Here is a 72,089-nt window from a genome sequence, read left to right as displayed (position 1 = left end):
ATTTGTTATATATTATAGCACAATGTATTACAATTCATATTGCACATATAGAGCATAATTTTTCATATCTCTCATTGTACCCAATATCCCAATAAATCTTAAATTTCGTCTTTTCATGTTATCACATAATTCTTGGCAGTTCTATTCATGGTCTTTTACCATCTTTTCTCCACAGTCAACTTTGTTTTCAAGACTATGTATTTTGTTTTTATTGCCCAAAACTCTGTCTTTCAAGTGATCTAGTCTGTTGATGATGGTTTTAATTGAATTTTCAATTTGGCTTAATAATTCCTTCATTTTGAAGATTTCTAATTGATTTTTTTTCAGAATCTCCACATCTTCATTGATGTGCTCTTTCACGTCCTGTATTTTCTCTCTGATTTCACTTCTTTTTTTAAAAAATTTTTTATTGTTGGTTGTTCAAAACATTACAAATTTCTTGACATATCATATTCCACACTTTGATTCAAGTGGGTTATGAACTCCCACCTTCACCCCATACACAGATTGCAGAATCACATCAGTTACACATCCATTGATTTACATATTGCCATACTAGTGTGTGTTGTGCTCCGCTGCCTTTCCCATCCTCCACCATCCCCCCTCCCCACCTCTCCCCTCCCCTCCCCTCCTCTCTCTCTACCCCCTCCACTGTATAACCCTGAGGGTCTCCTTCCATTTCCAAGTAATTTCCCTTCTCTCTCCCTTTCCCTCCCACCTCTCATCCCTGTTAAATGTAAATCTTCTTCTCATGCTCTTCGTCCCTACTCTGTTCTTAGTTACTCTCCTTATATCAAAGAAGACATTTGGCATTTGTTTTTTAGGGATTGGCTAGCTTCACTTAGCATAATCTGCTCTAATGCCATCCATTTCCCTGCAAATTCTATGATTTTGTCATTTTTTAATGCAGAGTAATACTCCATTGTGTATAAATTCCACATTTTTTTTTATCCATTCGTCTATTGAAGGGCATCTAGGTTGGTTCCACAGTTTTGCTATTGTGAATTGTGCTGCTATGAACATCGATGTAGCAGTGTCCCTGTAACATGCTCTTTTTAGGTCTTTAGGGAATAGACCAAGAAGGGGAATAGCTGGGTCAAATGGTGGCTCCATTCCCAGCTTTCCAAGAAATCTCCATACTGCTTTCCAAATTGGCTTCACCAATTTGCAGTCCCACCAGCAATGTACAAGTGTACCCTTTTCCCCACATCCTCACCAGCACTTGTTGTTGTTTGACTTCCTAATGGCTGCCAATCTTACTGGAGTGAGATGGTATCTTAGGGTGGTTTTGATTTGCATTTCTCTGACTGCTAGAGATGTTGAGCATTTTTTCATGTACTTGTTGATTGACTGTATGTCCTCCTCTGAGAAGTGTCTGTTCAGGTCCTTGGCCCATTTGTTGATTGGGTTGTTTGTTCTCTTATTGTCTAATTGTTTGAGTTCTTTGTATACTCTGGATATTAGGGCTCTATCTGAAGTGTGAGGAGTAAAGATTTGTTCCCAGGGTGTAGGCTCCCTATTTACCTCTCTTATTGTTTCTTTTGCTGAGAAAAAACTTTTTAGTTTGAGTAAGTCCCATTTGTTGATTCTAGTTATTAACTTTTGTGCTATGGGTGTCCTATTGAGGAATTTGGAGCCCGACCCCACCGACTGTAGATCGTAGCCAACTTTTTCTTCTATCAGACCGTGTGTCTCTGATTTGATATCAAGCTCCTTGATCCATTTTGAATTCACTTTTGTGCATGGCGAGAGAAAGGGATTCAGTTTCATTTTGTTGCATATGGATTTCCAGTTTTCCCAGCACCATTTGTTGAAGATGCTATCCTTCCTCCATTGCATGCTTTTAGCCCCTTTATCAAATATAAGATAGTTGTAGTTTTGTGGATTGGTTTCTGTGTCCTCTATTCTGTACCATTGGTCCACCCGCCTGTTTTGGTACCAGTACCATGCTGTTTTTGTTACTATTGCTCTGTAGTATAGTTTGAAGTCTGGTATCGCTATACCGCCTGATTCACACTTCCTGCTTAGCATTGTTTTTGCTATTCTGGGTCTTTTATTTTTCCATATGAATTTCATGATTGCTTTCTCTATTTCTACAAGAAATGCCGTTGGGATTTTGATTGGCATTGCATTAAACCTATAGAGAACTTTTGGTAATATCGCCATTTTGATGATGTTAGTTCTGCCTATCCATGAACAGGGTATATTTTTCCATCTTCTAAGATCTTCTATTTCTCTCTTTAGGCTTCTGTAGTTTTCACTGTATAAGTCTTTCACCTCTTTTGTTAGGTTGATTCCCAAGTATTTTATTTTTTTTGAAGATATTGTGAATGGAGTGGTTGTCCTCATTTCCATTTCACAGGATTTGCCGCTGATATACAGGAATGCCTTTGATTTATGCGTGTTGATTTTATATCCTGCCACTTTGCTGAATTCATTTATTAGCTCTAATAGTTTCTTTGTAGAGTATTTTGGGTCTGCTAGGTATAGAATCATATCATCTGCAAATAGTGATAATTTAAGTTCTTCTTTTCCTATTTTTATGCCTTTAATTTCTTTCGTCTGTCTAATTGCTCTGGCCAGTGTTTCGAGAACTATGTTGAACAGAAGTGGTGAGAGAGGGCATCCCTGTCTTGTTCCAGATTTTAGAGGGAATGCCTTCAGTTTTTCTCCATTCAGAATGATGCTAGCCTGAGGCTTAGCATGGATTGCTTTTACAATATTGAGGTATGTTCCTGTTATCCCTAGGTTTTCTAGAGTTTTGAACATAAAGGGATGCTGTACTTTGTCAAATGCTTTTTCCGCATCTATCGAGATGATCATATGGTTCTTATTTTTAAGTCTATTGATGTGGTGAATAACATTTATTGATTTCCGTATATTGAACCAGCCTTGCATCCCAGGGATGAATCCTACTTGATCATGGTGCACAATTTTTTTGATATGTTTTTGTATCCGATTCGCCATAATTTTATTGAGGATTTTTGCATCTAGGTTAATTAGAGATATTGGTCTGTAGTTTTCTTTCTTTGAAGTGTCTTTGTCTGGTTTAGGTATCAGGGTGATGTTGGCCTCATAGAATGAATTTGGAAGTTCTCCCTCTTTTTCTATTTCCTGAAGTAGCTTGAAAAGTATTGGTATTAGTTCTTCTTTAAAGGTTTTATAAAACTCTGCTGTATACCCATCCGGTCCTGGCCTTTTCTTAGTTGGTAGTCTTTTTATGGTTTCTTCTATTTCCTCAATAGATACTGGTCTGTTTAGGTTGTCTATATCCTCCTGACTCAATCTGGGCAGATCATATGACTTAAGAAATTTATCTATGCCTTCACTATCTTCTAATTTATTGGAGTATAAGGATTCAAAATAGTTTTTGATTATCTTCTGTATTTCTGAAGTGTCTGTTTTGATATTGCCTTTTTCATCCCGTATGCTAGTAATTTGAGTTCTCTCTCTTCTTCTCTTCGCTAGCATGTCTAAGGGTCTGTCGATTTTGTTTATTTTTTCAAAGAACCAACTTTTAGTTTTGTCAATTTTTTCAATTGTTTCTTTTGTTTCGATTTCATTAATTTCAGCTCTGATTTTAATTATTTCTTGCCTTCTACTTCTTTTGTTGTTGTTTTGCTCTTCTTTTTCAAGGATTTTGAGATGAAGTATGAGATCATTTATTTGTTGGTTTTTTCTTTTTTTAAGGAATGAACTCCAAGCAATGAATTTTCCTCTTAGAACTGCTTTCAATGTGTCCCATAGATTCCGATATGTTGTGTCTGTGTTTTCATTTATCTCTAAGAATTTTTTAATTTCCTCCTTGATGTCTTCTATAACCCATTGATCATTCAGTAACCTATTGTTCATTCTCCAAGTGATGTATGCTTTTTCCTTCCTTCTTTTATCGTTGATTTTCAGTTTCATTCCATTATGATCAGATAAGATGCATGGTATTATCTCTACTCCTTTATATTGTCTAAGAGTTGCCCTGTGACATAATATATGATCTATTTTTGAGAAGGATCCATGTGCTGCTGAGAAAAAAGTGTAACTGCTTGATGTTGGGTGGTATACTCTGTATATGTCAATTAGGTCTAGGTTATTAATTGTGTTATTGAGTTCTATAGTTTCCTTATTCAACTTTTGTTTGGAAGATCTGTCCAGTGGCGAGAGAGGTGTGTTGAAGTCTCCCATGATTATGGTATGGTGGTCTATTAGACTCTTGAACTTGAGAAGAGTTTGTTTGACGAACATAGCTGCACCATTGTTTGGGGCATAAATATTTATGATTGTTATGTCTTGTTGGTGTATGGTTCCCTTAAGCAGTATGTAGTGTCCCTCTTTATCCCTTTTGATTAACTTTGGCTTGAAATCTATTTTATTTGATATGAGTATGGACACTCCTGCTTGTTTCCAAAGTCCATATGAGTGATATGATTTTTCCCAACCTTTCACCTTCAGCCTATGTATGTCTTTTCCTATCAAATGCATCTCCTGTAGGCAGCATATTGTTGGGTCTTATTTTGTGATCCATTCTACTAGCCTGTGTCTCTTAATTGGTGAGTTTAAGTCATTAACATTTAGGGTTATTATTGAGATATGGGTTGTTCTTCCAGGCATTTTTGTTTATTTATGTTACTTAACATGGTTTGTTTTCCTCTTTGATTATTTTCCCCCCCTTTACTGTCCTACCTCCCACTGTTGGTTTTCATTGTTATTTTCCATTTCCTCTTCCTGTAATGTTTTGGCGAGGATGTTTTGAAGAGATGGTTTTCTAGCTGCGAATTCTTTAAACTTTTGTTTATCGTGGAAGGTTTTAATTTCATCTTTCATCCTGAAGCTTAATTTCGCTGGATACACAATTCTTGGTTGGAACCCATTTTCTCTCAGTGTTTGAAATATGTTATTCCAGGATCTTCTAGCTTTCAGAGTCTGTGTTGAAAGATCAGCTGTTATCCTGATTGGCTTACCCCTAAATGTAATCTGCTTCCTTTCTCTTGAGGCTTTTAAAATTCTCTCCTTATTCTGTATGTTGGGCATCTTCATTATAATGTGTCTAGGTGTGGATCTCTTATGGTTTTGCACATTCGGCGTCCTGTAGGCTTCTAGGATTTGGGATTCTGTCTCATTCTTCAAGTCTGGGAAGTTTTCTCGTATTATTTCATTGAATAGCCTGCTCATTCCTTTGGTTTGGAGCTCTGTACCTTCCTGTATCCCAATGACTCTTAAGTTTGGTCTCTTAATGTTATCCCAGATTTCTTGGATGTTCTTCTCATGGTTTCTTAACAGTCTTGCTGAGCTGTCTATGTTCTTTTCAAGTTGAAATACTTTGTCTTCATTGTCTGATGTTCTATCTTCTAAGTGTTCTACTCTGCTGGTAATATTCTCCATTGAGTTTTTAAGTTGGTTTATTGCTTCCTGCATTTCTAGGATTTCTGTTTGTTTGTTTTTTATAACCTCTTTCTCCCTGTAAAGTTGATCCTTTGCTTCCTGGATTTGTTTGCGTAATTCATTGTTGAAGTGATCTTTCATTGTCTGATTTTGCTGTCTAATGTATTCCTTGATACTCCAGATCATCTGAAGCATGTATATCCTGAATTCTTTTTCTGACATTCCGTCTGCTGCAGCTGTTACCTCTTCTAAAATTGCGTTGACCTGCATTGCTTGTGGTCCTTTCTTTCCTTGTCTTTTCATACTGTTTGCGTATCTTTCCTGCAGGTGCAGGCGGCAGCTCTGCTCTCTCCCTATTCCAATTGGGGTGTTGTGACTACCACGCCGGCAGGTCACTGGGCCTGTTCTGGGCGCTGGCGGCGGCTGTGTTCTGCCCCTACTCCAATTGGGGTGACGAGTGTACCACGTCGGCAGGCCACCTGGCCTGATCCGCCGGTTGGTTGCAGGTTTGCCTACCCTGCAGGCACGGGCGGCGGCTCTACTCTGCCCCTACTCCAAATGGGGTGACGTGTCTGTCGCACCGGCAGGCCACTGGGCCTGTCCCGCTGGTCGGTCGCAGATCTGCCCACCTTTCGGGCACGGGTGGTGGCTCTGCTCTGCCCCTACTCCAATTGGGGTGTCGTGACTACCCCGCCGGCAGGTCACTGGGCCTGTTCCTGGCACGGGCAGTGACTCTGCTACCACGCCGGCACGCTCCTGGGCCTGATCCGCCGGTCTGTCGCAGGTCTGCCTACCTTGGAGGCGCGGGCGGCGGCTCTGCCCTGCCCCTCCTACCATGCCTGCCGACCACTGTGCCTGATCTGCAGGTTGGTCACAGGTCTGCTCACCCTGCGGGCACGGGTGGCGGTTTCGGTCCGCCCCCACTCCAATTGGGGTCACGTGACCACCACACCGGCAGGGCCTGATCCGGGCGTGGGCGAAGGATCTGCTCTGCCCCTACTCCAGTTGGGGTGACCTGTGTACCACGCTGGCAGGCCGCTGGGCCTGACCCACCAGTCTGTCACAGGTCTGCTTACCTTGCAAGTGCGGGCGGCGGCTCTTCCCTGCCCTCCCTACCACGCCCGTGTACCCCTGGGTCGAGGGTCTGTCCACCTTGCGGGCGTGGGTGGCGGCTCTGCTCCACCCCCTCTCCAATTGGGGTCACGCGGTCACCACGCCGGCGAGCCGCTGGGCCTGCTCAGGGCGCTGGCAGCGGCCCGGCTCCTCCCCTCTGGCTCGACGACAAATCGAGAGAGACTCGGGTGTCTGTGCCTCACCCCCCCTACCAGGAGACCAACTGTTTCTGTTGCCGCTAGTATCGATGAAGTTCTCTCCTCCGCCGCTTTCTGATGACATCAGATCTCTGCCATGTTGGTATCCTATGCGAATGGCAGCATTTTGTTCCCCTTGCCGGGCAACCAAAGCAACGGGTGAGTCCTGACCGGCCCTTAGCAGGACCCGGGCCGAGAAGCAGTTTCCGCGGGCTCCTAGCCCTGGGCCAGGGCAGTTCCGGGAGCCGGAACTCGGCCGCTCCGTGCTCGGTGTATGCTCTGATAAGAGCAGACTCCAAGAAGCAGCCTCCGCAGGCTCCCCAGTCCTGGGCCAGGGCGGTTCCGGGAGCCGGAACTCGGCCGCCCCACGCTCGGTGCTCGCTCCGATAAGAGCAGGCACTAAGAAGCACCCAGGCACTGAGCCCGAGCAATCTGTCTGCAAGCCACAGGCGACTGGCAGCCTGAAATTACCTGTTCTATGGCTGAATGAGCTGCGGTCAGTCGAAAACAGGGATAGTGACGTCAGCTTTCCAAAATGGTGGCCGCTGGCCTCCTCTGTGGTCTGACCGGTGTGGAGAACCGAGATGGACTGCCTCCTTCCCCCGTCTCGAACCCAGAATTCAGCCCTGAGTACGGTGCTTGCACAGCTGGCAGAAACTGCAGCGCTGTATCCCTGCGTCACTATCTCCTCGTTTCCCAGCGCGCGCTGCAGACTCTAGCCGTGGGGCGATTTGCTGAATAAGCAGTGTTACCCTCCGTGCGACAAACCTCTCGCATTTGAGTCCCCGTAGCCGATCCTCGTGCAATGGAAATCCTTCCTCCAGGTTCCGGAGCACCCCACTATTGCTGGAAATTCCTAACAAGATAGCCTTTAGCCGTCCTGACTTGTCATACTCCCACACAGTGAAGCAGCATACGGGGGCAATGCACTCCCCTCGCCGCCATCTTCCCCGCTCCTCTCTGATTTCACTTCTTGTATCATCCTTTGCCTTGAAGATCAATTTAACTATGTATATTTTAAACTTCTTCTCAGACATTTTTTCTACTTGTGGTGTTGGTGGATTCTGTTATTGAAGTATCTTTGTTCATTTGGGGTGATATGTTCCCTTGCTTTCTCATGCTGTTTTTGTGTCTACCCATCTAACAATATGGATCTAAGGCAGTAGAATTTCTACCCTGTGGATTTATAGTGTCTCTGAAAATTCCAGTACCTCACCATTTAGGGGAAGGCAAACAATAGCAACAACTAATGCAAACAATATACAGCATTAAACCACATGGTTCCTGCTATGATGTCTACAATCTTAATTGTCACAATAAATAGAAATGATATGATCAGTTATTGCCTACAATAAAAACAGTACATGTTTTAAAGGGTTTATAATTTCAAATGGTGAACAGGGAGAGAAAAGAGATGATATAGAATGTAATGATTATGAGGGAGGAGAAGATAGAAGTAAAAAAAGGAAGAGTGAAAGAGAAAACAGTAGAGATTAGCCATTAGCAGAAGAAAAGAGAGAAAGCAAATCAAGGAAATTGGGTGAGAGAAAAAATATATCTGAAGTAAAATTTTAAAAAACTTAAAAATAAAAATTAAAGACTAAAAATCAAAACTGAAATATACTAATCAAATATCCTTGTCCTCAAAAACTGATTCATAAAAAATAATTGGCTTCAAAAAATGTTAGAAATGAGAAAAAAGTATGAGTTTGTGTAAATGTCCATGAGCCATTAAGGTTACAGAGAAAAGAAAAAAAGAAAGAAGAATATATATATATATATATATATATATATATATATATATATATATAGAGAGAGAGAGAGAGAGAGAGAGAGAGAGAGAGAGAGAGATCAATCTCCCTGAAAAGTTAAAGAATTGTTTCCACTGGAGTTCAAAAGATTCTCAGCTTCTCTTCTCAGCAATGTTAGGTGGGGTCATCTGGAATGTGATGCCCCAACCTCCGGGTGCATTACTGGAGTGAGGTAATCCCATTGGTGGAAATTCTTGGGGAGGGAGTTAGGCTTATGTGGACTCCAGGTTTTTTGCTGAATGCCAATTGGTCTGGAGATTTTAAATCAGTACACCCCCAGGGCCCAGCAATTGCTAGTCCTGGCTGGAGGACTGCTCCCTTGGAATCTCCCCTGGGTTCCACTCATGTGGTGAAGGAACAAATTCTTAGTCCCCTAGGCCACCTGTGGACCCCACATTTACTGGTCTTCAGATCAGTCTCCATCTTAATCTCTCCTGTCCTTTCCCTTTCAAATTCTTGTCCTGAAAGCAGCCAAACTGGAGGGGTTGGGTGAGAGCGGGGTGGGTTTCTGCAACCAGTTGTCCCCTGTGTAAACCTCTCTTCACTTTTGATTTTATCCTGGTCACTTAGGTACACTCTATGTCTTGCAGTGTGGGTTTTCCAGGCCTATATTGTGGGCCAAACTTGGGGTTGCCAGGAATCAGCTTCCTCAGCTGCTGGCCCCCACACCATGGCTGCAAAATGGTTCCTCTGTCTGCAGGCTGCTGGGAGAGATAGTGGCTTCTTTCCTGCCCAAGGATATTGTGCAGTTCGCCTTTCAGTTTAGTTGGGCAGTATCTTCAATCTCTAAACTCTCCTTACCAGACACACATCAGACCTTCTAAAAATGTGGGTTACTTTAATTCCTTTTTCCCTCTGCTTTGCTTGTGGAGGTACCACTCTGGTGCCTCTGACTGCAGTAGAGGCTGTTGTTTTAGGAATTCTTCCTTATTATACCCAACCATATGAGTCCCCAATCTGCTTTGAATGTCAAGTTTTAAATTCCAGTAAGGTCCCCCCACATTTTTTTCCCCGCCTTGTTGAGAAGCTGCCTGTCTACTTTCTTGGTTTCATGCCACAGAGCAGCCAAGGAAGCAACCCTTTCTATTCAGCCATTTTGAAAGTCCCCCAAACTTGTGGTAATTTTAAGGCTCTTTAAATCCTAGATTATCTATGGGGACCCCAGGTAATGACAAGGGTTCGTGGAAGTGAAAGAGGAAGACAGGAGGCAGAAACGTTTGAATATACAATGTCACTGGCTTTGGAGGTGGAGAAGGAACCAGGAGCCAGCTATTGTGTTTAGGCATTCTAGATGGTCCTACTTAGTCAACTACACCAGGGTTGACTTTTACCCTTTGGTCCAATTCATGTCAAGAAGTCTTAGACCCTGTGTGATACTCAAGCAGCTCATTCTAGCAGTGGTCTAAGGAGATGGATAGTGGGAGCAAGTTGGTATCCTGGGCCAGATACAGGAGGTCTGACAGGGTTTCAGAGATTAAGGGTTGCTTTATACTTTGTACTTTTTTACACCTCTATTCAGACCAGATAAGTTAGTAGATGTTTCTTTTATGAAGGTAGCTTATGCTATCCTAAGGAAAAAACTTTATTGTAAGATTTATAAAAATTATAACCATTCTGGAAATCCCAAGAGCAGGTTCTGTAGCACTGCTAAGTAACATGGAGTATCTGCCTTATAAGACACCTGGGTGGGCCTCTGGCCATCAGCATCCATGATATGTCTCTTATAGTATGCTACACCAAGAAAAACAGGTGGCTTCCAGAACCTGGCAATGCTGAGGAACTGGATTCTTCCCTGGATCCTCCAGAAGGAAGGCAGCACTGAGGATACTTTGCTTTTTGCCTAGCAAAACCAATTCCAGACATCTTTATTCCCATAACTGCAAGATATAAAGTTTGTGTTATTTCAAGCTACTAAATCTGTGATTTTTTTTAGTCATTAGTAACTAGATATTAATATGTCACTCATTTGCTTCTCTCCATATTTTAGAGTATTTCTGAGAAGTTTCAGGATTTTGTAAATTCTTCACTAAAGCTTTTGGGATAAAAAGGTCTGGGATAAGAGTTGATCTCTTCTGCACTTTTCCATCTGGCAGCATGCTCTTGACTCCTGGTTTTTAAAGGTTTCATTCTGTTTTCTTTAGCTAAGTAGTATTATGGCCATGGTTAATGGTGCTGAACTTCAGGAGTTTAATTTCTCTCTTATTTTTATTCAAACAGAGATACCTTCAGCCTAATAATTTGAACAAGGCCTATAAATGAGAACCACCTGGATATTCTGAGATGGGGAAATAGTTGCTAGATAGAAATGATTTGAATTCAGTAGCTCCCTCTAGCAGATAACTACCACTTCCCACCTCTGTTTGGTTCCCCAAACAGCAGCAGAAGTCCTGGGTATTCTGCCACACTTTACCCAAGTAATCATAAAATTGGTTCTCCTAGTGACCAGGAAGCAAACTTCACTCCTTTACCTCATTCGATTTAGGATGAGAAACTCAAAAGCAACGGATTGTACCTACTCTGGGAGCTATAGAGGCAGTAGGGAAAAAAAGAGTGGAGACTTGAAGATAATGGTTATCTGGAAGTGTGAATATTAAAATCCCATGAAGTGAACAAAACATCCAAGAGTTTCTATGTTGACAACTTGCCAATGAATCCTAGAACCTTAGAGACCTAATCCACATTAATGCAGATTAGAAAATCAGAGGTCTAGAATGGCAAATTCTAACCCATGATGTCGGTAACTGCTAGTTGAATGTGAGGATTATAACCAAGTTTTCCCACTTTAGGAGCAGTTTTTCAGCCACCAGAGTTTCAGAGCAGAGTAAGGAAAGCAGAAGAAATAAGAACAGCGGTATTTGTGGTGTGTTTTGCAGGAAGGGAGAAGATATATGCTTTTAAACTTAAAGTTGCAAGAATAGTTTATACATTCTTCATCCATATTCACCAATATTTGATCTGTTTGCTTTGTCATTCTCCAAAATGATTTATGTGTATGCACTGATTATGTTTATGCATGTATTTCAGAATTAGTTGTAGAGATTGCCCCTTTATCTCTAAATATTTCTAGGTGTCTTTCCTTAAATCAAGGACATTATTTCACATAATAATAGTACATTTCTCAAAATCAGGAGATTTAACATGAATATGATATTACTTTGTAATCTACAGTCCATATTCCAATTGTCTCAATGTCCTTTAAATCTTTTTTTTTTCTAGTTCAGGATCACATATTACAGTTAGTTGTTATGTTCTGTCTTATGTCATTTATGCTACTTTAATAAAATACCAGACTAGCTAGTTCATAAAAGACAGAAATATAGTACTGGGGGCCAGGATCCAGTCCAGGATTGAGGTACTAGCAGAATTGGTGTCAATGGAGAATCCTCATCTTGATTTCATTGTGTCCTTTCAAGGTAGAAGGAGTGAAGAGATATCCCCTGGGTTTCTTTTACAGGGGCAATAATTCTATTCATGAGGACTCTACTCTCATGACCTAATTACTTTCCAAAGATGCTACCACTTAACACCATCATCTTGGGGTAAGAATTTCAACATATAAATTTTGGGGGAACATTGAACATTCAGATCAGAGCACACTGTTAGTTTCCATTAATCCAGGAGAGTTGTTAAGCATTTCTTTGCCATTCTTGACCTTGGTATTTTTGAAGATCACAGACCAGTTGTTCTAGAATGTCCCTCAACTTGAGTTTGCCCAATAAAATTCAGAGTTTGCATTTTGGACTGGAATAGCACATAAGGGCTTCTGTTTCCTCAGTGTCTCAGGAGGCACTAGCTTTCAATCTGGTTCTATTATTGGTAATGCTAACTTTGACCATTTGGTGAAGGAGGGCCTGCCTCCTTAACTTTAAAGCTACTTCCTTTTCTTTCTTTTTAAGTTAGTAACTCATTTAGAGAACATACTGTGAGATTATATAATATTATGTTTATCATAAAACTGTTGCCCCTAGTTTTAGCAATGATTGATGACTTTCTACCACCACGATTAGGAAGAGATGATGCTTACATATAGCAAGATAATATTTGAAATATTCCATGATGCATTTTTCCTTTTCAATTACTACTTTTATCTTATGTATTTATCTTTATGTGGTGCTGAGGACCAAACCTGGTGCCTCACACATGCGAGGCAAGTGCTCTACCACTGAGCCACAACCCCAACCCATAATAACTGTTTTTAGTTTTTCATTCTTTCCGCTGCTGGGACTAAGGCCAAGTCTCACTGCCCTGGGGAAGTGCAGATACTGGGTTCTTTTAAGAATGAATTAAAATTCTTGGCCTGGAGTTCCAAAATCAGATCTTGAAAGGCATAGATATCATATTAAAAGACTGACACTTTTATAGGAAGAGGAGCGTTTTTCTTCTTATTCTTTCTTTTCATTTTCCTTTTAATTTCAAAGCTTGGTTTTGATGATTAGTAGCAAAGCTCACTTCCCTGTAACAATTAAGTCAGGGAAAGACTATCAATGGATGCTAAAGTCTTTTTGGGAATAGGCTATTTGTTTGATGTCAAAAGGATCATACCTCAGATTTCTTGCAATTTAAAAGCATGCTATAACTTTATAAGAGAGATCTTGGTGTCAGTAATTCCTAGTCGAATGTGAGGATTATAACTAAGTTTTCCCACTTTAGGAGCAGTTTCCTAGCCACTAGAGTTTCAGAGCAGAGTAAGAAAGCAGAATAAATAATAAGAACAGCTGGGGCTGGAATTGTGGCTCAGCAGCAGAGCGCTCGCCTAGGACAGGCGGGACCCGCGTTTGATTCTCAGGACCACATAAAAATAAAGGCATTGTGTTGTGTCTATCTACAAAAAAAAAAAAAAAAAGATTCATATTCTCTCTCTCTCTCTCTAAAAAAAAAAAAAATAAGAACAGCTGTATCTGTGGTGGGTTTTGCAGGAAAGGATAGGATATATGCTTTTAAACTTAAAGTTGCAAGAATAGTTTATGCATCCTTCACCCATATTCACCAATATTTGCTCTGTTTGCTTTGCCATTCTCCAAACTGATTTATGTGTATGCACTGATTATGTTTATGCATGTATTTCAGGATTAGTTGTAGAGATAGGAAGAGGAGACTTTTTCTTTTTTCTTGGCCTCTTTAACCAAGTAATCAAACTTAGTATCATTAGTAGCAAGGCAACCTGCCATTGAATATCTCCTGTTATGATACTCTTACACTTAACATGCACATCACCTATAAATTATTTTATTTAAACTGAATCCGAACTAGTATCTATATTCAATTTCCAATTTATCAGAAACACATGTGAGAGAGGAGTAGGTTAAATGATATCATAAGAAAGCTATCAGACAAATTCAGAATGTAGGGCTTTTTTTTTTCTTTTTAATTTAAAGGATCTGGTTGGGACAAATAGAAACTGAAGCAGAGCATAGATTTGCAAGGATGAAAGGCATCCTTCCCCTGTCAATGAGGCAGAGTATGGGTTCACCACTGGGACAGCTTAAAATGTTCATTGGCCTCCACATCTTATGAATGTAATATGGGGAAACTGCAAATGCAAATGACAGTGAGATATCACCAGACACCTTCTGGAGTTGCTATAATCAAAAACTCCAAGAACACCAAATGTTGGCAAGGATGGGAAGCAATAGGAACTTATTCATCACTGTTGGGCATGAAAAGTGTACAGTTGCTTTGGAAGACAGTGTGGCACTTTCTTAAAAAGCTAAGGACAGTCTTAACATTACCATCCAGCCATCATATAAGTATTTACTTAACCTAGTTCAAGATTTTGTTCACACAAAAATCTACACTCAAAAACTTACAGCAGTTTATTCCTAATTGTCCAAACTGGAAGCAACCAAGGTGTCCTTCAATACATGAATGAATATGGTACATCCATACAATAGAATATTTTTCATTCATAAAAACTAATATTCTAGCAAGCCATAGAAAGATTTGGAGGAAATTTAAATGCATATTGCTTAGTCAGTGAAACCATTCTGAAAGGCTACATATTATGTTTTCCCAATGATATAACATTCTGGGGAAAAAATTAAACTATAGAGATGAAAAATATCTGTGCTTGCTAGATGGGGAGAGTAGGGAAATGATTAAATGAAGCACAGAGATTTTGGAAGGCAATGATTCTATTCAGTACGGTACTCTAATGGTGGATGCATGGCATTATATATTTGTCAAAACACATAAAATTATATAAAACAAAGAGTAATGAACCCCAGTAAGCTATGGATTTCAGTTAATAAGGTATCAATATTGGCTTATCAATTGCAACAAATGTACAACGCCAAATGTAAATGTTAGTGATAGGAAAAAATTGTGGACTGAGTGGGGTGAAGGGATATATAGGAACTTTGTAGGTTCTGCTAAATTTTTATGTGAATCTAAGACTTTACATTTTTAAAAAAAGAAAGAAAAAAGTAATGTGCCCACACATGAGAAAAAAGAGTGTGAGAGTGCCCTAAAGACAAAGGTAGCAAAATGTTGACAGGTGTTGAATGGAAGTGGAGGACGTGCAGACTTCCATTTTACTGTTCTTTCTACTCTTCTCTTTGCTTTTCCTTATTAAATAAGAGGAGTTGAGGCCAGGTCCCCAGAACTCAGAAAACAGCTGGTGCCCATGAGGAAATACGTGATGATTTAAAATTAGATTTTCTGCAAAACAGAGGATTAGAATGTGGGAAGCAAAATAGCTCTCCCCAAAATATGAAGGATTACTCAGCTGAAGACAAGAAGCAGATGCAGGAGATCCCTTTTCCCTCCCCCTCTGTTTCCTAAAAGAAGGACATAGATTTACAAGTAGAAAAGGTAATCAGACCATCACTTTACCAGGGAGAACAAGGTTAACAAAGACAGCTTAAGATCCTCATTGACCTTGGAAATGGTACCAGAGGAATCCACATCAATAGCTATCATTAGCTTTTTTTTTTTTTAAATTTTTTATTGTTGGCTGTTCAAAACATTACATAGTTCTTGATATATCATATTTCACACTTTGATTCAAGTGGGTTATGAGCTCCCATTTTTACCCCATATACAGATTGCAGAATCACATCAGTTACACATCCATTGATTTACATATTGCCATACTAGTGTCTGTTGTGTTCTGCTGCCTTTCCTATCCTCTATCCTATAATTATTTGCCTTTTCTCCAAGTTGCCGCTCGTAGAGACTCAAAGTCTTTTTCCTTTGTTAATCGAATGCAGTGAGTTCACTCTTGTTGAGGGTAAACACAAACAATAAACACAACCAGGCTGGGGATGTGGCTCAAGCGGTAGCGCGCTCGCCTGGCATGCCTGCGGCCCGGGTTCGATCCTCAGCACCACGTACAAACAAAGATGTTGTGTCTGCCGAAAAACTAAAAATAAATAAATAAATAAATTCTCTCTTTTAAAAAAAAAAAAAAAAGAAGAAGTAAAGCAAGGTTTACTACTTGCAGCAAGTTAAGGATAGAGATGGAGATGATTCCCAAAGCAGTGTCTGCTCAGACAAAGAAAGCAAGGGGCTTTTATTAAGAAACCTTATACATGTTCATATAAGAAAGCAGGTCATTGCATATAGAGGTGATCATACTCCTGAGCATTAAGCATGCTACACTTTACATGTTCAAAAATAGTGCAGAGGATCACCTCCTAGGCAGAGGATTAGTGTGATAAATGACCAAAATTTGCTCTGGGTCACCTAAAAAGAGTGAGTCAGAACAACTAGGTGATTTGGTTGGTCCCCTACAAGTTTCTATGAAGGACCTTTTCTGAAACAACAAAAACCAACTTTGAAGGAGTGTTAATACTCATTTGAAGGGGCATCAGCTATTCCCCGGCCCCTGCTAGCATGTGTGATTGTTTTTAGGGGCTTGTTAGTGGCTAACATATTGTTTTGTCACTTCCTAAAAATTTACTATTCTTTGTGAATGATGTTACATCTACTCAAATTCACAGCCACCTCATGGAGAATTACCCATTCTCTGGGTGTCTCCCATGTATATATGAGAAATACCTGGTAATACTTTTCTATAGTTTTTCTCTTGTTAATCCATCTTTTTGACAGGGCTGCATTCCAACCAAGACCTATGAAAGTCATTATTTTTACCTTTCAGTAGATACTCTTTCTCATCTAGGGTCAGGTAGGATGATTCAACAGGTTTTCATGAGGGAGGTCAGGGTTAGCAACTGCTGCAGGTTCTTGAAGAGGAAATCAACATTCTCTCTACTAGGCTGGGTGGAAGCTTCCTAACAAGTAGGTTGAAGGGGGGAAAAATAAACTCAGAAAACTGATGATCTCTGAGGACAGGAAACATCTCAATTTCTGTTGTATATTTGAAGAAGGCTGCAAATGTATCAGGTGTGAGGGCATTGGTCAAAGCAGAATGGAGATAGTGACATATTTAGACAAAAGGAGCCTAATTCTGTACCCTTGATCCAATCTCCCATAATGCTATGAGGGTGTGAGACAGCAGCCAAAATGAGTATGAACTGCCCAAAAGGCCCTGTGGTGGGCATGAAGAAGCACAGAGCAGCCCATGTTAACCAGACTGGAGCTCTGAGGACAAGGGCACCTGAGCAGTGAATCCCTTCAGACAGGAGATGAGGAGCAAAGAACAGATGGGATGAGTCACTTTGCAGAGGATGTTATTGGAGAAACAACCACAGGGCTGGATGCCCACCCGATCCCTCCCCGCTGCTGAAGGGGAGGAACATATTGTTTCCCTCTATCCTATAAATTCTCAGCTTGAGCCTCTGTTACAAAAGTTAGATTAACAAGAGAGAAAAACAAAAGATTATTAACATGTATATTTCATACACACCTAGGAAAAATACAGAAAGTAAATAGCCCCAAGAAATAGCTTAGAATTCAGGCCTAAATATCATCTTCAGCTAAATAAAAGGAAAAAAAGATGGAGGGAGGCAAGATCATGTGGAAGTTACTAGAAAAAGCACGTAAGCAAGAATAAGGTCAGTTATGGGGATTTAAGTTGTTGTCTTTTCCATTAATAAGATGATATTGTGATTAGAATCATCTTCTCTTTCTGGTTCAGAAATGGAGATCTTCTTACAAATGGAGTTTTTCTTTATAGGTGTCAATTTTCCTTATAAAAAGAAAACTTATGATGTTTTCAGAGCTTCTCCTATGTCTGCTATTTCTTAAAATAATCAATTCCAAATAATCCTTATGCCAAAGAAGCACGTTTGAGCTCGTATATTCTGGTCTCTTACAATGTCATGATGTGATACAAACCTCTCCTGAGCTTAGATATCGCTTTTAGGATAAAAGAGATAAGGGAGATGAACAAAATTAACTAGTATTTTTCTATATAAGACTATTGCATCAAATTAAGTTGCTAATGTGGTGATTAAAGGATACATATTAGTTAGCTTGACTCTGTGCTGAAAAGATATTAAATTTGTTATAGAAAAAATGCCAAATTCATATTGGGTCCACCTCTCTAGACCACAAAGTTCTTTCAAGAACAAAAACTCCTAAAACATTACACATTAAGTGAATAAAATAAAATTTTATGACTGTTTCTGTTTGTTCGAATAGCTGTTATAGACTGAATGTTTGTGTCCTCAAAAATTCCAGAGTTGAAACTCTAATTCCCATTGTGGCTATTCATTGTGAAATATGCAATATATTTTCTTACAGACTTTTCCCTCATTAATTATTTTGGTTGTTAAACTAGTTATAAAGAGACACCAAATAGTTCACTGTCTACACACACAAAGTAAAGCCATATGAGGACATAGTGAGAAAGACTGCAAATCAGGGAGAGAGCCCTTACCAGAAACCAACCCTACTAACACTTTGATCCTGAACTTTGAGCCTTCAGAATTATGAGAAAATAAATTTGTCTAGTTTAAGCTGACTAGTCTGTAGTGTCTGTTATAGATGCCTGAATTAAAAGCAACCACTCATCTGATAGCCTTGGAAGACATATACATTTCCTATATATTTTCCTGGGGGAACAGCAAAGGGAGGATAGAACACAGCAAAACTTTACAAATTTCTCCTATACTTGTTCCATCCTCCCAAATCCAGGCACCTCTTGGCAGCTCCCCAAATCTCTCTTCTCCCCTTTCTAATCTGTACTATTTAATACAATGGCAACTAGCCATACATGGATAGTGAGCACTTGGAATGTAGTCACTTTTATTTAGCCTTGATTAAAATAAAATTTAAATTTAATAAAATTTTGAAATTATATTTAGTTTTAATTAATTTAAATTTATGAACAGAAGCAGTGTTAATTTCCCTATTAAGCACAAATGCATTGTTTTAGTAGGGTTTAATTGTAACATTGCTTAATATATGGTTGTTGGATTGTAGTGTGTGGGCTAGGCCCTATTGTTTTCTGGCATAGCCCTTCAAACCATCCCTGAACCAGTCAGTATCAGTAGCTTGCTTCAGTTCAGTTTTTTTCTATGTATTGAGTATAGCAATGCAGGTTATTTGCATATTTTATGTAATCAGCAAGAAATGGAATGATACTTATGTGAATTATGATTGGGAATTTTTATGGTTTGGATCTGGAATGTCCCAAAAGGCTTGGTCTAGAAGGCTTGTCTCAAAGGCTTAGTCCCCACTCTAGCAATGTTTAGAGGTAGTGCTTTCAGGAAGTGATTGGATTTTGAGGGCTCTGACCTTATCAATTGATTAATTGATTGATAGATTTTTTTTCAGTATTAGTGATTGAACCAAGGGGTGCTTTAGCACTAAGCTACATCCCCAGTCCTTTTTTATTTTTACATTTTGAGACATGGTCTTGCTAAGTTTCTGTGGGTCTCCCTAAGTTGCTGAGGCTAGCTTTAGATTTGCAATACTCCTGCCTCAGACTCCCAAGTCATTGGGATTACAGATGTTGCCACAGCAACCAACTTGATAGATTAATAATTTGATGGCACCATGGGAAGTGGTGTAAGCTGCAGGAAGTGAGGCCTAGTTGGAGGAAGTCACTGGGGGAATGCCTTGGAAGGGTATGGCATGTCTCCAGCCTCTTCCTCCCAACTTTCTCTCTGCTTCCGGGCTACCATAGGTGAGCAGCTCCACTTCACCTTGCCCTCTCTGCCACGGTGGTGCTCTGCCTCACCTCAGGCCCTTAGCAATGGAACCAGTCAACCATGGACTGAAAGCAAAATAAATCTTTCCTCCTTTAAGTTACTGTTTTCAGGTATTTTGGTCATGTCAACAAAAAGATGACTAACACAGGATTAATTTGTAAAACTTATTATCTTATTGAATCTAGGGCTTGCACATGCAAGGCAAGGGCTTTGCCACTGATCTACATACCCAACTAGTTTTCCTTATTTTTATTATAATAAAATTTAATAAAAATCCGTTTTCTAGTTAAACAGATACACATACATATAGCCACATTCATATTTTTTAATTTAAAATTAAGGCATACAATTGATGCAGGATTAGGTGAAGATGCAGAAATTAGTCCTACAACCAAAGCAGTTAAGAAAAAATAATACTGTTTAAAGGTATGCTGCAAATTTCACAATGAATGGAAATTGCACTTTGCTTAACAGAGAAAAATGAAAAGAGTATTTATTATGTAAAAAGTTGAGGCATTTTAAGCAAGTAGTAGTAAAAGTTTCTTTTTATCTGTCAATAAAAGATTTGATGGAATTAATCATCCGATATTAGCATTGTTTAACAGAAAATATTGTAGATGATTTGTAATAGAATTTGACTTCATAATTTTGTTTTGAATTCTCACACATGTACTCATACATACACAGGTATACACACAATTATTTTTAGATTGAGAGATGGTAAAAAGCATTTCACTTATGGAAAACTTGTTTGAAAACTATAAAACTAAAAATATTTCATAAAAGGTAAAGTTCTCAAATTAAGCAAACTGTTGCCTAAAGAATACAAGACATTCTAATATAACAAAAAAGCATGTTTTTCACCCCTCGATAAATACAAAGCCTAAAAGCAAAGCCAGGAGATATAAACTTAAGACAAGTTTATTACTTACAGCAAGTAAGTACAACACTGGGAATAAGTCCTAAAGCAATCTGTCTCCCTGAACAAAGAAAGCAAAGGGCTTTTATTGGGAAACTCATTCATGTAGAGGTGGTCAGACTCTTTTTAAACTTTTTTTATCAATGAATAATAATTATAATTATACAGAATATCATATTTCATTGTGGCTTATTTCTATATGCACAGTACATAATTTGATTGATTTTATTCTCCAGTACCTCCTCGCTTCCTCCTCCCTGCCCCGACTCCTTCCTCTACCTGACTTGTCTGCATTCTATTTTCATGATTTCCCCACCATTCCCCTTTTTTCTGCTAGCTTCCACATGTAGGAGAAAACATATGACCCTTGAGTTTCTGAATCTGACTTATTTTCCTTAGCCTTATGTTCTCCAATTCCATACACTTTCCTGTAAATAACATAATTTCATTATTCTGGGCAAATCTCCATTGTGAACATATCACATTTTCTGTAACAATTCATCTGTTGATAGACATCTAGGCTGGTTTCATAACTTGGCTATTATAAATTGTGCTGCTATAAACACAGGTGTGCATATATTGCTATAGCATGTTGACTTTAGGTTTTTTTTCTGTAAATACCAAGGATTGGTTATAGCTGAATCATATGTTGGGTCCATTTTTAGTTTTTTGAGGAACCTCTACATTGATGTCCACTGTGACTATATACTAATCTATAATCTTGAGTTAGGTATTCTTAAGCATGCTCAGTTTGAGGTCATATATCAAATTTTCAAAACTAGTGAATAAGAATGCTTCTGGGCAGAGAATTTAGTATTATAATGGGCAAAATGTACTATGGGTCAACCAAAAGTTGTGAGTCAGAGTGATGGCAATTTTGGTTGGATCCTTGTAAATTTCTCTGGGGGTCCTTATCCGAAACAACAACTTTAGAGGAATTAATACTTTCTGTAGACTTTATATCAAAGGACTTCCAAATTTGTGGAGAAATGCTGTTGTGATGGTTAATCTTGGTTGTCAACTTGACTGGATTGAAAGATGCCTAGGAAATTGGTAATTCACATGTCTGGATGTGACAGTGAAGGTGTGTTTTAGTTAGCTTTGATTCACAATGACCAAAATACCCAATAAGAACAACATAGAAGAGGAAAAGTTTATTTCAGCTCATGATTTCAAAGGTTAAGTCCATGGTCAGCCAACTCCATAGCTCTGGACCTGAGGCAACCAGAAAGACAAAGAGGGAGAGGAAGAGAAGGAGGGAACGGGAGAGGAAGAGGGAGGAAGTGAGAGAGAGGGAGACAGAGTTCATTTTGGGGACAAGATATAAATACCATACGCACACCCCCAGTGACCTATTTCTTCCAGCCATACTTACCCGCCTATAGTTACCTCCCAATTCATTCATATCAATGAATCTATTCTGTCATAATCTAATCATTTCACCCCTGAATATTCTTACTTTATCTCATAAATGAGCCTTTGGGGGGCACCTCATATCTAAGCCCCAACAGGGTGTTTCCAGAGATGACTGGTATGTGGGTCAGCAAACCCAGCGTGGAAAGACCCACCCAGAATGTGGGTGGCACTGTTCCATAGGCTGGGAACCCCAGTCGTTCTTGAATGGGTGCAATGTTTGCTGCTGCCATTGCTGGTGTGGATATCAGTCTTCACATTCTTCAGTCTTTGAATGTGAACTGTCCCAGCAACTCTCTGGAACTCCCGGGTCTTCAGCTTTGGACTGGGTCTGCATCATCGGACTCCAGCTCCTGCAGACTGGTCAGTAACTTGGCTCTCCAGCCTGCAGACAAGCACTGTGGGACTATCCAGTTTCTGATTCTGTGAGACAATCTAGTAAATCCCCCCTTATAACTGTATGTACACTCTGTGGTTCTGCTTCTCTGGAGAACCCACATTAATAGAGTTGTCAGCTCATGATATAGCTATTTTAAAATCTTTTATATCTTTCAAAAAGAATTTCTTCCCAGTAAAGATTAGTATTTATCATGATAGACAGTGTTCCAGCTATATTAGGTTAAAAAATCTAGAGTTTTGGGAATTTTAAAATAAGAAAGGGATGTTTCCCTTATTGCTTCATTCTGTTTGTTTGTGTTGAACTTCATCTGAGCCCTGTGTTCCTGTAAAAGACCTGCTCTCACATATTCTAAGAGGCCTCACTGATACCCTGCCTCAGTGGTATAATTCCCTGTTTAGAGACTGTATTCCCAGATCCCCTTTCCTTCAAAGGAAAAAAATGGCCTTTTAAAAATATTATTATAGAAAAGTTTTGAAGCACTACAGGAACTTGCTAATAGGTACAAAACTGGTCAATATCCACAGCGTAAAAATAACCAACTGGGTCTTTATCCAATAAAGACTGAATTTCTATTAACGAAAGTCACTAGAATCTTGTCAGACCTTCAGAAGTTAACTTCTGTCTCTGTCTCTACAATTTTGCAAAATAGTCAAAGACAGTGAAAGGTATAGACCCCTTTAGAATTTGGTAACCCTGGAAGAGTTCTTTAAATCCCTAGAATTCTATTAAAAGGATGCTCAATAACCTTTTGGTCCGTTAGAAACTTTTTCACATTTCTTCCTAGCATATTTTAATATTATAATATAAAAATCTGTAAGAAAAAAAATCCGTACACTAAAACCTTGACAGAGAATATAATCAGCAATGATTTACTATCGTACTGGTTATGCATGAAATATTATCCCTCATCTTTCTATCTCTATGTATACATGTTAATACACATTCTAAAAAGAAGTATATATGTATATGAAATATACACATATATGTACATATTCTTACATACAGGCACACGTACATGTAAATGGAGGTACTTAGAAAGATGCATTCCATCCATTTTTTTCTTGAAGAAAAAGAACCTATACTTTAGCTTTGGAGCAAGATGTGCACACCCTAGAGAGCTAGGTGTTTGGGACACAGTGCTTTGACCTTCATAGAAAATGCATCTACTAACTTATGTCCTTTGCTCACTAGAGACACCATAAGAAACCCTGAAGAACTGAAATTATGTGACTTGTAATTATGGCCTCTGCTATAATGCACACTTGAGCCCAACTGCCACTCCCTCAACCACCCTGGAAATGTAAACAGAAGGTTCTCACCCATCTCTCTGAAGGCTTCCACACAGGGAAGACATGTTCTTCTTGTTCCTTATGTCTTTCCTGGAGTTCTTAATCTCTGAGAATAGGACCCAGCATCAGTAAGTTTAAGGCTCCTAGATGTTCTAATTTGCACTGAAGCTTGAATTACCCTGCATTAAGTTTTCACAATTCTTCTGAGAGCTAAGGTTTCTTTTAAAGTTCTTTGTAATCCTAAAAGTGAACATACCTTCTGTGAAAGCTGTGATTTGATCTTGGAGAAAGTTATAGACTGTTAGAATTAAAAGGGATTAGTGGCTCAGAAACGAGAAGGAACTTGTCCAGAGTTACTCATCCATTTGTTGGCAGAGCCAGGGATAGAACCCTGTATGTAAAGCAGAATTTTAAGATGATCTCATGACCTTCAACCCCTGTTGGGAATGACATGTTACCTTTACAAGGAGCCTGTCCTTGACCAAACTCCAGTGAGGCTCCTTTGAGCTTGATCTTGGGCCATGTCCTACAAAGACTGATTTAAACAAGAATTCTGCTAAGTCAATTAGCTAGAATCTCCTACCATTGATATCTGATCATCTACAAATCTGACCAAATTTCTCACCTTCTACTATCCCCTGAGTAATGTCTGACCTCCCTGGTCCGCCTTCAGAAGAATCCTGTTAGGTTGGTTTAGCCAGAATCTCTCCTTATTAATAAGGGTTCCTCTTAGTAATTTTCCATCCACCGTTCCTTTCTATAAATTTCCAGTTTTCTTTGTATTCAGAATTGAGTTCAATCTCCCTCCCCTTATGCAACCCCATCCCAGTAGTATACACCTATCTTGATAATCCCTTCTTCAATAGAATCTTCCTTCCTGTCTTTAACAAGTGTTATGAACATGAACCGAGAAGATTATCTAGGTGGGCTTAATTTAATCCCAAGAACCTTTAATAGCAGCCAATGACAGAAGTCAGAAAGACTCAAAGCATAAGGAAGATTTCACATGATAACAGTTCTTCATTGTGGAGATGGAGGGATCCTGTAAAAGGCCGTCCTGTGACCTTGAGAAACAGAGAGGGGTTCCTGATCCACAGCTGGCAAGAAGAGGGAAATTTTAGACCTACAACTGCAAAAAACTGAATTTTTTTTAACAACCTTAAAGAGCAAGGAATCAGTTGATCCATAGAGCTTCTAGGTAAGACCTCAGCCTGGCTGACACTTTAATTTCCATCTTGTGAAAGTCTAAGCAGAGAACCCAGCCAAATCCCCTGGCACTTCTGACCTATGGAACTGTGAGATAATAAATACATATTGTTTTTGGCTGCTAGGTTTGTAGCAATTTGTTTTGCAGCAGTTAAGTGTGTCTTGTAGTCTTTTCTTTCACAGTATTTGGCATCCTCATAGACTGGCAGGAAGTTAGTCCTTCTGTTTCGCTTGTGACAGTGGAGTAGTTCAAAGGGGTGAAGGAATTTTAGATGTGCTGTTACCTTTGCTAATCATAACCCCACTGCCACTGTTGCATGGGTGGTGGGAGCCCCGCCTTGTAACTGGATGCTTTGCATTTGTTACTTTCTTTGCTTCTCAACAACTATCCGCAAGATCTAGAGGAATTTTTCATGTTACAGATAAAGAACTTCAGCCTCAATAAGGTAAGTGAGTGGCCCAAATCATGGTGCTAGGAAGTGGCAGTGTGGGGCAAATGTCCAAGTCCATTGTCCAAACTCATGGTTTTGTTCTGATGACGTCTAATGATCATATATTCTTTGGAGGGTGGCTGGAACAAAGTTTCATGAACTGGATGGCTTAAACAACAGAAATTTGTCTCTGGGTTCAGGTGCTGGAAGTCCAAGATCACCGTCAGCAGGATTGGTTCTGAGGGTAGTGAGGGAAGGGTGTGTTTTAGGATTTTCTCCAAGTTTCTGGGACTTTGAGGACAATCTCTGCTATTCCTTGGCCTGCAGATATATCACCTTGACCTCTGTTCTCCCTTTCACATGGCATTCTCCCTACACATATCTATCTACCTCTCTATCTAAATTTCCTATTTTTATATGGAAACAGTCATATTGGATTAGAGCTCACCCTAATGATTTTGTTTTAACTTGTTCACCTTCCAAGACCCTCTTTCCAAATAAAGTCAGATTCCTAGACATGGGGAGTAAGACTTCAGCATCTTTTAGGGGGATACATTTCAACCCTAAGACCTTAAGTTCCGGTTCTCACCTTAAAGGCAAGAGAAACGTAGCTGTTTGCATATGTGTATTGCCTTGCCCCATTAATCCTAGACTTGAAGATTAATATCTGTACCCAGGCCCTGGGCAAAGGAATAAAAGGAAACTTGTGTTTTCTCTTCCTGCCAGTTCACTCTTCCTGTTTCTTATCACTTCATCCTATGCCTGTAGGTTGTCTCAGCCTCCAAGATGGTAGAAAAGGGAAGTTGTCAAATCCCCCTGACCTGTCCCTAACTTGCCCTCTGCTTTGTGATCCACATCCTGTCTGTACTTAGCAGAGCTGCAGAGAGTCCTCTTGTCCCTGTGGGGGAGTCCTGGGGCAGGAGGTGGGGGGGCATCGATGGGGCTTCCTAGCAAGAAAGAGGCGTCTGCACACAGGCCAGAAGTCAGACAACCCTCCCTGCCATTATTTGACTTGCTTCTTTCTCACTTTGCCGAAAGTGCGCCTGTCAGTAAAAGCAAATCCCACTGTTTATTCCACTAACACTGCCAGCCTGGCCTTATACTGAGGACTTATGTATAAGATCTCACTTTGAATTTTCATGATTACAATTAGAACTTGCACAGTATTCTGTACTTTGAAAAGCATTTCCTCATATGACCTTTGCCATATCTCTTTGAGAGAGTAGTTTATTTTCATTTTGTGGGTGGAGCAGTGACTTGCTTGATGTCCCCCTCGTATGTGCTATAGGCACTTTTTAGTAGGTTCACAGAAGTAGCTGGGTTTCCATGTGGGAGCCGCTCAAGGCCCTCCTCCAGAGAAGCTGTCTTATTCCCACCTGTTGTTGGGGATCTTTGGAACTTTCCTCCCTCTAAGGTGCATGTGGAAGGCAGAGGTGACCTAGGATCTCACCGCTCCTGAAATTCATGTACACACTCATCTCTGCAGAGACACATAAGCCTTGTGATCTCACTTTTGGAAAGAAACCATGAATATACTTTGATAAGCTCTTCTGAGGGTTCTACATCCTCTTTCTCAGTGTGTGTCACCCTCTGTCTCCCAAGGGAAAAGCCCAAGAAAAGCCTAGAAAACTCAAATGAAGCCCAATGCAGGCATAATTCCTAGCTGGAGATGCTACATAAGTCTTTGCTACCTATTCTTCCATTATCACATTACACATCGCACAGAGTGATGATGGTCTATCTTTAGATATTAGCAATATATTGCTATACAACAAATTACCCCAAACTTAGCAGCTTAAAATAATGCACATGTGTTATCTCATAGTTCCTGTGAGGCAAGAATTCAGATCAGATTTAACTAGGTGGTTCTAGTTTCCCATGAGGCTGCTATCAGCTGGTCCCTGAGGTTCTCTGGGGTTGGAGGGTCTTCTTCCAGGCACACTCATGGCGTGGGGTAGTGGGTAGGGCTCAGTTCTTAACTGATTGTTGACTGGATACCTCAGGACATAGACCTCTCCATTGGCTTCTCAAATGTCCTCATAGCATTCTAGCTGACTTCCATGTGTGCAGTTTTTATTACCTAACCTCAGACCATGGCTTTTGCTATCTTCTATTGGTCACATAGACCACCCCTGGTCCAGGGTGGGAGGAGACCATACAAAGGCATTGTTTTAGTCAGCTTCTTTGCTTCTGTGAGTAAAAAGACCTGACAAGAACAATTTTAGAGGCAGAAAAGTTTATTTGGGGCTCACAGTTGCAGAGGTCTCAGTCCATAGGCAGATGGCTCCATTCCTTGGGGCTCAAAGTGAGGCAGAACAACATGTCTTAAGAGTGTAGTGGAGGGAAGCAGCTCACATGGTGATCCAGAAGCAGAGGGAGACTCCACTCGCCATATACAAAATATATACCCCAAAGGCACACTTCCATTGACCCGCCTCCTCCAGCCATACCCTACTTGCTTTCAGTTACTACTCAGTTAATCCCCATCAGGGGGATAATTTACTGATTGGGTTAAGGCTCTCATAACCCAATCATTTCACCTCTGAATGTTCTTGCATTGTCTCACATACAAGTTTTTGAGGGACACCTAATATCTAAACTATAACAGGTATAAATGTCAAAAGATGGGGTTCCTGGGGCCATCTAGTAGGCTGGCCACCATCATTTGACTATATAAATATTTTACCTTTTTTTGAGAACTTCTCAAACATTTTCTACTTAAAAATATATATGTACTTTTGGCACGGATTTATTTAATTTTCCCAATATCACGAGCCTCTCAAGGGAAGAGAATACCACATTTCTGGAATTCGTATACATACCCTGCAATCTTCCTAATCTATACTAGTAAACAAAAAAAAAAGAACATTCCACAAATAAACATAAAAACCAAGTTTTCATAGATTTGGAGTGAGTATTCATTACACTGTGGATTTAAAAAATCTTAGGTAGGCTACTTTTACATTCTTGGCCTCCATGGTTTCTCTTTAAAATGGGATGCAGAGGAGAAAGGGTTGGGCTGGATGTTCTTGAAGAGAGAACATCTTTCCAACTGCAAGATTTTTCCCTAAACTGAATGGGACCATTCTCACTTGAAAATAGAGAAACTAGGGCTGGGGATGTGGCTCAAGCTGTAGCGCGCTCGCCTGGCATGCGTGTGGATTTAAAAAAAAAAAGAAAGAAAGAAAATACAGAAACTAAGGCAGTGAGTTAGAGGACTAACCAACTCAATGTTGCCAGGGAAGTCTTTGCAAAACAACAGAACTGTGGTTTTGAGACTGTTGGGCCAATGTGCTTTCTCTTGTAGTTGTTCCTCCCGGGGTCTGATTGAAATTGGGCCAGCCTCTGGGCACACTCTCTGTTGTCTGGAGTATATTACCATTACTGCTGCTGGTTCTATCACAACTACCTTCTCCCTTTATTTGGCACCTACTAATTGTCACAACCATTTCAAGGGTTTAAATCATCTATATGAGTCACAAAAATCCCATGACCTTTAATAAAGGAAAGAAAATCCTGGCAAGTTTTAGCTTAATGATTGGCCTAAGCCACAAGAAGTGAGGGAAGAACAAGAGTTTGAAATTGGAGGCTGGGTTGAGGGTAAATGGAAGCAGAAGGTAACAGATGCAAGGTGACTTCAACCCAGCTACCAGCATAGTCTGGCAAGGCACACAACTGCAAGATGTTGCCACCACCTCATGCTGAAAAGATAAGGTGACCTCCAGTGACAACTGTGTGTAGGGCAACCTCGACTCAAAAGTTATCTGACTGTATCTTGAACAGGTGGCCTGCTGCACTTAGAGCCAAAAATGAGATGAGAGGTTGAGGGTAATGGCACATGCTTGCTCTCCATATGACATGGTACTCTTGACTTCTAGATTGCAGAAACAGCCACAGTGTGATGGGGCTGGGAGAGAAGGAGCAGGTTTGCATACTCTCTAGTCCATACAGGCCCCTGCTACTTCCTTGAAGATTATTGGCCTCTTTTCCTTCTATCTTATGGAATTTAACTCTCTTATCCTGGGCTTGGTTCATTCACAGCTCCATGTCATTTCCAAACTCTAGTCTCCGTGGACTTCTGGTTTGGCAAGATTTCACCTTATCCTTTAATGTTTTCTAGCCTCCCAAAGGCCTGAGTAGCAGCCCTGACAATTTCTCAAAGAAACACCTAATTTTTCCTGAAACATGGGAGCCCAAAGCATAGGGGCCAGAAGGTTCACTTTAGAAATCAGTAGAAGTAGAGAGAAACAAATATATACTTATTATAAATTCGTTGGAGTTTCTCCAGCAAGAAGAAAGCAAAATTTAATAGCTCATTACATTAGTTACATTAGCCTTTCATCGATTACTTATGAAAGTCCTATGTACCTGATATGGTTTTTCCAATCCTACTTAAAAGGGAAACAGAGGCATAAGTCCTATCTAGTTCATGCATGAAGAAGCAGATCTGGAATTTAAACTCAGAAATGTATAAGCTGTGGGGCTCACAGTAGGAAGTACCTACCACATACACTGACTAGATCATCTAGATATTTCCAAACATTTTCTAATCCTTGAAATAGATCTTACAGGGCCACATTAAAAATGATGGAACTGGCCCAGAAAGATTATAGAGCTTAGATGTGGCAGAATCAAGAGGACTTGGGAAAGCCCTTGGAAGACCTGTTTTCTTCCAGTATCCAAGGCTAAGAAGGAATGTCAAGTTCTGAGTAATGCAGAAATATTGCCCCTTGTCTTGACTTATTGCCTCCATCAGCAAGTGTGGTGAGTTGGAATCACAACAGCATTTCCCTCTCACCTTCTACACACACAGCTTTGTTACTGCCACCTACCCTGAGGCCAGCAGAACCATCTCACTGCTTCTCCATTCTGTCAAGGGCAGTCACCAGACAAAGCCTAGGAGGACTGGGTGGTCACTTAGCTCCCAGACTTTCATGCTGACATCCTCTTTTCTGACTCCAACTTCTATTCTTCCCAAATTCTACTATTCTTCTATTGTGGTCCTTGGAACCCAGTGTCAATAATCAGTAATTCCCCCCTATACTCTTAACCTTTCCTTTGAATGTTGAATGGTCTCACTTCCTAACTGTATTATGTTTTGCAATGAGGATTCTATTGGATGCACCAGTAACTTTGTTTTGTGGAACTATTCTATGCCACATAGCATATGTGACCCACCTGTCCAGAAAATACCAGTTTTGTTCCCTAGTGAAATGATGATAAACTTAACTTGTACCTGGTTCTCCCCAGGGTCCCTTCCATCCTTGCAGTTCCCTTAAATAATGGGAAATAATCCAAAGGCCCTTACTTTCTTGACCAGGAGTAAAGTACTTGTTCTTCTAGTTCCTAATGCTTCTTCCAGACATTCTGCTTCCCTCTTCTAACTGCTCCAAGCCAATGTTGTTTGCAAGTCATCAGACTTTTTTGCTTACACTCCTCTACTGACCTCTAGGTTCTCCCTCTGATTCCTAGAAGGATAGGACTTGGCTTCTGTCATCCTCTCCAACAGCATTCTTCTCAAATTCTTGGGGATTTTAAAGTCTACTCAGCTATATTTCCAATACCCTTGATCTCCTCCCCTTCAGTTTTGTCTTCTACACTATTTCAGCCACTCCCACAGTCTGTCTCCATATGGTGCCATTGAGAAAATGGAAACCCTTCCATGATGTCAGTGTCAAACATTCCACTTTTTGATCACCACTTTTTTTTTTCCAGTTCATTTCCCATAATGTCTGAACTTCAACAAGTCTTTGCAGCACAGCTTACACTCTATTGATCCTCCAGTCTCTTTACTGTTCCACATAACCTGTAGCTACCTCATTGCTCCTGGTCACACTAAGCACTGGTCACTAGTGGATGGGACAATCTTCATTCTGTGGGATTGTTCGAATGCCTTGGTGTGCTCTCACAGAGCATCTGCATTTTGTATTTGTGCCTCTCCAAGATGCGTGCAGTGTTAAAGCCTCACCCCCTCGGAAGTTTTGTCCCAACATTTGTTTCATTGTTCACAATAAGGTCCATCCTGACCTCTGTATTTGAAATTGTGACTCACCCCAATAATGTTATTTCTTATCCTCCTCCTGTGGTTTATATTTTCTCTGTTATGCTTATTGCTAAGATACTGCATATTTCTTTTTATTTTATTCCTCTAAAATAGAAGTTTTAGGAAGGCAGAGGATTTTGCTCATTGTAACCCAGTGCCTAGAAGAGTGTTTGTCACATGGATCCATTATCCATTTGTTGAGTAAAAACAAAGGGCAAGGACTGCATTTTGAACATAGGTGAATTGAACTAGAAAGTGTCCCCTTGTCAGTGCTCCATGTCATTTAAGATGAACCACAGACATAAATCCAGATGTGTGGGAATCATGGAATTCCAGGCTTTTCTGGGGATACTAGTGGAAGCACAAGGAAGAGACTCCCTAAAATACTTTGGCAATACATTGGTACTATCCTTTCAATATAGTATTATTGGTGACTTTCAATATAGTATTAATTAAAATTTTAGAAAAAGATAAAAATTCGGATAAACTGCTGCTGCAGTGAAGGCACAGAACCAGCTTCATTGGTTTTCTACTTTTGCTCTCTTTTCTTCCTTATCCATCTAAATCTGTCTTTCCATTTTCTAGGTATCTTTCCATTTTCCCACCTTTTCTCTTTTTTCTTTTTTGCCTTTCATTTTCTTACCTCTCACTCTGTTGACCTCTTTTCTCCTCTCAGCTTTCTCAAAGAACAAAGCAAATTATTTTTTGGAAAGAATTTTAATTTCCGAGACATAGGAAAAATGAAATTGTCCCCTTTCCCAAGGTTCCCTTGAGCATCCTGTGCTTTAATGAAATAAATGGCCTGGAGGAAGTTGAGGGTGTGGAGGTCGGGTGGAAGGTCTGTCTGCGTCTGGGCTATCTCTCTTCCTCCCTGTTTGGGCTCTGCAGCTCTAGGGGGATGAACAGAGCAGGGAAAGCTTGTCACTGGCCCCTTGTCCCATGCTACTTATGAAATAGAAATAAATGACAGATGAGCCTAGAGATTTTGAAGAAAATGAAGGAGGCGGGAGAAACCCCTCTTGGTAGTGAATCTGGAAGCTGGTAGAAAAAACAATCTTCCTCCTGAATACCAAATTTTAATTTCCATGGATGAGTTGACCTGGGGGAGCCCAGTTTCTTTCCCTTCTCAACAAATTAGTCTACACCAGCTGTGAGTGGTGGAAGCAGAGGGACCATTTTGATGTTGAGGCACCTGCCCCACCAGTGGGAGGCAGAGCTATCTCATGAAAGTGTACTGCACAGAGTTTAGTGGTCCTCATTGCCCAGTGGGGAAAAGATAAGACTTTGGTTTCTTGCTGCATTATTTCCTGCCTCTGAAATCTTGAGCATATTACATAACTGCTTTGTGCCTTAGTTTCCTCTTGTGTCAAATGGGAACATTAGCAGTCTCTACCTCCCTGAGTTTTCGTAAGAACTGTGTAATTATGATGACAACCACGAGGATGAGCCTGAATTGTATGCCATACATGTTGCTAAGTGTACACATTAACTTGCCTAAAGTCTCCAGCAAAATTCTTGGCATGCAGTAGGTCCGAGATACATTTTAGAAAGCATTATTATCCAGCACTATATAGGAGATGTAGGCAATTACTTTGGGGACCATGAACATTTAAGACATACAAATCTTTCAGGTCACTTTTTTTGTGATGAGACAGAGAAGTTTCAGTTTTCCTTGAATCTTGATGCAGAGAGAGGTATTTATCAAAATGGATTAGATTATGGCTGCAAAAAGAAATAATTCCAACATCTCAATGCTTTATGCAACAAAGTTGTATTCTTATTTACATTTCATGTCCAATAAGGGTCAGCCTGAGCTTCTGCTCATCATTGCTATTCAGAGCTGTTAGCTTATGTTTATTCTATCTTGACATCTGTTTCCACAATCACAAAAACCAGGAGGGCTATGGTAGAGAAACATCAATTAAATGCCTCTACTCAGAAGTAATACATTGCTCTTTTACTCATATTTGTTTGGTTAAAGCAAGACACTTGGCCACAAATCCCTTGAATATGGTGAGGAAAAGCTGTTGGTCATGGATACATTCCAGGAAAACTAAAGTATTTTTGAATGGCCTAATGACCGTGGACCTTGATGACCACCAAAGAAGGAAACACTCTGGATGGTCGACAGTATCCACATTCTCTTTATAAAAAAACAAATAATAAGAGGTATCATGGACTGGGCACCTAATAGAGGATAGATATTGTAGTACTTTGCATTTTTCTCTCAGATAATCCTCCCAACAAGAGGTCAATAATCTCCACATTACAATGTAGAAACTGAGGTTCACTTATTAAAACTTACTAGGTATTTATTAAGGATAGCATGACAGTAGTCCACACAGTGAGCACATGCCAGAATGGAAAATAGATCTTGAATGTCAATTCTGACAGATTTATGTTGTTTGCTAGAGAACTATGGCAAAAATGGGAAAGAGTGATGTGATTGCTGTTGCACACATGGAAAGGGGAGGGCAGCATGGCAAACAGGTACATCTGAGCATTTTTAAATTCTCTGGGTTTCAGTTATATCACCTACAAAATAAGTTTGAGTACACTTTACCTGTATGAAGGTAGGAGCCTGACCAAAATGGCTTCTTGATGTCCTTTGAGGGCATGCAAACTTCTGTTTCTATTTATATTTATTCCGATTAATTTTATGTACACAATGCCCTCATATGCTCAGCTCCTAAAGAGGGCAGAGCCTGAGGCCTTTGACAGGAAGGAAAAATCACTTATTAGCACTTACAGGTGCCAATTATCACTGTCCTGCCAATCATCTGTGAGCTGGATATGCTTCTTGGCCTCTAAATTTGAGGACTGTGTTTCTGAGTCTGGGGCTATGTGTTGGAGAAGTATGATTATCAAATGAACATATGCCATCTTTTTGGTGGCAAAACAACGTATTTTTTCTTACAATGCACAATGTGTATTAATCAGGGTCACAGCAAGAAATAGGTGGAACACACAAGGAGTTTAGTTGAAGAGAATTTAATAAAGATTGTATATACAGAGGTGTGATCAGGATAAAGGAAACCATCAAGGAGTGGTAAGATACTTAGGGACTAGCAAGAGTGGGAGGCCATTACCACTCCCAAGCCTGAAGGGACAAGAGGGAGGACATGTTATGTTTTCTTCCTCCTGTTTTTTTTTTTTGTTTGTTTGTTTGCATTTTATTTCACCTAAAAATATAAGAACCTCTCCTGGCCTCAGAAACAAATACTTCCATGAAGGCAGAAGAAAGGCCTATATGTACATATTGTCCAATATGGTAGCCTCTAGTCACATATGCCTGTTTAAATTTAAAAATGAAATTCAATAAAACAAAAATGTAAAAATTTATCTCTGGGTATATTATCTGCGGTTCAAGTGGTCAGCAGCCAAAGATGTCTAGCATTTACTGTATCAGGCAGTGCTAATATGTTTCCACTTGTGGAGAGTTCTTTTGGACACACTGACCTGGATCCTTAAGCAGAGTGTTCAATAGACAAGATTCAAAATCTGTCTTCATCCACAGACTCCTCAATGACACGGGGTTCTCTCTGGGCCTGTAGGATTTTCTTATGCAGCCAGCATATTAGTGATGATGATGATGATGATCTATATTTACTTAGTATATAACATGTGCCAAACAGCTAAAGATTTTAAATATATTTTATATCATTTAATTACCATCATAGTCCTGAGGAAGACACTATTATTATTTCCATTTTAACAATGGAGAAACAGGTTTCAAGAAATTGTTATTACACTCTATCAGGCTATACCAGATGAAATTGCCAGTATTTGGTCATTTTTGATGAAAATGGCAATTGCACATGGTTCAACCTCATGGTAAGTGGCAGAGCCAGGTTTAAAATCCAGACCACGTTCAATGTGTCAAATTCTCTGTAAGTGACTACCTTGAAACCTACTTCATAGGGCAGTTGAAGGAGTATACTAAATAATATTGGCTCTGTGCATGAATGTACAGCAAAGCTCATGAAATGTTCATTTTGTTTTAACTTCATCTGTCTGTCAGTCTTACTCCCTGGGGAGGAAGCACACAGCTGTCTGAGCAGATGTGGCCAGTGAGATTGGGAGGAGGTGGCCTATTGTCATTTACTAGACTGTACCCTGGGGGCCTGAAAAATTCCATCATTGCCATTAGGACGTCTCCTAACCCTTCCTGCTACCAATCCCTACTTTTTTCGCTCCCAGATTTTCTTCTGTTGGGTAGGTATGAGTCATTCTTCCTGGGCCTCCAGCAGAGGGAGATGTGATGAAAATTGGCCCTTCCTATTCACTGTGCCCCTCAGACCCAGAAGACACACTTCATCAATAAACCCTTCCCCTCAGGACCACAGAAGGAGCAGGAAGTGGGAGGTGGAGAGGAGGGGCAGCTGCCATGTTGAATATGACAGACATTTATATAAGCCGTCCTCTGGATCTCCCACACATTGTAACTGCATAATTTGTTTCTGGCAAGAAAACTGATTTGAAATTCCTCCTTCTTTTATTTGGCAAGAGTGAAGAGAAGCCTCCCTTGGCTGAGAGGCTCATGTTTGGGTGGGGTTTAGGACCTGGGAATAATTTCCATCCATATGAGGAAACTGCCTATCAAAAGCAATAGTATAGAATTGCCAGGTCTAGAAAGGAAAATATCGGGGACCCAGTTAAATTTGAATTTCAGATAAATAATTTTTTAGGAGAAGTATATATAATATGCAATATTTGGACATGTTTCTACTAAAAAATATTTTTGGTTTATACAAAATTTAAATTTTTCTGGTGCCATGATTTGAAAGGAATTTCCTCTAAATTTCAGGTGTTGCTAATATGGCAGAATTAAGAGGTTGGACATTTAAGAGATAATTAGGCCACGAGGCTCCTCCCTCATGCCTTATAAAAGGCTTCATGCAGCATTTGATGGGTTTGTCTGTGACATGTCCATTGTAGTGTTCCTCTTCTGGAGGATGCAACTGTAAGGCACTGTCTTGGAAACCAAGAGCAGCCCTCTCCCAACAAGCAAACCTGCTCTTAACCTTGGTCTTGGACTCCCTGGCCTCTAGAACTGAGAGAAATATATTTGTTTTTTATACACTACTCTGCAGCATTCTGATGCCTTGGCTACCTGTACTTTATTTAGCAACCTTGCAACAGTAGCCTTTCTGCCCACAGCTTCAGATGGGAGTTCATTTATGATGATCAGAACATGTGGACTAAGAGGAAGAGCTACAGGTAGTTTTGTCAGCTGCAGCCTATTTTCATAATCATGGTCTCATGGAAGGGGCAATGCAAAGTGGCTCTCAAAATGTGTACCAGTGGCATCACCTGGAACTTGTTAGAAATGCTAATCCAAATCCTCATGCCCCTGGGACACCTGTGCAGGGTGGGTTCAGCATTCTGCTCTAAGCAGCCCTGTGGGTGATGCTGATGCAATTTGAGAGCAAGTTTAGACAGAGCAAGTGCCTTGTGGACAAGATGGATCTAGGCTTGAAATCTACTTCTACCATTTACAAGTTGTATGAATGCAGCCAAATTGCTTTCTAAATAAAAAAGGAATAGAATATCTTATTTATGGTTATGTAAGGGCTAATACTATACTATATACTATGCATACAATCGACAGTGCTTGTCATTGGAAGACAAGTAACTATTAATCTTATTTATATGACACAGGTATAGGCCCAGTCACACTCGGAGACAAATTTGACAGCAGGACAAGCTCTAGTTACAGGGGGAATCTCTGTGTGCTCAGTTCAGACAGGCCTTTAATTTTAAGACTTCAATTTCCAATAGACCTACGAAGGGAGAAAATTGCAGGGAGATAAATGACCATGGCCCACTGTGGGTCCTAGTTTCCCAACTGACACATAGCACAGAGTGAAGGCCCTTTGTTCAGTCCTTGACTCAGAGCAATTACTCAAAAGGTAGGTTTGATTTTTTCCCACTTTTGTGGAAAGGAGAATGGCCAGAGGCCTGAGATATGAGGACAATGAGGGGCTCCTTTTAAAAGAAGGGGGAATTAATATACTCAGACTTATTTCACAGGTCAAGTTGGGGCTCCCACATCATGTCTAGACCAGTTCCTTAAATTGGGCATTATTGACATTTGGGGTAAGATAATTTGCTGTTTGCGGGGGTGTCCTGTGCATTGTAGGATGTTCATCAGTACCCTAGGTCTCCACTTACTGGATGTCAGAAGCCTCCCTCTCCGTCCTTCACAGTATGGACAATTAAAAAAAAAATCCCTAGACATTGTCACATGTCCTAGGGGCAAAACTGCCTTTAATTGAGAACCACTGTTCTAGAGAGTTTATTAGACAATACCCACTCCAACAACTTAAACATCTATCATTCACTGAGCATTTACAAGTGTCTCTAATCTACATACTCATACTCAAGATAGTTGTTATTGCCTATATTTTATAACTGAAGAAACTGAGGCTCAGAGGGTTAAGGTAACTTGGCTCAAATCATATAGTTTGGTAGATCTGGGATTTTGACTGAGAGGTTGGTCTACCTCCAAAGCTCACATAGTTCCTGCTGTGACACTCCATCTCCCTGAACTGAATAAAAACATCTTCATTTTATTTAAGAAAATTATCTCAAGTGAACTCAATTCCAAAAATATGGATGCCATGAGAAGCTAAAAGACAAATCCAAGATAGTGCTCCTTTCAAACTATTTTCAACATCAGCATCATTGGAAAGGTTAGGTTTTTGCATGCAACTCAGTTGCATGAGCAAAATGAGGCATTCTGGCCAAAATGAATATTTCTAGAGATAGAATTTTATGAAGTGAATGCCTTTGTGTATGTCTGCCCCACATGTTCTTTCTGCCATTCATAATAATAAAGGGAGCAAATGAAGTCTTAAAATTCCTGGAATCTACCAGAGACAAAGCCTATGAAGTATTCTCTTGCCTTGGGGTGGGCTATGTGTTGCTTCTAGCCAGACACTCAGCCATCTTCTTTTTGGCTCTCTGTATGAAATCCACGTTTCCTCTCTCCCTACGTATGGCAGTATATTCATAAGCTTTGAGCTTGCTATAGTAGTCAGAGAACTTGTTGTAGAGGATGGAAATGGGCATCCCATTGAGAATGATTCCAAAAGCAATGCAGAGGAAGGCAAAGAGCCTGCCTAGATGGGTCTCTGGGCACATGTCTCCATAGCCCACAGTGGAGAGGCTCACCTGTATGGAGGGAAAGCAGAATGGAACTGTTAGTATTATGAGGGAGGAGAAAGACAGAAACAGGCAGGAGGGCATCCTCTGTCTCCCTGCAGGCACCCAGGGGCATGTAACAGCTTCTTATGGAGCCAGCTTCAGAGGGTATCAGAAAGTCTGCCAATAGGACTTATGCCATGGAAAGAATACAGGCTAAGGAGCTCGAAGACTCTGGTTTGAAACCTGACTATTCCTCATAGTACTCATATATAACATGGGGGTAGAGATACTTACTTTAAAGGGTTATTGTAAAGAGAATTTAAGATAACATGTTGAATTCCTGGTGCAGAATGTGCTGAGTAAATGCTGGTTATTATCTCCTTACCCCTGTCCCCAGCTGGGGCCAGCATCAGAATAGGAGTTCCCTGGGTTGGCCTGGATCACGAATGTATTAGAAATGAGCTTGGACTTAAAGCCAGTTGCTGCAGTCTAGCTGGGCACAAATCAACGAGCCGCCACAAAGCACTTGTATCTACAAACAGGAAACTTTATTGCCTGAACTCCAACAGCATTCCATGCACACTCCCCAGGAACTCTCCTGAACACCACCCACGCGCGACTCCTTCAGGAACACACCACACACCAACCGGAAATCCCTCCTCCCCTCCGGCACTTCCCCAACCAACGTGAACTCTCCAGGAATCCCTGGGAGAACTTCAAAGTAGCCGGCGCCTGAGGCGGACAGCAAGGGTCTAATATACAATTGAATCAATCCAGCATCATCTTAATGGCTCACTTCTCAACCAATAGTATTGGCAAAATGCCAGGGGCCATTACAACTGGCTGTGGCTCTCAGCAGCCAGTAAAGACCAGTGTTCAAATTCTGACCCTGACTCTTCCCAGCTGAGACCCCTTGGGCAAAACATTCAGTTACTTAGATGGTACCACCTAACTCCCATGATTCTTGTGAAGACTAAATTTAGAAAATAAATATATAGCACTCAACATACTATCATGCACACAAATGGCATTCAGCGCCTCCATTGTCTTCCTTTCATCTTTTAAAATGAAGACAATTATAGCACCTCTCAGAGTTGTCATATAGTTCAATGGAGATATTTTATATGAAGGCACCTTAATTGCAAGTGTCCAGAGAAACACTTCTTATTTTGTGAAGGTATTGTTGGAAGACCTCACAGACTCAAATTATGCACACTCCACATGAAATTCTTCTTACCACTCGTCACACTGCTTTAAATCCCACTAATGAGAGATTTATTTAGGTTAACAAGCTTCTGTTTTAAAATGCAGATACCCATGGGACTAGTTATCAGTTAGTATAGCCAGAGAAAACCTTGGGAAAATCCCTTGGGGACCCATTTTTTTTTATGTCTCATGTGCTTCCTGTGGTCCCTAAACTGTTGGCCAAGTTACTAGAAGCCTCTTAAGCCACGCTGTTGCTCACAGTTGTAAATTCTGCCTTGCACAACTTTAGGTGGCACTTGTTGCTCCATTGATTTGTACAGTCATTGCCACAATATTCCAGGAGATAGCAGTAATCATACAAATTCACCTACTAACCATTCTGAAGTGGCCTTTAGCCTAGAAATGAAACCATTTTTGTTTTGAAGATGTTAAGGGTCAGTTTGAACTTACAAGTGTGATTGATTGATCAATAAGAATGAAATGGAGAAATGAGTCAGCTGAAAAATCTGGTGAAGCTGATAAGAATCACAGCTCTGTCTAGCCCATCAAAAGGAGACAGTGTGCCAGGGGGCAGTGTCACATGCCTGTCACCTCAGCAAATCCTAACGTTGGGCCAGAAGGATCTCAAGTTCAAGGCCAACCTCAGCAACTTAGCAAGACCTTGTCTCTAAAGATAAAAATAAAAGGGGCTGGGGATGTAGCTCAGTGGTAAAGTACCCCTGGGTTCAATCCTCAGTTTAAAAAAAAAGGATAAGGCAAAGTGTACCTCCCGGTGAGGTTTCAGGGCTCAGAGCTCCATCTCTGATGAGAGAACTGCTGAGTGATGTGCTGCCTTTCCCATAGGGGAAGAAAACAAGCAAGCATAGAAGAGGCAGGATGATGTAGATGAGGTTAAGAAAACAGGTACCACACTAGACTTCTTGGGTCTGAATCCACTTCCCAACCATGTGAGTTGGGTGAGTCATTTACGCTCTCTTGATCTCAGTTTCTACTTTTTAAAGGATTGTTACAGGAAATGAAGGAATGCCTGGTATAGAACATGTGAGCAATAATGTTAGTGCATGTAACATGTAGGCAAATCCAAGGGACTCCATATCTTAAAGCTCATCCCAGCCGAAGGGTGGCAAAGACCAACATTGACAGGTACGCTCTGTACCAGAAGCTTTATATTTGTTAAGCTCTTTGGACCCACAGGCTGTGGAAACAGGCTCCTCCCTGACTTCTGCTAATTGCTGGTTGAGGGAGATTAGGGGGAGGGGTGCCCTCTGGCTCTTGTAGAGAATCTGCTTTTCCTAACTTCTGGGTGAAAGGGTAATGAGAGGCTGTGATGGATGCTTGTGTGTGTGTGTGTGTGTGTGTGTGTGTGTGTGTGTGTGTGTGTTTTCTTACCGGCCATATCAAAAGTTAAAAAACCCGATCAGATCTCCACTCAGGTGTGTGAGTTGAGCAGTAATTTTCATCTGTCACTGACACCATTAACTCACACCCCCTGGAGGAGGGCTAAAGAGAGTTTGAGTGCAGAGGTGAGCGGTAGGATGGGGTAGCTTTAGGATATGAAACATCCAGGAAAATCCAACTGGGAGTCCTTGCAGTAAACCAACACTCAAGGATCCAGGATGTGTGTGCGGGGAGGTAGGGGTCAGGGGCAGAGGGAGGACACAGAGGAAGGAAAATAATCAAGACAGTGCTTATTTTAAGCTTTGATTAATCCCACACTGGCTTTGCTTTGCCCCAGCCCCAACTTCTTTGTGTTTTGTTTCTTCTTTGGCTGAACTTTGAGTGAAAAGTCAAAAGCAAAGAAAATTGGCTTAAAGATGAATAAATATTTGATGTGCCTATTGTGTCTTGGATCTCTAATTTTAGAGAAAAGACCTCTTCTGCTAGGAGGCTGTGTGCGACTGGTTCCCAAGAATTTTTTCAAAATGTACAGTTAATTTATGTGTTGTCTATTTTGTGGCTAATTTGATTCAATTACTGATCTGTTTCTTGCTCTGGGAGGAATTAAGATTCCTTGGCTGTAGGAACTTCTTTTAAAATCCAGGTTCCATATGCCAAACCATTTCTCCCTAGATGGACATTAAACCCTGAAGGCCCAGAACTGACCCAGGTGACCTCATTGAGTGATTTCTCACATTAGTAGGAGTTGGATTGGAAACATGACCAAAATGTCTGCAAGCCAACTTAATATCCAGAAAAATTGGTTGACCCTGCCATTCTGTAAACTGAAAACTATCATTCTGCTGAAAACATACATATTTTCCTTAACTTTGGATCCCCAAAGCCAGAATGTGACTTTCCCCCAGCTGCTTACTCATTAATCAGCAAACCCTGACCTGCCAAACATTATGAGGACAAATTTTCCTCCAAAACTTTACAACGACTGTATTTGGATTTTTACTTTGAAAAAGGAATGTGTTTCCTTCATAAAGAATTAGGTGGTGCCGGCACACCCATGTTTATAACAATGCAACTGACAATAGCCAAATTATGGAATCAGCCTAGATGTCCATCAATGGATGAATGGAGAAAGAAAATGTGCTATATATACATAAATGGAGTTTTACTTAGCCACAAAGAAGAACAAAATTATGTTATGTGCAGGAAAATAGAACTGGAGAACATGGTAAGTGAAATAAGCCAGACTTAGAAAGTCAAGAGTTGTATATTTTCCCATATTAGAAGCTAGAGAAAAAAAAAATGAGGTGGGGTGGGTGATAATATAAGGGAAACCAGCAGAGTAGAAAAGGGGGATCAGGGGGAGAAAGGAGGGAAAGAAGTGAAAGGGGGAGCAATGAAGAATAATTGACTAAATTATAATGCATGTATGAATATATTACAAAGAATCCATCCATCTCTCCCTCCCTCTCTTGCTTCCTTCTTTCCTTCCCTCCTTCCTTCCTTTTATTCTTTCTCCCCCAACCCCAGGACTAAGAATTGAATCCAGGGCTCTTTACCATTGAATTACATCACCAATTTTTATTTTTTATTTTGAGACAGGTTCTTGTTAAGTTGTTGAGGATATTGCTAAATTGCCCAAGCTGGCCTCGAACTTGCAGTCCTCCAATGCCAGCATCCAGCGTCAATGGTCAATGGGATTACGGGACTATGCTACCATGTCTGTCTCTGAATCCCACTGTTATGTATAATTATAATGCACCAGTAAAAAGTTTTTAAAAAACAGGCATAGAGAAAGTCTTGATACCCATGAATCTAGGAATTGTGACCTCAGGGAATAAAACTAATTTTTGAAAATAATATCCTTCCTAGTTTTCTCAAAGAATTGAAGGTGGTTAAAAACTGGCCTTTTCTGCCTAAGATTATTATATATTTCGGCGTATGTTGACCTTCAAAGCAGTCGGTTTCAAAGACGATATTTACCCATGCTACTGTTGTAACAAATATTTTTGGAATCCTGTTTTGATTATAATTTGCACAAAAGACTTGTGGCAAGACTTTGATATAAGGTTGTATCCACTTTGATAGTTAATTCTAGGTACTAATCTTAAACTCAAGATGACTTTTGACTATTTTAAAATACTGAACACAGGGGCTGTGGTTGTGGCTCAGTGGTAGAGCGCTCACCTAGCATGTGCAAAGCCCTGGGTTCGATCCTCAGCACCAAATAAAAATAAAATAAAGATATTGTGTCCAACTACGACTAAAAAAAAGTTAATAAATAAATAACATACTGAATGCAGCCTCAAGAAAGGTAAATAGGTAGTACTATCACAAAAAAGTAAATGTACATGTCACAATCTCTGAAGGTAATTCCTCATTGGAATTCAAAGAATGTTTTGATTAGTGGAAACACTGTTAGAATGAGCTCATGGACAATCACCTTGAAGAGAACAACACTCATCTGTATATTAAAACTCCAACATGTACATAAGTGGCACAATAAAGAGGCATGTGTGCATGAAAGTAAAACCATTTCAAGTCTGGGCTCTATTAATCCACCCACAAGAAGGTACCCAGTATGCTGTCCTCTGTATCCTGAGCTTATTCAGAACCTCTCATTGCCCTCTAAAACTCCATCAGGCTCCACATAAGTTCTACTGGACAATGAGAAGAGCATATTTTGAAGATGTATAAGAGGACCATTTCTAAATCAGGGACCCATAAGATCAAAAGTCATTAAGTGTCTATGAGCCCTTGTCCCATTTATAGCTCCTGTGCTGTTTCTGAAGGAACTAGGAGAACTCTAACCCCTCTTGTGCCAGACATTCTCTGGTGTCTCTCAATTCCAGGCCTGACACTTTCCATACACTTCTGTAATTCTGTAACTGGGATTCCCTTACCTACTGTCTTCTGGTTATATTCTACCAAGTGGAGGCACATTGTGGAGCCTGGATGGTGGGATGAGGTCAGAAGGATCTTAACTGCTGCTGCTGGTTTCTATCATCCCTCCAGTAAAACAGATATCTATGGCATTTTTTTCATACCAACCTCCAGGACCATCTTAGAAATCTGTGCATCAGCTACACAGTGCCCCTCCTCTGTGCTCCAAAGCTCTGATTAAACTGCCTACTCCTATTTGTTTTCCTAGCTCTAAGGCCAACAGCTATTCCCTGCAGTTGCTATTCTTGCTCTTCCTTTTAATACCTATGTATCTATTTCCCTATACCAAATACCCACCTGGGTTTCTGTCTTCCACACTGTAATCTAACTAGTTCACTTTTCCAAATGAATCTCCTCAAAGCAATCAATTAAATTAAACTTCAGTGATCTTGCAGATGCCAACTTTTTGCAAGGAAAGGATAACATATTTGAGGAAACAGAAAGATCAGAGCAAGATCTCTGGGTGCAATTATTTGGTCCCTTGGCTTGAGATAAATTTTCTTTTCAGAAGTTTCTGAAGTAATGAGTTCACATCCTAAGTTTCTTGTTTGGTTTCTACAACTTTAACTTGCTCTGGAAGGCTCAGAATGAAATGGTTTGTTGATAGTCCAATGGATCTTTTCTACTTAAAAATATACCCACATAAGAGGCCAATAATTACAGCTTCATCATAGAGTTGATTGTCCTTGTTGATCTGTTCCATACATCTCTCACTCACAGACAACCTAGAGAACCCCCAAATTGCTGGAGCTGTTCCAGGCATGGCCTGTTTATCTGCACACTGGGAAGTTCTCTCTTGACAGAACAATTGACCCTTTTATATGTTTTACAGTCTTTTTTTTTCCCCAGTAGAAAAGGAATCACTTCTGTTTTGATTTCCCCCAAAATAAATTTGGCAGCAAAGGTTATTGCTTCTGTGTGATAAAGACTATCAACTAGCCAGATATGGTAGCTTCTATTTATTGCAGTCTTAGAACAGGCTAGTTTACATATGTTTCTTATTACATTAGTACTCACAAATAATCTCCATTGGACAGCAAGACGGGTCTATCTTATATCCTCATGCATTAGTTTTTGCAGATGAAAGGGCCCATGAGGGATTTGTTTTGCAGCTGTAGGAGAAGTCACGATAATGAAAATGATTGTATTCCTAAAACTCCAAGTAGAATTAAGGAGGAAGGTTTCAGGGTCCTTGGCATAGAGACAGGGAAGATTATTATAAGCAAGTCAGGTTTGGGGTTGTCCAGAAAACACTAAAAAACATAAGAGAATAGATTAGAAAATCTGTTTTGCATGTGTGGCAAAGATTCTACAAGGGGTACAGTTCTGGAGTTGCATAACACAATATCAATCATAATTTTTTTAAACCTCATTTTGAAATTGTCATTTTGTGAGTGTATGTTTTCTGATGGGTGCAATATATTTGAGCAGTAATATACTGCTGAAGTAGAATAACGTTAATATTGGGCCTAATTGTTATATTGCCCCGTAGTCAAGCTCTTTGCCACGTAACTTCCCAGAGCTTTCCTCTTCTGATTGAGCCAACCTGTCTGGCCTCTTGACTGAATACAGCCATATGATTTGCTTTGGGTTGAGCAAACATGAACAATTAAATAAATTAAGAAAATATGAACAGAAGCAATACAGCACTTTCATGATTGGGCTGGTACGCTTCCTTTTGCCCTTTGCCGCAGCCAAGCACATATTCCTATTCTATATATGAGGGATGTGCAGCCCAGACCTCCCCCCTCCCATCTATCATACAGTTGACCATCAGACATGAGAACAAGTGACACCAAATGAGAAGAACCTTCCAGTTAAAGTCAGACTAAACTGCTCAATTTTATACTGATGTGCTAAATGAATGCTTGATGTTTTAAGCTTCTGGACTGTGAGGTGTTTTCTAAGACATTATTATTATGGCAATAAATCACTTATTTATAGATAACTAAATACACATTTATCTTATTTGTGCTCAAAATTTCTAAAATAATGAGATGGTTTGATCAATAAAATTCATGGAGACCACTGGATCCACAGTTGCTTTTGGGATTCCACTGGTCAGATTCTGACGTCTATTTAGTTATGTGTATTTAGGTGAGTTTCTCCTCATCATTCAAGTTTTATCTCAATGTCACCTTCTCTAAGAAGCCTTCTCTGACTATACCATTAAAGGGAAATTCTACCACCCATATTGTTCTCTGGCCTATCCTGCCACACAAGACACACCAATATCTTATTTATTATGTCTTTGTCCACTAGAATGCAAGCTCTATGATGAAAATATTTTTTCATCCCCTCCCCAATCACTCTGTATCCCTAGTGCTTGGAATAGTACTTGGCACATTCGTGTTCAGTAACTTCTTGCACAGTGAGTGAATAAGATGGACTTTTGTGGGTTAAATGAGGATTTGGCCCATTATTTTGTATCTTTTCACTTTGCACCTATACACGAAAACCAAGCCATCTTTGTGTATATCATCTTGACAGCATTCCTTCCTCCTTGCTCTGTGAGGATAAGAATCCTTAGTACACAATGTACAAGGTAATCAGAAGTACAGGAAAGAACAGGATTAATAACATCAGCTCTGGGGAATGAATAGTCCTAAAATTCAAGGGGAATTACTTCTATTGTGTTCAGAGATTTACTTAATGAAGAGAAACAAGTTATCTATCATTTATCTAATACATAATTATTTATACTGGTATAAATCTCAAAAAGTGGATGAAGGCTGTTGGTAAACGGAAAGGTTAGAATGTGCAAAATTTAGTTCTTGAAAATAGTGTCTGATAAAGATAATGGCTACTAAAAAATAAAAGAAAAAAAAGGAAAAACCTCACATTGGTAAAAGCACAATTGGCAAAGTAATTATGGATAAAAACTGAATGGTAATTCAATTATTATTGTAAAAATTATAGAAAACATTTATCTTGAGTAAAATGATTTCAGTTTAACATAAAAGGGGATAACTAAAAGTTTTAAACTTCAGTGTACCTTAAACAGATCAGGAAATTAAGTGGATCAATGGTTATTCACTTCTGGAAATATTTTAAAAGTAAAAATTCAATATTAATGACATAACTAATAAAAATGTTTACATTAATACATAAAAAGTTAAAGCAAACATTGTGGGTTAAATGTAGTATGAAAGAGTCCCCTAGGGCCAATGCCAACCTCTGTGAGCCTTTTAAGATATTTAGATAACTTAAAATTTGACTCTAAACCTTGTATTATATCATCATGAGGATTTACTCTTTTGCCTTCCTGCCTTAGTCACCTCCAAAGTAAATGTCATTTGCTCGGGACAAATCATTCTCCATGAGCTCCATCTGTACCCATGGTTTATCTACTATGGGGATGACCTTTCGTCACTTGGAATATGATCAGAGGAGTGGCATTTGGCTAAGCTCATTTAGAAGAGCCTAATGTCATCCTGTCATTGAAGAAAGCTTGTAAGTCCTGGTATACATATGAGCTCTCTGCTTTCAAGGGAAGAAAGACTCATTGAACTGCAAAGCTCTACAAGTCTCACTTCCTCTTTCAGAGATGTGGAAACTGAGCAGAGAGAATGATGGAGTGAAGTTCATTTAGTCACAGTTAATTATTGACAGATCTGAGACTAGAACCCAGTGCTCTAAATCTTCCATCATGTTATACTACACTGTTGGTAGCCCTGTGATGGTTCATCTCAGAATTTCACACCAGACTGTGGGTTCTAACATACACAAAGTGAATATTGAAAATATCTACTTCCTTTTTATGTTTGCTTACTATCTTTAAAGGCATTGCAAACTACTCTAATAAGGAAAGACTACATCTAGTTCTTTCTCATATATACTAGTTTATTCATTGGACTGAGAAGAACTAGTTAGCATTTATTTTCAGGGATACATCAAGAACACCAGAAACACAGATATTTGAGTAAATGGCATAAGAAGTATAAAAAGACAAATACAAAAGAAAACAATGAAAAAATAATTAATACATTAGCTGTACAAATAGGCAAGGTATGAAAAGTAACTAAAGTCTGGAAGCGATAGTGCTGGGGTGTGCAAAGGGCACAGGGTTTTGATCCTAGCTTTGCAGCCAGAGCTGTGTGTCTGCACCCAAACTCTCTGTACCTATTCCTCTAGCTGTACAATGGAACAAGTATAGGTAATACTGAAAGAACTTTTGTATACTTAGAAATAGTGTCATATTAGATGTTTCTTTTTACACAGATTTAACTAAAACCAAAAGCAGTAGAATTTTAGAGTCAGTACTATTTAGTCAAATCTTACTTCTCTGCATAAATCTACAGCTTCCCTTGAAAACTGAAGCAATTTCCTACTTCCCCCCCCCACCTTGCCTTTTTTTTTTTTTTAAAGAAAATGGTGATCATAACTGCCACCCAGGGATGTGATATTTACATGACATAAACTTTATAAACCATTTAGGATATTGGATGATCCATAGGTTGTAATTAATAATAATGAAGACAATGAAACAACCCACACTCACAATGAATCTTTCTTAAAATCTGCCTGTCAAGAATTTTAAGACTAAATCAGGATTTAAAGATTCTTGAGACCAAGTCAAGTTTAGTTACTTACTAGACTATAAATGTCTATGTCTTTCCAACTTGTTAACATCAATTCCCATTTTGTGATGGGATGAAAAGAGTAGAGAAACTCAGGGGTCATGGTACTCACCGCGGCCCACCACCAGGCTTGAAGGATGCTGGTGAAGTTGGTGCCAGGCACGTCATGCTCCACGGAGTAGACAGCTGCAGAGAAGGTAAAAATGCCCAAGGTGATAAAGAGCAGGAGGCAGCCCACCTGCTGGTAGCACTGGAGCAACGTGAAGCCAAAGGCACGCAGTCCCGTGGAGTGGCGAGCTAGCTTAAGGATGCGGAAGATACGCATGAGGCGCATGATGCGCAATACCTGGCCCACCTTGCCCACACGGCCCACCGTCTCTAGGTCTTGATCATGTGTTGAGCCCTTGCTGTACCCCTGAACCTCCTCAGTGAAGCCCTCGAGCAGCAGCTGCAGGTAAAGCGGCAGTATGGCCACCAGGTCCACGAGGTTGAGGGCGCTGCGCGCAAAGCGCCGCAGGTCTGGTGTGGAGATAAGACGCAGCAGGTACTCAAGAGTGAAGAACGCTACACACAGCATCTCCAGGTGCTCCAGGATGGGCCCCGGGTCGCCACCTGTGCCCTCCTCTGCCTGCTGCTGCATCTCCTCCACGGTGTTGAGTGTCAGTGTCACCACTGAGATGAGCACAAAGAGGTTGGAGGCCACCCCCATGACCTTCGCAGCCACAGATGAAAAGGGCTTCTCCATGAAGTTCCAGAGGCGGCGCCGCTGTGCTCCACAGAAGCGCATGTCCCGGAAGAGCTCTTCAGCCTCCTCTGCCTGCGCCTGTGCGCGCAGCTCGCGTTGGATCTTGAGCTGTTCACTCAGTTCCTCGCGTCGCTCCTCGAAGCAGATGCGGCAACAGCGTGGTGTGTACTTGAGCCTCACGCCCCAATAGCCCAGCTCCTCCAGGAAGTTTTGAGGGCACAGCTCATCTCGCACTAACAGAACCCCTGATGTGTAGAAATTGTAGACGAGCTGGAAGACATCTGGATCACGATCGAAGAAGTATTCTTCCGTCTTTGCCTCATAGTCATCACACAGGCCCAGCTGGCGGCTGCGGGTCGTGGAGGTGACAAGGCGGCCCAGGCGTGTTTTGGGGTAGCTGGCCAATTCGCAGTAATCTAACTGGTAGCTGTGGCCTCCAACATTCACGTTCAGCATGGACAACTGGGCTGGAGTGTCTGTATGGCCATCCAGCTGTGCAGTGGTGATCTCCCCTGGCTGCTGGTCCTCCTTGGCAAGGTTGTCCTTCCACTCTTCCTCCTCCTCTCCGCCACTATCGTCCTCCTCGATATAGTAGTTATATCTCACCTCGGTCCATGGCATGATGCTGCCGTGGGAGCCTGAACGAGCCCCTGTGGAGCAGATGCTCCTGCGGTGTTGGTTGGTACCTGTGCTTGGAGGGTCCTCACTCTCCAGAGTACTCCAGGGTTTGTAGCTCCAAGACCTTCTCCTCTTGTTAGTTTGTTTCAGCATGGCTGATGGAGTCAAATCTCTTGCTTGTTACCCTGATTGTCGTAGGGTCCTTAGCCTGGTCACTGCCACTGTCTCCGAGAGACCTGCCTGGACAAGTGCCCCTGAGGTTCCAGGCCCTGCTCTCAGAAATGCTGCTCCTCAGGCCCTGGAAAGCCCAGTTCGGCCCTGCCTGGCCTGCTAGGTCTGAACATAGTCAACAGTGCTGTGGACTAATCTTGCTGATAGGGAAGAAGCAAGTGTTAGGAGGGATTTGGGGCCTCTTAGCCTATTCCCTCCTCCTCCTGCCCTACTCTGACGTGGAGGATGATTATGTGGTCTTAAATCTCTAGATAATCAGAAGAAGGCAGAGATTATTGCTAATAAAAATGTCACTCAACCTTGCCCTTGTGAAGGATATGTGTGCCAGGAAGAAATCAACTGAATTAACTAGAATATGGATCCTATAAGAGTTTAAATAATCTCCTTCTCATCCATCCACACAATCACATTTTCCCACATGGGTTCTCCTTAGCAGCAGTGCGCAGGAGTCCAGATAGATCTTTAAGTCAGTTTCAGCTTTTACCTTTCTTTCATCCTCTTAAACAGTGAGGACATGTTTCAAGGCAGTATCCCCAGATTGGATGAAAGAGTATTTAACAGCCTTGTTTAAAGGTGGCCAGATTTATTCCAAGAAAAGGGTTTTCATCATCCTTCAAAACATCATTTTTTTAAAAATCCCTTTTCGTGACATTGTGATAATGCTGGAGATGGAATTGTAGCACTCAAGGAGCTAATGGTTTTGCCAATGATAAAAATATGCAAGGACAGCAAAAGAGCACAAAAAACAAACAGGTGTAAGAGAAGAAGATATTTATTCTGAGGGAATTGACTTTTTGATTGACTTTATTTTGAATAACTAGCATTCCTGGTAAATTCAAAAGATAAAAAGCTGCACTACAGTAAAAAGTTTCTCTCTCCCCTACCTCTAACCTCCAGCATCAGATACACCTCCAAGGAAACAACCATTTTTACTAGTTTCTGGCTGTCCTTCAGGTATTCTAAATAAATACAAGCAAAAATCTTAATATACATAAGCAAAAATCTACCTATGTCCATGTATAATCTGACTAGCTTTCTATCATGAACCCATATCAAGGAATGTTGTATACACTTTGCTTTTTTCCAGTTAACCATATATCTTAAAGGTGTTTTCATATCTGATCATAAATATTTGTCTCATTTTGATAATAGCCACTTAGCAGTTTGACAATAAGAGACAATCAGGTAACTTTCTATCTTTGATCTTATAAACAATGAAGCAACAAATAACCTTATACATATGCTCAATATATATGAAGGATAAATTCTTAGAAATGGAATTACTAGGTCAAAGACTGCACATTTACAATTTTGATTGATAGTACCAAATTTACCTCCATAAAAGTTTTACCAATGTACAACTCACCATCAATGAATAAGAATGTATGATCATATTTTTGAGGTCTCCAAGTTTTATAGGTGAGAATAATATGCAGTTTAATTTGAATTTGTATTTTTTGTGATTGAGCATTTTTACGTGATTATGATCTATTATATTTTTCTGCAAATTGTTCACGTATTTTGCTCATATTTTTTCATTGAATTGCTGGTATTCTTGTTGATTAGAAGGAGAGCTTAATATATTATGAAAAGAGGTTTTTCACCTGTGACATGAATTATAATTTTTTATAATCTTAGTCTTTGATGATATTTTCTCATATAAAATTTTTTATTACTTCTAGATGTTGTGTCATATTACAAAACTCGTTACCACTTTGAAAGTCTTAAAATTTTCCTTTTTATAATTTTATTTTTCACTTAAAAAATTTATCAGGAATTAAGTTTGATGTGAAGAGTAAAGGTCTCAAGTATTTATCTGGATGTCTCAACACATTAATTAATTTTTTCTCACTGATTTGTAGTGCTCTATCACATAGTTCAATTTTAGTTTTGCTTCAAATTTGCTAAGAGGTAAAGTGGCTGTGGGGTCTGCACCTGCTCATGTAATACTCACTGATACTGTTGAGCTTGAACTACCTTCAGCCTACAGGCTTACAATAAAGCTGCTTACCAGGCTCAGCCTTTAAGTTCCTAAATGTATTTCTAGTGTTCTCATATTGGCATACAATATTGATATTGCTACTCTAGTCACACACTTAACCATTTTTCTGTTCTGTCCTGTATATTGTGTTGAGTACCGTCATAATAATTTTGACATAATGTAGGATTTATTTTTCCCTCTAGGACCAATTATATTATAAAAAGTAAGAGTATCACCATTTTCATATTTTTAACTTCCTCCCTTTTTTTCCAAAATAACATAGTGCTACTTGCCTAAATTTTCAATACTCTCAAGGCTTTTGCATTTAAAAATTTTGCAGTTGTTAATGTTCGTAAAGCATTGGAACCCTAATCACAAACACCACAACCTTGCAGTAGGTGAGGACTGTTGCCTTGATGGATTGCTCTTATACCCTGAATCATCTGCTCATGTGGGTATGTTGTTTGGATTTTGCTTTGAGGTGTATGCATGTAAATGTCAACAACAGCTAAGTATCTGGAATAGGTAGCTTCATCAAGTGGGCAGTACATTTAAAAATCCATGAACAGTTGCAAGGAAGAGCTGCAGGGGCCGAAAAGTAGGACTGGATGATCTTTGGGCCCCCTTCTGCCTCAAAATTACTAGGAATCTAATGTTTATTTAATGTTTCATTTCCCTTGAATTCTCTCCTGCCTTTTTTCCTCCCTAAATCGTTGATCTTCAAAATCAGCCTCTGTGGTTCATTGTCACTGCCCAGTATTGTAAGAATGGTGCATACTGTACATCACAAACCCATGAAAAAGTCAAAATTGAAAATTTGAGTGATAGTTTCCACTGAATTCATGTCATTTTCACACCAAGTCAAAGATACCAAAAGTCAAACACTTATAGGTATAGCCAACTGTATGGAATTAAGGATAAAATAAACATAATGATTGTATTATAAAAAAATCCATATGGTAATTGACAAGAATTTGTGTAAATAATATATTGGTGGGCATTAAAAAGAAGATATAAAAATAGTCTACAGTATAATCCATATAGGCAAAATATATACCTATATCAAAAATATGAAGCATGAACTAGAAGTAAAGGAAAGAAAGTGCCAGAAAAAAAATCAGCTCAGATCTCATCTTCTCTTTTAGTGATCCTTCTGAAATCTCTCTATGTTATCCAAGGTGGATTAGCTGCCCCTTCTCAGTGTCCTTATCTAAGATAAGGCATACCACTAGCTCACAATGTGAGACACTTATTTTAACAAAAAGCAATTGAAATTTTTCCCATATAAAAGTTCCATAAGTGCATGATAGAGCAATTTTAGAATGGAGAACAGAATCCTAATGATGGATGCAATATTAATAGTAACTAAAATACCCAGATTCTGTACTCTGTGAATGTTCACACTGATCCTCTAGTACAGATGCTATGATTACTCCTACTTTACTGATGAAAAAACTGAGACATAGAGCAGTTAGGTGTTTGTTTCATACTTGCTTAGCTAGAATGTCATTACTATTATTTGATAATTGAGAGCTGACTATAGTGTTACATTTTGCTTTAATCATCTCTTATTAATGATAGCTTTATAGGCTTCCATTAGCTTTTAAAGTCCTTTAGGGTAAAGAAAATCTTTTTTCTATAGTCCCAGCACCAAGTAGAGGGTCTAGTATACAGATTTTTTAGAGAAGCTATCAAAGGAATATGCAAGATCTCTCTGTATTACTTCTTACAACTGTGTGTGAGACTATAATTATCTTAAAATAAAAAGCTAAAAAAGTATGTCTTGCTCTCTGCATTGGCATAGCCCCAAGCTTCACTTTGGTGGAAAGCTGATACATTTTGAAGAACAGTGCCTAGGAGTCCTCCCTGCTTTTCCCTAGTGACAGAGGTTTATAGGCAGCATGGGACAGTAGACAGAATACTTCACTGTAGATAGACTCAATTTTGCACTAACTCTGGTTTTAAAGCTTTGGACAAATTGGTCCCTTTAGTCTCTTTTGTCATCTGAAAAGTGAGTTCCTGGAACATTTCCTTCTAATATAAAAAGAGAGTTCTCTTCTCCTGTATCTTCATTTGTTCCACCTATGCCCAAACCCTGGCATATAAAAGGTACTCCTAAAAAGACAGTCATATCTCCCTCATCTGGCTACCTCCTATCCCAAATTCTGGTTGTACATCTACCAGACATAAATAGCTTCATTTTATTTTTTTAATTTGTTATATTTGACAACAGAATGCTTTACAATTCATATTACACATATAGAGCACAATGTTTTGTATCTCTTGTTGTACACAAAATCGTCATATCCTTCGTGTCTTTATACATGTACTTAGGGTAATGGTGACCATCACATGCCACCATCTTTCCTACCCCTACACCCACTCTCTTTCCCTCCCTCTCCTTTTCTCCTTTGCCCTATCTAGAGTTCAATTAATCCTCCCAACTCCCCCACCCCTCGCCCTCTGCATATTATGAATCAGCATCCTTAAATCAGAGAAATCGTTCTGTGTTTGGTCTTTGGGGGTTGGCTAATTTGACTTAGCATTATACTCTCCAGTTCCATCCATTTACCTGAAAATTCCATGATTTTATTCTCTTTTAATGCTGAATAATAATCCATTGTGTATATATACCACATCTTTCCTATCCATTTATCTACTGAATGGCATCTAGGTTGGTTCCACAGTTTAGCTATTATGAATTGTGCTGCTATAAACATTGATGTGGCTTTGTCCCTGTAGTATGCTGTTTTTAAGTCTTTGGGGCATAGACCAAGGAGTGGGATAGCTGGGTCAAATGGTGGTTCAATTTACAGTTTTTCCAAAGATTCTCCATACTGCTTTCCATATTGGCTGCACCATTTTGCAGTCCCACCAGCAATGAATGAGTGTGCCTTATTCCTCAAATCCTCGCCAACACTGATAGTTGTTTGTGTTGTTAATAGCTGCCATTCTGACTGGAGTGAGATGAAATCCTAGAGTAGTTTTGATTTGCATCTCTCTAATTGCTAGAAATGTGAACATTTTTTCATATATTTTTTGATTGATGGTATGTCTTCTTCTGAGAAGTGTCTGTTCATGCCCTTGGCTCATTTATTGGTTGTTGTTTTGTTTTTTTTTTCTTTTTGGTGTTAAGATTTTTGAATTCTTTATATATTCTAGAGTTTGGTGCTCTGACATGCATGTGGTAAGAATTTGTTCCCAATTAGTAGGCTCTCTATTCACCTCACTGATTGTTTCTTTTGCTGAGAAGAAGCTTTTCAGTTTGAATCCATTCCATTTATTGATTCTTGATATTAATTCTTGTGCTATAGGAGACTTGTTAAGGAAGTTGGGGCCTAATCTGACATGATGGAGATTTGGGCCACCTTTTTCTTTGAATAGGCACAGGGTCTCTGGTTTAACTCCTAGGTCCTTGATCCACTTTGAGTTGAGTTTTGTGCATGGTGACAGATTAGGGTTTAATTTCATTTTGTTGCATATAGATTTCCAGTTTTCCCAGCACCATTTGTTGAAGAGGCTATGTTTTCTCCAATGTACATTTTTGGCACCTTTGTCTAATATAAGGTAACTGTAATTTTTAGGTTAGACTCTGTGTCCTCTATTCTGTACCACTGGTCTACAAGTCTTTTTGGTGCCAATACCATGCTGTTTTTGTTACTGTAGCTCTGTAGTATAGTTTAAGTTCTGGTATAGCAATGCCACCTGCTTCACTCTTTCTGCTAAGGATTGCTTTAGCTATTCTGGGTCTCTTATTTCTCCAGATGAATTTCATGACTGATTTTTATATTTCTATGAGGAATGCTATTGTGATTTTGATTGGAATTGCATTAAATCTGTATAGTGCTTTTGGTAGTATGGTCATTTCAACAATATTAATTCTTCCTATCCAAGAACAAGGTAGATCTTTCCATCTTCTAAGGTCTTCTTTAATTTCTTTCTTTAGTTTTCATTGTAGAGGTCTTTCGCCTCTTTCATTAAGTTGATTCCCAAGTATTTTATTTATTTATTTTTTTGATGCTATTGTAAATGAGGTAGTTTTCCTTTCTGAGGATTTGTCACTGATATACAGAAATGCCTTTAGGTGTTAGTTTTGTATCCTACTACTTTGCTGAATTCATTTACTGGTTCTAGAAGTTTTCTGGTGGAATTTTTTGGGTCTTCTAGGTATAGAATCATATCATCAGCAAATAGTGCTAATTTGAGTTCTTCTTTACCTATGCATATCCTTTTAATTTCTTTTGTCCGTCTAATTGCTCTGGCCAGTGTTTCAAGAACTATGTTAAATAGAAGTTGTGAAAGAAGGCATCCCTGCCTTGTTCCAGTTTTTTGAGGGAATGCCTTCAATTTTTCTCCATTTAGAATGATGTTGACCTGGGGCTTAGCATTGATTGCTTTTACGATTTGAGATATGTTCCTGTTATCCCTAGTTTTTCCAGTGTTTTGAACATGAAGTGGTGCTGTATTTTGTCAAATGGTTTTTCTGCATCTATTGAGATGATCATATGGTCCTTATCTTTAAGTCTATTGATGTGGTGAATTATATTTATTGATTTCCGTATGTTGAACCAATCTTGCATCCCTGAAATGAATCCCACTTAATTGTGGTGTACTATATTTTTGATATGTTAATGTTTTTGATTTACCAGAATTATATTGAGAATGTTTGCATCTATGTTTATTAGAGATATTGGTCTGAAGTTTTCTTTTTTTTTATGTGTCTTTGCCTGGTTTTGGAATCAGGGTGATATTGACCTCATAGAATTAGTTTGGAAGTGCTCCCTCTTTTTTTATTTCCTGAAATAAATTGAAGAATATTGGCATCAGTTATTTTTTAATGGTCTTGTAGAACTTGGCTGTGTATCCATTCAGTTCTGGAATTTTCTTGGTTGGTATCTATTTTCTTTCAGAGCTTGGTATATGTTGTTCCATGATCTCCTGGCTTTGAGGGTCTGGGTTGAAAAATCTGCCGAGATATGAATTGGTCTCCCCCTATATGTGATCTGATTCCTCTCTCTTGTGGCTTTTAAGATTCTATCCTTATTCTGTATGCTAGGCATTTTCATTATAATGTGCCTTGGTGTAGATAGGTTGTAATTTTGTACATTTGGTGTCCTATAAGCCTCTTGTATTTGGTTTTCCAATTCATTCTTCATGCTTGGGAAATTTTCTGATATTATCTCATTGAAGTGATTGTGCATTCCTTTCCTTTCAAACTCTGTGCCTTCCTCTATCCCCAGATCTCTTAGGTTCGGTCTTTTGATGCTGTCCCATAATTCTTGGATGTTCTGTTCATGGTTTCTTACCTTCACTGTGTGATCAACTTTATTTTCCAGATTGTATACTTTGTTTTCATTACCTGACGTTCTTTCTTCCAAGTGATCTACTCTGTTGGTTATGCTTTCTACTGAAATTTTTATTTGGTTTATTGTATCCTTCATTTGAAGGATTTTTTTTTCAGATTCTCTATCTCTCTCTTGAAGTGATCTTTTGCTACTTGTATTTACTCTGTTATCTCTTTGTTGGAGTGATCGATTTTTTCCTGTATTTGCTCATTTAGGTCTTTTTTAATTCACAGATCATTTTAATTATGAACATTCTGAACTCCTTCTCTGACATTTCATCAACTTCGCTGTCCATGGATTCTATTATTATAGTGCCCTGGTTTATTTGGGGCACTTTCCTCCCTTGTTTTTTTATGTTGTCTGTGTCTTCCTTTCTTGCAGTGTGGATCTGAGATATTACAGTTTCTACCCTATATTCTTTTAGTACCCATGCAGATTGTCTGTACCTCACCTTGATGTTGGGCTTCCAGACCCTGCTGGTGTCCCTCAACGTATGCTACTGCAACTAAAGGTGGTGGTGGCAATAGCCAAAGTAACTCAAATAATAGTGCAGGTGCCCCAAGATGGATGCAATATCTTACAGAGATGGGGATGAAAGGGTAGGCCTCACAGTGTCTTTGGGATGCCTGCTCTGAGATACAGTTGCTTCTAGGTCCTGTCTGTTGTCAAAAGGTAGGGGCTACTCTGTGGGGAAGGTTGTGCAGATGTCTTCAGTGTTCCAAAACGAAAGTGGGTTAGGCTTGGGCTCCCAGGTGGTGGTGGGGAGTTGGCGAACTGGGGCCTACCCTGGTCTTGGGTCCTGAGCAAGTCACTGTGGGTTGAATGGGGCTGGGCCTGAGCTCCCGGAAGAGACAGTCCTGTTCCAGAGCCTGAGCTCTGGCTGGTGTCTGCCAGTGGCCGACTGGACCCAGCCCTACTGTGAGCCTGGGTCCCGCACAGGTCAGTGTGGGCGGATCTGGGCCAGGCCTGAGCTCCAGCGGGGCTGTGCTTCATTTTTAGTAAATGTAGAGTTTCCCACAGAAATAATAGTCACATTCACAGTTTGCCACTAGAATAGATTTCTTTGTTAAGGCAACACTGTCTAATAGACCAATCTGTGTTCATAGAAATGTTTTTATGCTTAGTACATGAATAGTGCCACTAAAGAATGGAGTTTTAAATTTTATTTTGAAATGAACTTAAATAGCCACCAGTGACTTAGTGGCAACCTTATTTGCATTATGTGAGTGTGCAGGATGTTCTGGGTCTGGATCAGTCTTCTCTCAGGAGCACTGCCCATGAGCCTCTCACTAAGTGATTTTGCCACCATAAACTGGCCATTTCTAAGATAGAAGGCAATGTGACAGGGAGAAAGCAATTTTGATAGCTCAATGAATGGGTTGATGGAATGGGGTTGAGAAGCCTGAGTTGGTAAAGGACATTTCAGAATGGTTTCAGGATAGCTTGGTGCTCTAGTTTAGATCTTAAATGTCCCCTGAAAGCCTTTGTGTTAAAGTCTTAGTTTCCTGCTATGCTATTGGGAGATGGTGGAAACTTAAGGAGGTAGGTGGGGCCTAGGGAGAGGTCATCCAGTCACTATGTGTATGTGTATAGGTGGGGAGGTCTGCTGGCCTCTAAGGGGTTTCTTCCTTTCTCTATTTCATCCTGGCTGTGAGGTGAAGGGTTTTGCTCTGCTGTGTAATTTCCACCATGATAAATGGCCTCACTCACCTCAGGCCCAAAGCCCGACTATGGATTGAAAACTCCAAAATTGTGAGCCCCAATAAATCTTTCCTCTGTAAGTTTACTATAACAAAGTGTTTTGTTACAGTAACGGAAAGCTGACTAACACACCTGGGGAGAAAGTAATGTTAAAGGGGAAAACTAAGCCAAATAGAAGAAAAACAAGATTGCTCAGAAGAAATATTTTTGTAAAAATGAGGGGATAGAGAAAGAGAGAATTGACATTTACTTGGGAAGCTACATTTCTTTTGAGGCCTTTGAAGTCCCTTCACTAAATGACAAAGATTGTAATTGTAAAGTGGGAATTTGAGATGAACATCTGGATACTTAATAACCAAGCTAAAATAAGTTTTATATTAACAATCCTCCTAACTTTCAATAAAGGAAAAAAGAGTAAGTTTGTTTTGCTTTCTTTTTCATCCCCCAAAGCTTTAGTTAAATCTTGTAAACTTGTTCCAATAATTGAATTATTTGTTCACTGCTTTTTAAAATTTGCCCATTTGACCATAGGTGGAATGTGGAATGGATGAGAGCAGCAATTGATTGCAAAGTGTCTTGGTCAGTTGAAATTCTTGCTAACCAAATTAAAGTTGTCTGAGTCTGGAGAAGGGAAAGTAAATGATGGAGAGAAGGGAAGGCTGTAAGTAAACATGTTTCCTATCGATGTCTTGCCATCAGGCTTCAATCTGGAAGCTGCACCCACTTCCCCAGAGCTCATCCATCCACTTTATTTATTTATTTATTTATTTATTTATCAGTGTCAGGGATTGAGCCCAGGGGCATTGCGCAACATTCCAAGCCCATGTTTTTTTTGGCTTCTGTCTTTTTTTTAACTTTGAGACAGGGTCTTGCTAAGTTGCTGAGGCTGGCTTTGAACTAGTGAGCCTCCAGTGCCACTGGGATTACAGGCATGTGCCAGTGCACCCAACCTATTCATTTACTTTAATTCTCTCTTTTAAAGATGAAGAACCTGAGATTCTCAAATGTGAGTTTCCAGCCTGATGATGCTTGCGAGTGATGGGTAGAGCTGGTTCTAGATTATGGGACTTATTTTCCTGTCACTCTAGGAACTTCCCTCTCCTCTGATATGTTGTGGCCAAAAATGCAGCCCATAAAGCTGTGCCCCTGGCTTAGAAAACTCTCACTTTGATTTATCATCTTCATTTACTGTTCCTCCTAAACATACATGGACCAGCTTTCAACATGTCCCTCTAACCCCAGTGGATGCAACAGAGCTCACCATTTGTTATGCTATTCTGGAAATGGATTCAAAATAATTCTATGCTACTTCCAAGCTGGAAGCCCCCCTGGAGATCATCCTGTCCCACTTCTCACTCTAAAGATGAGGAATTGAGGTGTCAGGTTATATAGGTAAGGTGCTTGCTCAAGTCCCCACAGACAGCTAGGTGAGCAACATCCAGCTCACCTGCTTCTACAACCCTGGTCTAACTCCAGCACAACACACTTTCCCTTTAACTTGAGAGTGTTTCTGCCTCTCTGCATCTAGTTTTCACTTTGAAGTTCTGTCCATGTGGAACAACTAAGTTGTAGACATGAAGGAAATATTTTAAAGCCATTTAAATATCAGATCCTAGCACTAATAAAAAGAGCTGCACTTAGTTATCCACACTAATGGCCTTCATGAAAAATCTTTGTCTTCCAAATCATTCTGCATAAGTATCACAAATGTATGTCTCATATCTTCCCAAAACAAGACGTTGTCTTCTGCCAAATCAAGCCTTGCTTATTTTCTGTTGTGAAACAGTCTCTTTAAACAGTTGAGTCTTATAGAATTTGATGCTGTTTCACATCTAACTCCTGTGATTTTCCACTGTTCTCTCCTGGGTGCTCTCTGACCAAGCCTTTCGAAGAGTGGCAATGAGGCTACCAAGCATTGCATTTGATGCAGAGAGAGAGCACTTGCAGAAAATGCTTTCACCACACGATTTTTTTTCACCTCAAAATATGCATTAAAAATTTCTTCCAAGGAAGCGAAATATGCCAGAGAATAAGGAACATCTGCTCTGATGCTGGCATTACTGTGGTGACAAGGGGCTCCCTGGAGCAGAGTAACGGGAGCCAGATGATACTCCTGAGGAGATTGCTGATTTAAAAAGTGGCATCTGTGAAAACCTAGTAAGAATATAAGGAATGCACTTGAACAGATGGTACATGAAGAACATTGGAATAGAACCATTCTCTGAAAATCTTTTAAGGGTTAATAAATGCAGTGATGGGAAAGGACTATAAATGGTCAATGATGACTCAATTATATCATATAAATTTCCTATGTAGCTTTACTCCAGAACCGTTTTTTTTTTTTTTTTTTTTTGGTACAGATCAACAGTTATCAGTCATGGCAAAATTATATAACGTAGATAAATACTTTTCATGCAACTTTCTAAAGAACTTTTCTGAATTACAATGACTATTCATAAAATCAGAACAGAAGGACTGGACCTTATGTGATAAAGGTCTAAAATATAAGTGGGATTTAAATGAATACAATTGTGGCTACAGTGTTCTTATGTTGATGCAGATTAAATTTTAAAGAAGGCAGCTGATTTCAGAGAAAACTATGAGGAAAGTCAGTACAGTATTCTGGATCAAAGATCAAACCGGAACCAGATTAGCACATTGTCATGAAAGGTTTATGAAATAGAAATTATTATAATTGACATAGCAACTATTTGTATGTCATCCTATATTGGGTGCTGCTAAGGGTCTGTGATTAGTAAATAACATTTTTTTTTTCAAGAAAGGTATTGATTTTCCTTGCCCTCATAATTTCACACTTGATTTCTTCTAAAATTAATCTGGCAAAAGTCCATTGTAGCTCCTGCTTATGTAAGAACATCACAAAATATGAATAAGCAAAATCCTTTAAAGGAATTTTTATTGTGTGGATCCTTTAAGATTACATTCAGCTACACGTAACTGGAAGAGTGCTAACTGGGTGCTTCTACATGAAGCCATTATTTTCCTCCTATGACAACATATCCAAAGATGGGCAGTCCGGGGCTGGAAGAAGTGCTAAGGATGCTATCAAGAGTCCAGGCTCCTTCTAGCTTTCTGCTTCGCCATGTCATGTCCATAGCTGTGATTGCAACATTTTGTACCTCTAGGAAGTGAGTCTATAGTCTAGGCTGTTAGAAAAAGGAGGGACTAAGAAAAGGGACAAAGTGACATTTTACAAGGAAGCCCTGTCCAGCAATTTCCTTACTTTTCATAAGCTGGCTCTAAGACATGAGAGATTTCCACAAGGTGATTATTATTCTTTATAGTATTTTTAATACTGTTGAAGCTCTTGATGTTTGGGAATGGGACTGATGTGCTAACATAGTTTCTGTCATCCTTTGTTAATATAAACTTTGAATCTTTTTTATTATTATGGTGAACACTACATAGAGATAAAGCCTAGATTATTTAGTCCAATATATCTTTCCCTTGCTCCTTTTTCTGGGTGAGCAGGTCCTGCCGCCATCTGTGTCTCCAATGCCCATGTTCTGATGCAAGCATTGATTTCAACTCATTATTTGTGCTCCTGATATCTGGAGTTACTCAGGACATGATCTTTTCACTTCTTTGATAATATTATCTGATTAACCTTAAAAAATCATCAACAGAGAGATGTACAAAGAGGAAAATAAATTCTATCTCAAATCAATCTCTCCCCCCCTCTCTTTCTCCCTCTCTCCCTCCCTCCCTCCCCACCACCTTTAGTGCTGGGGATCAAACCCAGGAACTCACATGCAGTAGGCAAGTGCTATCACTGAGCTACAGCCTCAGCTCATTCACCTCAAATATCACAACCCCAAGTAACTACTGTTAGCATCATGGTGAATCTTCAACCAGAAATCGTTATATATCGCTCTATGCATACATGTATATATGCACCCATGTACATATGCATATATAATTATGTATAATGTCACACGCGTTTGTTCATATAGAATTTATATAAGTGGGATGATAACAAATATAATTTTCTATTCTATTCTCAGTGATATATAATAGTCATTTTTCCATGTGCAGATCCACATCTAGATTTAAACATACATACATACATATAATTGTTTTTCCAGTACTGGGGATTCAACCCAGGGCTTTGTGCATGCTAAGCATTCACTCTTCCACTGAGTTACACCCCCAACCTTTTATTTTATTTCAGTTTTGAGACAGGGTCTTGCTAAGTTGCTGAGGCTGGCCTCAAACTGTGGTCCCCCTGCCTCATTCTCCTGAGTAACTGGGATTACAGGTGTGCACTATTATGCCTGGCTTAGATTCACATATATTTTTTAAAATTTTTATTGTTGGTTGTTCAAAACATTACATAGTTCTTGACATATCATATATTTCACACTTTGATTCAAGTGGGTTATGAACTCCCATTTTTACCCCGTATACAGATTGCAGAATCACATCGGTTACACATCCACTGATTTACATATTGCCATACTAGTGTCTGTTGTGTTCTGCTGCCTTTCCTAACCTCTACTATCCCCCTCCCCTCCCCCTCCCTTCCCTCTTCTCTCTCTACCCCATCTACTGTAATTCATTTCTCCCCCTTGATTTTTTTTCCCTTTCCCCTCACTTCCTCTTGTATGTAATTTTGTATAACCATGAGGGTCTCCTTCCATTTCCATGCAATTTCCCTTCTCTCTCCCTTTCCCTCTCATCTCTCATCCCTGTTTAATATTAATCTTCTTCTCATGCTCTTCCTCCCTACTCTGTTCTTAGTTACTCTCCTTATATCAAATAAGACATTTGGCATTTGTTTTTTAGGGATTGGCTGGCTTCACTTAGCATAATCTGCTCTAATGCCATCCATTTCCCTGCAAATTCTATGATTTTGTCATTTTTTAATGCAGAGTAATACTCCATTGTGTATACATGCCACATTGTTTTTTTTATCCATTCATCTATTGAAGGGCATCTAGGTTGGTTCCACAGTCTTGCTATTGTGAATTGTGCTGCTATGAACATCGATGTAGCAGTGTCCCTGTAGTATGCTCTGTTTAGGTCTTTAGGGAATAGACTAAGAAGGGGAATAGCTGGGTCAAATGGTGGTTCCATTCCCAGCTTTCCAAGAAATCTCCATAATGCTTTCCAAATTGGCTGCACCAATTTGCAGTCCCACCAGCAATGTACAAGTGTACCCTTTTCCCCACATCCTCACCAGCACTTGTTGTTGTTTGACTTCATAATGGCTGCCAATCTTACTGGAGTGAGATGGAATCTTAGGGTGGTTTTGATTTGCATTTCTCTGACTGCTAGAGATGGTGAGCATTTTTTCATGTACTTGTTGATTGATTGTATGTCCTCCTCTGAGAAGTGTCTGTTCAGGTCCTTGGCCCATTTGTTGATTGGGTTATTTGTTTTCTTATTGTTTAATTTTTTGAGTTCTTTGTATACTCTGGATATTAGGGCTCTATCTGAAGTGTGAGGAGTAAAGATTTGTTCCCAGGATGTAGGCTCTCTATTTACCTCGCTTATTGTTTCTTTTGCTGAGAAAAAACTTTTTAGTTTGAGTAAGTCCCATTTGTTGATTCTAGTTATTAACTCTTGTGCTATGGGTGTCCTACTGAGGAATTTGGAGCCCGACCCCACAGTATGTAGATCGTAGCCAACTTTTTCTTCTATCAGACACCATGTCTCTGATTTGATATCAAGCTCCTTGATCCATTTTGAGTTAACTTTTGTGCATGGCGAGAGAAAGGGATTCAGTTTCATTTTGTTGCATATGGATTTCCAGTTTTCCCAGCACCATTTGTTGAAGATTCTGTCCTTCCTCCATTGCATGCTTTTAGACCCTTTATCAAATATAAGATAGTTATAGTTTTGTGGATTGGTTTCTGTGTCCTCTATTCTGTACCATTGGTCCACCCGCCTGTTTTGGTACCAGTACCATGCTGTTTTTGTTACTATTGCTCTGTAGTATAGTTTGAAGTCTGGTATCGCTATACCGCCTGATTCACACTTCCTGCTTAGAGTTGTTTTTGCTATTCTGGGTCTTTTATTTTTCCATATGAATTTCATGATTGCTTTCTCTATTTCTACAAGAAATGCCGTTGGGATTTTGATTGGCATTGCATTAAACCTATAGAGAACTTTTGGTAATATCGCCATTTTGATGATGTTAGTTCTGCCTATCCATGAACAGGGTATATTTTTCCATCTTCTAAGATCTTCTATTTCTCTCTTTAGGGTTCTGTAGTTTTCATTGTATAAGTCTTTCACCTCTTTTGTTAGGTTGATTCCCAAGTATTTTATTTTTTTTGAGGACATTGTGAATGGAGTGGTTGTACTCATTTCCATTTCAGAAGATTTATCGCTGATATACAGGAATGCCTTTGATTTATGCATGTTGATTTTATATCCTTCCACTTTGCTGAATTCATTAATCAGCTCTAATAGTTTCTTTGTAGATCCTTTTGGGTCTTCTAGGTATAGAATCATATCATCTGCAAATAGTGATAATTTAAGTTCTTCTTTTCCTATTTTTATGCCTTTAATTTCTTTCATCTGTCTAATTGCTCTGGCCAGTGTTTCGAGAACTATGTTTAACAGAAGTGGAGAGAGAGGGCATCCCTGTCTTGTTCCAGATTTTAGAGGGAATGCCTTCAATTTTTCTCCGTTCAGAATGATGCTAGCCTGAGGCTTAGCATAGATAGCTTTTACAATATTGAGGTATGTTCCTGTTATCCCTAGTTTTTCTAGAGTTTTGAACATAAAGGGATGCTGTACTTTGTTGAATGCTTTTTCTGCATCTATCGAGATGATCATTTGGTTCTTATCTTTAAGTCTATTGATGTGGTGAATAACATTTATTGATTTTCATATATTGAACCAGCCTTGCATCCCAGGGATGAATCCTACTTGATCATGGTGCACAATTTTTTTGATATGTTTTTGTATCCGATTCGCCAGAATTTTATTGAGGATTTTTGCATCTAGGTTCATTAGAGATATTGGTCTGTAGTTTTCTTTCTTTGAAGTGTCTTTGTCTGGTTTAGGAATCAGGGTGATGTTGGCCTCGTAGAATGAATTTGGAAGTTCTCCCTCTTTTTCTATTTCCTGAAATAGCTTGAGAAGTATTGGTATTAGTTCTTCTTTAAAGGTTTTGTAAAACTCTGCTGTATACCCACCTGGTCCTGGGCTTTTCTTAGTTGGTAGTCTTTTGATGGTTTCTAGCATTTCCTCAATTGATATTGGTCTGTTTAGGTTGTCTATATCCTCCTGACTCAATCTGGGCAGATCATATGACTTAAGAAATTTATCGATGCCTTCACTATCCTCTATTTTATTGGAGTATAAGGATTCAAAATGACTTCTAATTATCTTCTGTATTTCTAAAGTGTCTGTTGTGATATTGCCTTTTTCATTCCGTATGCTAGTAATTTGATTTCTCTCTCTTGTTCTCTTCGTTAGCATGGCTAAGGGTCTGTCGATCTTATTTATTTTTTCAAAGAACCAACTTTTAGTTTTGTCAATATTTTCAATTGTTTCTTTTGTTTCAATTTCATTAATTTCAGCTCTGATTTTAATTATTTCTTGCCTTCTACTTCTTTTGTTGTTGTTTTGCTCTTCTTTTTCTAGGATTTTGAGATGAAGTGTGAGATCATTTATTTGTTGGTTTTTTCTTTTTTTTTAGGAATGAACTCCAAGCAATGAATTTTCCTCTTAGAACTGCTTTCATTGTGTCCCATAGATTCTGATATGTTGTGTCTGTGTTTTCATTTATCTCTAAGAATTTTTTAATTTCCACCTTGATGTCTTCTATAACCCATTGATCATTCAGTAACCTATAGTTCATTCTTCAAGTGATGCATGATTTTTCCTTCCTTCTTTTATCGTTGATTTCCAGTTTCATTCCATTATGATCAGATATGATGCATGGTATTATCTCTACTCCTTTATAATGTCTAAGAGTTGCCCTGTGACATAATATATGATCTATTTTTGAGAAGGATCCATGTGCTGCTGAGAAAAAAGTGTAACTGCTTGTTGGTGGGTGGTGTATTCTATATATGTCAATTAAGTCTAGGTTATTAATTGTATTATTGAGTTCTATAGTTTCTTTATTCAACTTTTGTTTGGAAGATCTTTCCAGTGGTGAGAGAGGTGTGTTGAAGTCTCCCATAATTATTGTATGGTGGTCTATTAGACTCTTGAACTTGAGAAGAGTTTGTTTGATGAACATAGCTGCACCATTGTTTGGGGCATATATATTTATGATTGTTATGTCTTGTTGGTGTATGGTTCCTTTGAGCAGTATGTAGCGTCCCTCTTTATCCCTTTTGATTAACTTTGGCTTGAAATCTATTTTATTTTATATGAGTATGGACACTCCTGCTTGTTTCCGAAGTCCATATGAGTGATATGATTTTTCCCAACCTTTCACCTTTAGTCTATGTATGTCTTTTCCTATCAAATGCATCTCCTGTAGGCAGCATATTGTTGGATCTTTTTTTTTTTTTTTTGATCCATTCTACTAGCCTGTGTCTCTTAATTGGTGAGTTTAAGCCATTAACATTTAGGGTTATTATTGAGATATGGATTGTTCTTCCAGCCATATTTGTTTATTTATGTTACTTAACATGGTTCATTTTCCTCTTTGATTATTTTTCCCCCATTTACTGTACTACCTCCCACTGTTGGTTTTCATTGTTATTTTCCATTTCCTCCTCCTGTAATGTTTTGCCGAGGATGTTTTGAAGAGATGGTTTTCTAGGTGTAAATTCTTTTAGCTTTTGTTTATCGTGGAAGGTTTTAATTTCATCTTCCATCCTGAAGCTTAATTTCGCTGGATACACAATTCTTGGTTGGAACCCATTTTCTTTCAGCATTTGAAATATGTTGTTCCAGGATCTTCTAGCTTTCAGAGTCTATGTTGAAAGATAGCTGTTATCCTGATTGGTTTACCCCTAAATGTAATCTGCTTCCTTTCTCTTGTAGCTTTTAAAATTCTCTTCTTATTCTGTATGTTGGGCATCTTCATTATAATGTGTCTAGATGTGGATCTCTTATGATTTTGCACATTCGGCATCCTGTAGGCTTCTAGGATTTGGGATTCTGTCTCATTCTTCAAGTCTGGGAAGTTTTCTCGTATTATTTCATTGAACAGATTGCTCATTCCTTTGGTTTGGACCACTATTCCTTCCTGTATCCCACTGACTCTTAAGTTTGGTCTCTTAATGTTATCCCATATTTCTTGAATGTTCTGCTCATGGTTTCTTATCAGTCTCACTGAGCTGTCTATGTTCTTTTCAAGTTGAAATACTTTGTCTTCATTGTCTGATGTTCTATCTTCTAAGTGTTCTACTCTGCTGGTAGTATTCTCATTTGAGTTTTTAATTTGGTTTTTTGCTTCCTGCATTTCTAGGATTTCTGTTTGTTTGTTTTTTATAACCTCTATCTCCCTGTATAGTTGATCTTTTGCTTCTTGGATTTGTTTATGTAATTCATTGTTGAAGTGGTCTTTCATTGTCTGATTTTGCTGTCTAATGTCTTCCTTGAGACTCCAGATCATCTGAAGCATGTAAATCCTGAATTCTTTATCTGACATTCCATCTGCTGCAGATATTACCTCTTCTAAAGTTGAATTGACCTGCATTGCTTGTGGTCCTTTCTTTCCTTGTCTTTTCATACTGCTTGCGTTTCTTTCTGCTTGGTGAAACTGTTGTGTTATTGCATTTTCCCCCTATATATTTATATTGCTCTGGTATAGTTGCAAAGTCTCCCTTGCAGGGGCAGGAGGCAGCTGTGCTCCTCCTCCAATTGGGGTGATCTGACTATCACACTGGCGGGCCACTGGGCCCCTTCTCCGGGTCGCGTGGTCTGCCTACCTTGCGGGCAACGGCTGGGCCCCTCCTCCAATAGGGGTGACCTGTCTACCACACTGGCGGGCCGCTGGGCCTGTTCTCCAGGTTGCAAGTCTGCCTACCTTGCAGGCGCAGGCGGTGGCTGTGCCCCTCCTCCAATTGGGGTGATCTTTCAACTAGGCCGGTGGGCCGCTGGGCCCCTTCTCCGGGACACGCGGTCTGCCTAACTTGCGGGCGGCAGCTGGGCACTTCCTCCAATTGGGGTGATGTGTCTACCACGCCGGCGGGCCGCTGGGCCTATTCTGCCAGTCGGTCACAGGTCGGCCTACCTTGCAGGCGCGGGCGGCGGCTCTCAGATTCACACATTTTTAGTAGCTTCCTGATATCCTCTTACTTATATGTACCTGTTTATTTAGCCATATATCAATAGAGAATAAGCACCATGACAGTGCCCAGGGTTTTTTGCCCTCTAATGGCATGTCATAATTGTGCTATAAGATCATTTTTAGTGCTAGAGTACTAGAGGTACCAGAGGGCACTTTAAGTACTGAGAGGAAGAATGGTATGTTGAAAAAGTCAAGAGACCTGAATTCCATTGTATCTTACTTGCTAGTTGTATGAACTTGACCAAATCACATCTCCTTTCTGCGCCTCTGTTCCTATATCTATCAGATAATGGCATGAATGTAAGTGACACTCAAGTTCTCTTATTTATGCCAACCCTCATGTTTTGTAAAGATTTTTATAAAACCTCGTCTTCTATTATTGTTAAACCATTCACATCTCCATGAGAACTTGGATCAATTCTAGACTATCACCAGGGTATAGCCTACAGCCTGGCACTTAATAAGTGCTCAATAAATACTTGCTGAATGGCCGAATGCAAGGACCAGCTCTCCTGTGTTCTGAATTATTCTCCAAATGTTCCAAGCCCATTCCCTCCTCCTTGATTTTATTCACATATGCATGTAGAAGAATTGTCTAGAATAGTTTGCCTTTCCATTTGGTCAGATCTTGTTTTATGGCAAAATTTTATAGATTCATTTATAGAAATATTAAGCTGGCCTTGTTAAATTTCTCCTGAAATACTTTATTTACTTTTTTTGCCATTGTAAATAAAACATCACCCATATTTCCATTTCTAGGTGCTTACTGCTAGTAACAAGAAGAGTTATTGATTTTTGCATAATTATATTAAGCCATCTTACCAAACTATCTTAGATAGTCTAGCAATTTTTCATTTTTTTAACCATAGTTTGTAAGGTTTCTGGAAATAAAACCATATCAATATGCCAAGAAAATTTTCTTTTTTTTTTAAGTATATAGAGATTAATTTATTTTATTGTCTTGGAGTTTGCTCATAGCTTGAAGATAGTATTAAATAGTAAAAAGATACAAATAGGCAATTTAAAAAGAATAGAAAATAATAAAATAAATAGCCAACAAACATACATTGTGCTGTAGCTGTATCAATTGAACCAGGAACTAGAAAAGGATGCCAATTCTCACTTTTATGTGATAAAACATACTGTAATGAAAACATGAAAAATATGGGTTTGCCGGGACACAGGACTAAGTAATTCAGGGTCATTCCAGGTGAATTTGGGTTGGCATAAAACAACCACACCAAGACAGAGAAAATACCTTTTTCTTGGGATTCTTAAGTGACGGCTCCTTTGCTCCAGCTCCCATAAGGGAGGAAGAAAAAAGAGGAGGAGGAGGAGGAGGAGGTTCTGAAGCCCCTTTTTTATTGAGGGGAAGACACTAGAGAAAGTTCCAGCCCTGTGAGGGGTGTCAGGTCTCAGGGGCTTGAATCTAGCTTCCTGATGTCTTGTGGTCAGCAGATTGATGGACATTTTGGAAGGCCACACCCATCTCAGGTACTGTGTGGGATCAAAAGGCAGAGGGAGTGAAAAGAACACATATGTGCACAGCCCAGACAGAGAGTCCACCCATGTGTCATGCTCATAGTTCACACACACAGCCCATGGCTGGCCCATGATATGGGTTCATTGTCAGCACATTTCAAAATGGCAAAAAAATATGAATCCTCTGAATTGCTAACAGTTTTCTCAAATACTCTGTATTAATACTTATTAAAATTAAGAGTTTACAGGCACACTGACCCAGAATCCCACTCTTCAGCATTGAGCAATATCATTAGGATGCTAATACTTGTAGGTTATCTTAACAATATATTAACAATGGGTGGCTTGTCTTTTTTACTTTCTTTGTGTTTTTTAAAAATATTTTATTATTATAAATATACTCAGACTTCTCAGTAATTTTTATGGCTATCATTTTTTATATCTGCTTTAAAAGCCCTTTCATATCATAAGTTCACAAAGACATATCCCTATAGTTTCTTTTGTTACTGTTAGAGTTTTACCTTTCACATTTAAGTTTAAATTTTTTGGAATCCACTAATTTGAAGATGTGGTTTGAGACAGGGTTATGATTTTACTTTTTACCTCCATGGATAACCAGTTGTCCCAGGCATATTTATTAAACAGTATATTCTTCAATCAAATCTATAGAAATATTGGTATATGTGGGGTGTGTTCTTCAATCTTGTCATTTTTCTCCTTCAAGAGTGTGTATTCTGGCCAGGCGTGGTGGTGCACACCTGTAATCCCAGTGGCTCAGGAGGCTCCGGCAGGAGGATCACGAGTTCAAAGCCAGCCTCAGCAATTGCAGGGCACTAAGCAACTCAGTGAGACCCTGTCTCTAAATAAAATACAAAATAGAGCTGGGGATGTGGCTCAGTAGTCAAGTGCCCCTGAGTTCAACCCCTTGTTACTTGCCCCCCACCCAAAAGAAATGCTTTCTGTTTTTGTCCCTTTGAATTATTTTCACATGAATATCAGAATCTACTTTTTGAGTTAAAAAAAAAAGGTTTGGGGGATCTTAGATTAGAGTTAATACATGGATTGGAAAATTTATTAGACTGTCTTATATCTTTGCATTTACTTCAGTCTTCTTTACTGTTCTTTGTTAAAATTTATTTATTTTTTGGTAGTTTTAAATATTGTTTATTAGATTTATTTGTAAAAATCTTAAGTTTTTCTGCTAATTTATATGACATCTCTTTCCTA

General features: G+C 39.5%; 1 protein-coding gene across 1 annotated transcript; it reads right to left on the bottom strand.

Annotated features, from left to right (window-relative positions):
• Window positions 1–38,173: 38,173 nt before the first annotated feature.
• Kcnv2 (potassium voltage-gated channel modifier subfamily V member 2) lies at window positions 38,174–50,044 on the bottom strand. Its single transcript, XM_027954769.2, has 2 exons — window positions 48,641–50,044; window positions 38,174–38,431 (listed from the first exon to the last, which is right to left on the bottom strand). The coding sequence occupies exons 1-2, from the start codon at window positions 50,042–50,044 to the stop codon at window positions 38,174–38,176; spliced, it is 1,662 nt and encodes a 553-aa protein (XP_027810570.1).
• Between the last annotated feature and the right edge of the window lie 22,045 nt (window positions 50,045–72,089).

This window comes from Marmota flaviventris, chromosome 13 (genome assembly GCF_047511675.1).
Source record: "Marmota flaviventris isolate mMarFla1 chromosome 13, mMarFla1.hap1, whole genome shotgun sequence".
Classification (NCBI taxonomy): Eukaryota; Metazoa; Chordata; class Mammalia; order Rodentia; family Sciuridae; genus Marmota; species Marmota flaviventris.
The sequence above is the reverse complement of the archived record's forward strand: the minus strand, read 5'-3'. Positions and strand labels throughout refer to the sequence as shown.

Excerpts from the sequence above, each read along its gene's own strand:
- Kcnv2 (XM_027954769.2), bottom strand. The coding sequence starts at position 50,044 with ATGCTGAAACAAACTAACAAGAGGAGAAGGTCTTGGAGCTACAAACCC. Across the intron at positions 38,432-48,640 it reads AAGCCTGGTGGTGGGCCGCG|GTGAGCCTCTCCACTGTGGG; the intron begins GTGAGTACCATG and ends CCCTCCATACAG.